The sequence below is a fragment of the Pecten maximus genome, chromosome 11 (assembly GCF_902652985.1).
Source record: "Pecten maximus chromosome 11, xPecMax1.1, whole genome shotgun sequence".
Classification (NCBI taxonomy): Eukaryota; Metazoa; Mollusca; class Bivalvia; order Pectinida; family Pectinidae; genus Pecten; species Pecten maximus.
The window spans coordinates 7,531,120-7,603,208 of NC_047025.1; the positions used below are offsets into that span (position 1 = coordinate 7,531,120).

General features: G+C 33.9%; 2 protein-coding genes and 1 long non-coding RNA gene across 4 annotated transcripts in view; all 3 read right to left on the reverse strand.

Moving 5' to 3' along the window:
• Positions 1-885: 885 nt before the first annotated feature.
• Positions 886-11,344, reverse strand: LOC117337958. The gene is made up of 3 exons (XR_004534925.1): positions 11,120-11,344; positions 2,662-2,727; positions 886-1,389 (listed from the first exon to the last, which is right to left on the reverse strand). It is a non-coding gene; the product is annotated as an uncharacterized LOC117337958 (long non-coding RNA).
• Positions 11,345-27,004: 15,660 nt separating this feature from the next.
• Positions 27,005-46,634, reverse strand: LOC117337959 (forkhead box protein F1-like). The gene is given in 3 exon segments (XM_033899114.1): positions 27,005-27,934; positions 45,234-45,534; positions 45,537-46,634. Coding segments are annotated over 3 exon segments (1,227 nt in total). The 5' UTR covers positions 46,332-46,634; the 3' UTR covers positions 27,005-27,803.
• A 22,510-nt stretch (positions 46,635-69,144) lies between these two features.
• The window catches only part of LOC117337960 (protein unc-93 homolog A-like), a 12,569-nt gene continuing 9,624 nt past the window's right edge, over positions 69,145-72,089 (reverse strand). For both annotated transcript variants that reach the window (XM_033899115.1, XM_033899116.1), the window contains exon 6: positions 69,145-72,089. This exon is cut by the window's right edge and continues 960 nt beyond it. The gene's annotated coding sequence lies outside the window, so the exon portion shown is untranslated.

Genomic DNA, 72,089 nt, shown 5'->3' on the forward strand with positions numbered 1-72,089 from the left:
ATGTTTAAACTAAATATATATTCTATAAGGTAGATTGTCACAGCGCTCTTTGATGTGAAGAATTCTAATTTAATAGGATTTTTCGGGTTGGATTTAATTCTCCATTTTGTTTAGTGAAGTTCTATAGATATAACCGCCAGAGGTTTAATGTCCTTTGAAGCTACACAGGCAAAAGTGCCACACATGTGCCACATGCGTAAAACGCATGAAAATCATATGAAATTTACATGCGTGGTTAAGCAGAAAAGAGCACGCGCGTAAATCGTGCGTTGACTTCATATGAATATCATGCGTAATACGCATGTGTCTCGTGTGTAAATTTCGACATGCGTGGATCATGCGTAGCTACATGCGTAAATTATGCGTATCATATGCGTTAAACGCATGTAAAATCTGTCATGCGAGAATCGTGCGAATCAATACGCATGTGGAGGAGACGAAAAGAGCTACGTGCGTATCTCATATGTAAATTACGTGTGTAATATGCATGAAAAGAGCACATGCGTAAATCACATGTCCTCTGAGAAAGTCTTGAATTGTTCTAGAATTTCTTCAGAAATGTACTAGATCATTCTCAAACAATTCTATTACAACTCAGAATGTGTCATGTCAGGGTCCGCAGTGGCCGAGTGGTTAATGTGTCCCAACATTGTTCCATTATAACCTTCACTTCTGGATTGTGAGTTTGAAAACCACATTGGACAATTGCCAGGTACTGATCATAGATCTTTGGTTTATCTCAGGTACTCAGGCTTTCCTCTATACATTCAACACCTGACATCCCTTTAATGGCTGTAAACAAAATAAAGCAAACCAAACAGAACAATGTCAGATGCCCAATGGGCATTTTATCTTAAAGTCTAATCAATAATAACAAGATGAAAATTTGTCATTTAGAATCAAAAATATAATTCATTTAATACTTGCTCATGTAAAGTAAATCCATACAAAACCAAGTTGCACTATAGTTTAGAATGTCAGTTTATCTTATGGTAAGAAAGATCAATACACATATATATAAATATTAAAAACCACTATCCATGTCCTTGGCCTTTGCATTACTGGTATAACTTGTATAGAGGAAAACATCACTTTTTCAACAAGACGGAGATACTGTTGTCTTATTCATATTGTTTGCCTCTCCAACATCATTACTTCTAGTTCCAGAAATCACTTTTGCTGCTTGGAGATATTTATGCAGAATCATATGATATACAGTTCCTTGAATCTTTTTCCTTGAAGCTTAACACTGTTGACATGGGTTTCAAAACTGCCGAGCCTTGCCTGCTGTGACTGACTGACTGTCCATTTGCCGAAAGCAGAAAACAGTTTCACTATGTTGCAGATCTGTCTTTCAGCTTCTCCAGATGTCCACCTTTGTTGAAGTTTCTGTAAACAAAATTAAAAGAAAAAAGTAATCAAAATTGGTTTTTCATGGTACATTCACACATGATGAACTATATTTAATTATGAGATGATAATCAAAATCTCAATAATATGACTACATTACTTTTCAAAATTAACTAGAACTGTCGCCAAGATGGCTGACTTATACCCCCGCAATCTGCAATGGTCGAAATGGAAGGCTTAATAAGATAACCCAGTAATATAGTGACCAGTTGCCATAGCAACCACATTTAAAAAAAACAGAAAAAAAAAGAAAAAAGTGGCATGCACATCTACACATGTTCCTCTATATTTGTGAAAAGTTTCATTGAAATCGGCACTTTGGTTTAGGAGGAGTTGTCTGGACAAACTTAAAGTTATGGTTCTTATCAGAAAACCTGTTTATAGTGACCAGTTGCCATAGCAACCATAATCTTGAGAAAAATAAAGTGGCATGCACATCTACACATGTTCCTCTATATTTGTGTGAAGTTTCATTGAAATCGGCCCATCAGTTTAGGAGGAGTTGCCCGGACAAAATGCGTCTACAGACGGACGGACAACCTGATTCCAGTATACCCCCCCCCCCCCCCTAACTTCGTTGCGGGGGTATAATTATTTTAGAGAATTAATCACTGAATCATTGCAATGACAGTGTCATATACAGCTTTATGAGCAGAGGTTAAATGCCTTCCCTATATAAAATAAAGTAAATTTTACCCCTTCTCAATGAAGACGCTTGACCCCAGGGTTATGAAATTTACAATTTTGGTAAAGGACCTCAAGACCTTTCCATCTACGTCTTTGATACAAAGAGTATTTGATTTCAGCTTATCTGGGAGTGGAGAAAAAGATTTTCAAAATTTCAGTCAATTTGACCCTTTTTGACCTGCCCCTCAGGCTTCTCTGTTGTGAGTTTGAAACCCAAGTGGGGTAGCTACTTGGCACTGACCATGCAGATCAGTGGATCCCTCGGATTAAACACTGGGTTTTCCAGCGTTCCTTCTCCTCCAAACCCGGTACATCCTTAAATGATATTGGCTTTCAACAGGGCGTAAAAAGAAACCAAACTGACCTGGACGTTGGAAAAGTCAAAGTCAGTGCTTACACATTGATGTTTCATATTTATTATAGAAAATTTATAAAAATTATCACATTTCTTTATGAGCTTGACATGAAGGTAACAGTGATTAAACAAACAGCAGTTGGTTAAGTGTCCAAATAAATAAGTATTTTTCAAAGATTATTATGAAGTTACAAGACATGTGTGATTACCTAGACTTGAAGCTGACAGGAGTTCTTACAGCTGGTGTCCCTCTAGGAGCTGGATGTTGAAGATATCTAAAACAAAGAAAACAAAATAGTTTTCAGAAAATAAAAACATAAATTCAGCTTCATTTAATCATTGATATCAATTTGTTTGCAAACTGTATGAATAAATAAATGTTTTTAACCTCTTATATGGTAGCAGTACGTGTATACCACAGGGGCTTGGCACGATTTTCCAAATGATAGTCCATATATATAATATGTATATAGTATCGATACTATATACATATATATATGGACTATCATTTGGAAAATCGTGCCAAGCCCCTGTGGTGTATACCAGTTTTAATAAAATATCTAACAATTGCAGTTGTATCAAATAAGTGAACAAGAGGCCCATGGGCCTTAACGGTCACCTGAGATTTGAAATATTTCAGTTAATTTAATTGACCATTCTTGGCCCCATCCATCAGCCCCAAGGGGTCAGTCAGTACCAATATGTGCATACCATCAACTGCTATCCCAAGCTGATAATGTTAACGAAATAAGAATGAATTCCAATAGAAATCAAACAAATCATAGTCAAAAATGTGATTTCCCTATATAAACTATAATAAAATTTACCCCCTCCCAAGGGGTAGATGTGTGACCACAGTGTCATGAAATTCATAATTTTAATTAAGCACCATAAGCCCCTTCCAACTATGAAGAGTATTTGATTCTACCTTATTTAGTTATTTGGGTTTTGAGAAGAGGATGTTTGAAATTTTTTGTCAATTTGACCCTTTTTAGCCCCGCTTATCTGCCCCTGGGGGTCAGTCAGGGCCAACATGTGTATACCATCAAACTGCCATCACAAGCTAATAATGTTAACCAAGTTAGAATGAATTCCAATAGAAATCAAACAAATTATAGTCAAAAATGTTATTTCCCTATATAAACTAATGTAAAATTTACCCCCTCCCGAGGGGCAAAATGTGAGACCCCTGGGTCATGAAATTCATAATTTTGGTAAAGCACCATAAGACCCTTCCATCTATGAAGAGTATTTGATTCCAACATATCTGAGAGTATATAACTATATAGAGAAGAATATTTTTGAAGTTGCAGTCATTTTGACCCTTTTTAGCCCCATACCTCAGGCCCCTGGGGGGTGGGGACCATATAATTCACAATTTCGTTGACCTTTAGCCAGATTTCATTGAATTTGGTTCAGGGGTTTTGGAGAAGAAGTCAAAAATGTAAATTGTTTACGGACGCATGACGGACAACGACGGGCAAAAGGCGATAAGAATACCAGGTCACTTGAAATTGAGAGAATAGTTCTGCAATATGAAATGAAAACCATATTTTGTGAAAACTTTTAAAATATTTCAATTTAGTTTTTCTCAAGAGGGAAATAAACTGCGCTCTGAGGCCTGGAATTGAATGCCCTTTCTGATGTAAATATTTGTCCATTGCAGTGATGGCCACATACATTGTGAACTTTTTACATTAGTCCCTGTGCAACTAAGCCAACTATATTTTACCTGTGTGCAGATGACATTTCAAAGAATTGTGATAATTTATTCCTGGTCATTGTTCGAATTTGTCAAATAATTTTCTGTAATACCTTTGTAAATAGATGAAATCAACTTGAATTCAAAAGTGTACAAAAATGTACATGGTTCCTCACCCAAAATAACTGAATATGACTTAATTGAAAATATTTTACTATCAACTTAGCTTTCTCCACATTGATTTCTTTGTACATGGCAAAAGATATAATTTGACTCTGTCCAAAGATATAGTCTCAATCAAGGTCACGTCAGAGACTTCAAAACAAATAATTTCAAATTGTTAGCATTTGCATATGATGTAATCATGTTTCATTAAAAATTTGAATAAAAAGTCTAATTTGAAAAAAAAAAAAAATGTTGATAATGTGAGATTCATGAAGCAAATCATTTGAATAGTTAAATTTGATCTTTCAAAATTATTCCCATCACACAACACAGGCTGAAGTTATTCAATATTTCATTTCGAAATCAATTTCAAATCTTGAAATTTTCTTATTTAAACAATCATTATGACCAGGGACATATCCCTGATATCATGTATTGTAGTGACAGGACCTGATGCATGAGGAACTTTCCAGCTTGCAGTGTACATGTCATTTCAATAGTTCTACAAATACATGTAATTGAATGATATAAGTTCAGAAAAAAATTATGCAAACAAATTAAGAAATGATGCAGTTCTCTTGTTTGATTCAAAAATATAAAGACAATGCTTTAAAATTTATTCCAAAGAAAGATGTTAAAGTAAAAAAAAACTTCAGTGAAATTCCCAAAGGTATAAAGAATGTAAATTCACCACTTCCAAAAACCAACCTATAGCCGTATACCCGTTATTAGTACACATTGTTCACGTCCAGGAAAATTAAATAGGCCTATAAATCTACAGTCTGAGGTACAATTTGCCTCTGGGCAGCAAACTATGTACAATTTACCTGTAAAACGGACCTGTTGGAACTACATCGTTTTCCTTTCCCACTCATTCAATATATATCATAGTATGACGTGTCACTCTTACATTTTATGTAACAGATTATGACGTGTCACTCTCATGAATGTAGGATGGTTGTTCAAGCCAATTTTAAAATCATAAATTCAAATGTTTAAACTTTTAAAAAATGACATAAGGCCAACTGCAGTTAGTGTACATGAAAGCTTGATAAGAATTTGCTTAACTCATACATGAAAATTATATTAATCTATGGATGTAAAAGTTCAAGGAGTAGCAGTGTGCAGCCAGCTGGGATCGAACCAGCGACCCCGGCTTACTGGTCCACTGAGCTAAAGGGAGATTCCCCCTAGCTGGAAGCTATAGTAGAAGGCGACCATACAACTATGTACAGTATTTACAATTAAAACCCGGCCTGCTACAGTGATATACATGTACATATTGACTTGACTTCTAATTATACTCTTTACATATACTTCCATTACAGTATCAGAGATATAAAGTAATAGTAATCATGATATCATTAAGAATAGTTAACTCATAAATGTATATTTGAGTATCAATTAGTGGTTTTAAATGTGAAGTTGACTAAAATTTTTCTACTCCAAATATAAAAATGTGTTTGAAGAATATTATTTTGACCATTTACTGTACATTTTTGAGTGTTGTAACAAGCTTTTATACTACTATATCATAAATATTTATTTCCCTATTTGGAGAAATGCATGAAATTGAAATATAGATTATTTATATTAAGTTAAAAATGCCAGGTTCAAAGTCTGCATGCATAAAGGACGCTTTATATATTAGTTATTAGGTAGAGTTAAATTGATGGAAATGAGCATGACTATGAGTCGCATAAATTTCACATCTTCGGAGTTCTTATTCTATGGCAACCCAGCTGGGATACCTGGGACAATCATATCATTTCAAAAGTGTAAGATAGCTAGTCATAAGCTTAAGTCTGTACCGGTTTACTTTATGAGCTTGGTAAAGGTAAGGTGTGATGACCAGTTTCCATCTAACAATTAAGGGGATCTTTATCTAGTTTATATGACCATGTACACCTGTCCAGATCTTCACACCTTATAAGGTAAACTTTGAAGGAGGGGTCATTATTGGGGTCAGTGTAAGTCACACCCTTGTGACCTGGAAGTGTGGGTGTGTAGGGGGGGGGGGGGGGGGGGGGGGGGGGGGGATTATTTCTTATATAACTGGCATAAGAACTCCATGTATGACCTTGATTTAATGAGGCAGGAATAACATGAAAACAAATCAAAGTACTGAAAGTACTGTAGGAGGCGTTAGTCAGATGTAAAAGGAGATATTTGAAATAAAGCAAGAATACAAATTAAACTGATATCAACATGACTAAACATTTCCACTTAAATGTGTCAAACCAACCGGACATAATGGTTTTCACAGTCCTGATGAATGTAATGGTTTAGACTGTTCCGATGTACATAATGGTTTTAACCATCTGAAAAGTTGCAAACCTACTTCTAAAAGAAGTTAAACATTTCTTATTTCAATCAAACCTTTACTTAAAAAGTCAAACATTTTAAATTTTTTCAAATCAACGTCTACTTAGGTACATGTCATTAACATTCATACTTTAAACCATCTTTTATACTTAAGTAGTTCAAAATTTGCATTTATGTGTTTAAAACAAACTTATATTGTATAGGCCTGGGTATTAGAAATGACGAAACAATAAGATATGCATTTCGATAAGTTATAGCAATACACGATATGTATTGAAAATACAGGGAGTGTCTGCTACTTTTTTGTTGAAAGTGTACAATGTCTTTCAATATCTTGTAAACAAAATTGTTTATTCCTTTCTATTTTGATCTTAGAATAATATCAAAATTAGATTGACAGCTTTTAAAAGTTATTACACTTTTTTTTAACAAAGACCTCATTTTTAAGGACAATTATTTCAAAATTAGATATCAATTCCATCTATTTTAATAGATCCAATGTCAATATTAACAATAAACTGTGATTTGTTGCTTTTTAATTTACCACCAAGATGTAGATAATAGCCTAGTAGCTATAGGTACTGTATATAAATATACAGCGTTTTACATGCAAAATATTGAAGAAAACTTTCATATTTGATATCAATTCAATACGATTGTATAAGTCCCTTGGGGTGGGGAAAGAACCCTGGGCCTATTTTTACATCAGGATTGTGTAAAAATGTCAATTTAGCGAAATTGACCTATTTTGGTCCCATCCTTCAGCCCCCGGGAGGTTAACCCCAACATTCGTACAATTTTGAATACCCACCCCATAACCATGCTACCATACAAATGTAGGTTTTATACCAAATTGTGCAATTAATCCATGAAATGAAATTGACTTTGGGTACAACCCCATAGGGATTGCTACCACACCAATGTGAGTTATATCCATAACTTAGTTTCAGAGAAACCAATTGACCCCTTTTGACCCTGCCCCCCGGGGATCAACCCCACCATTTTTACAATTTTGAATCCCTACCCAAAAGGATGCTACCAGTCAAGTATGAGCTATATCGATTGCTTAGTTTCAAAGAAGAAGTTATTTATGTCAATTGAGCCAAATTGACCCCTTTTGAGCCAACAATTGAATTGCAGTTTAAGGATAATTTTTGATTTTGGCAAGAAAACATTCTTTAAAGGGCATGTCTGCATCATTTTTAATAATTTGCCATTGAAACTTCGCACACACCTTCATAAGAGCCGGTTCTTTAAAATGTGAATGAAGGTCAAGGTCAGAGAGATAAACTCAATATTTGTAGCCAGTTACACATGTTACATGTATCTGTTTGCCAAATATCCAGCCTTCATGTGTATGTGCAGTTTTGGGTCATTTTTTCATTTTGGTAGGAATTTCTTTTTAAAAGTGCCATATCTGCGTCATTTTGATTATTTGACCTTGATACATTGCACACACCTTTAAAAGGGCCGATTCTTTAAAATGTGACCCAAATTAATAATTTTGAAAGAACTTTGAATTTTCTTCATCATTTGACCCCGTGACCTTAAATGAAGGTCAAGGTCAAATATAAGTATAACATTTGTAGCCAGCCATACGTTATCGATGCGCCAAACATCAAGCCTTCATGTGTATATTATAGATAAAAGAGCAGAAACCTTTATTCTGCAATTTTGGATTATTTTTTAATTTTGGCTGGGGGAATGCGACACATAGGGGGCCATGAAATTAACAATTTTGATAAAATAGCTTAAGAACCTTTTGTACACCATTCTGAGATATCTTGGTCTTAAGAAGAAGACCGACGCATGACGACAGATCAAATTATAATGGTGTATATTATGAGCTGAATGTCAAAGGATTGTAAACTCTACAAATTGTATCATATTATCAGGCAGTCAGCCTAACTGTATGTTTCATATCTACCATATTAGAAGTTTGATGTTTTGTACGATATATATATATACTTAATTTTTACACATACATTAAAGGAGTTAGCTACTTTCATAAATTAAGATGTTTTTTCTAGAGTTTACTAGGCCGGATGAAATATGATCATGAGCAATCAGTATGGTCAATATGAGATTTGATAAAATGCCTCTCGTAGTCAACCACTCATGATCACTAAACTTCTTTTTGTAGGAGTCAATATTATATGTAGGAGAATTAAACTCTTGCGATGTCTGTTGCACACAAGTACAAAGAAATACATTATCACTTAAGCCGAAAAAATTCACACTTAAGTAGCAATAACACATAATAGTCAAAAACCCAATATATGTGATCAGTGATAAGAAACAGTACTTATAAGCATTTTTGGCAATTTATCCTGAAACAGCTATATAGCCTTCCATATTTGACATCCCACAGATTGTTGCTTGTATATATATAGTTTTAAAGGTCAACATTGGAAAAAACCTAAATGGTTATACATGAATTCATAATAAATAGAATTATTGACAAAAAAGTTTCATTTATTTTCACACTTTCTGGAGACCAATAAGGAGATTGATGATCATTTTGAGGGATTTGTTCGTGACATGAAAATCAAACATTTTTAATTAAATTTCAAAAGCAAATATAGATTTATTTTGAAAGTTATGAGGAATATTGATATTTGAGAAAGTCTTATATTATATGGATTTGATATATCGATTGCCAATAGATATACATGTATTTATCATTTTTCATGAAAACAACAAAAAGTTATATTACATGAAAACATTTGAAAAGGTTGAATCGTGAGCTGAATAATATATAAATAAGACAAGCTGGTTCAATAATAATTTAGCATTTTCATATATATTACGAGTGCGAGTAGCTACTGCAGTAAACCTTATCACAAAAGCCCAGATTATGTATATTGTCTCTGTCGGGGAAGGTACAGCACAAATGACCACCACGACAGATATGTGCCAGTTTTCTTAGTTTTAAAAAATAAACGATCGAATTCCATCACGCCATCACCGATCACGTTAGGTCTACCGATTCATAGATTTGAAACACAGGGACTTCGATCAGTTATCGCAGTAATCCGAAGGGTTCTGGTGTTGATATCGCTGATTAAAGTCTGCATATAGTATATAGGAAGATCGTCAGAAAATTCGGACTATAATCGCAGTAGATATTGTGATTTTGTGGTCTGGCCAGGCTTGAACAACTTATCGTAAACAGTTTCGTCCTAAATAAACAAACGCTTATTTCAGTGGGTCAACAAACAGATTTAAACTTTGTAAGCAACTTGCCTTTAATTCATGTTTATAGATATTAATTTCTAGCGACAAACATCACACTTTGATGCTTCGTGTGAAGCCCGTGTCCACGTGCCTCCATTTTGACAGAGTGCTCGCTCACGAAAACAGACGGAACACGTGATCGCTAAATATCGGACCAAATCTGATAAAATCTCGTGAACAAACTACCAAGTTGTAAACAAAAGAAATGTTGTTAGCCAAAACCTGGAGGGTATTATGAAAATCGGGAATTTGTTTGCGCTTGGTTGTTATGCCGTCTTTATTTACTAGTAGTTAAACAAGTGTCCTCTGTAAGGTAACGTCAGAATCTCGCAGTTATCTCCCTTCAAACAGTATTTTCGATACAGTATAGATTTGCAAAAATCGATGCAGGTGTAGATATTTACAAGACATTATTCTTATTGTTTATTCAAAATAGTTCCTGAAATGTTCACAACATTATAAGCATAGTTAATACATTTCTGTGCACATCTACTTTGAATGACGGACTACAATGACGTGCCTCATACTTGGAACTAATAGTATAAGCGAATCATTACCCCTAGTTATAGAAATTACCACCAGAGGTCTCAAATTCCGGGCTTCCGCCGAAGAGAAATTTTTACTGAATATACCTTTTTTCATGTAATAGCACTTTATTTGTAGTCTTGATAGTTTTCATAAATGTATATATAGTTCAACTACATCATATATGAACCGAAAGAAACTACAAAATGAACTGTGAAAGGAAATATAACGAAAATGAAAGTGAGAGATTGTGACGTCACAACTCGTAGGTGATTGTAATATGGCAGGCGTAAACGCCTCCATAAAAATTACATTAACAAAATAATAAGATGATAGGCCTATACTGTATACTTTAAGATAAGTTACATGTTTTATGAGTAGTATACATATGTATATCTATGCGAGCGGTTATAAATCAAAATGTATTTCAATATTCTGCTCGTTCACGAGAAAATGTCCGTGAGCACACGTGCGGTTTTCTGTACATTTGTGACCTCAATCTGGCGATTCCCGTTGATATTTTTAGACGTAAACAATCACTGAGAAAGCTAGCCACAAAAAAAACTAAACCGGCTAGGCCTATCGAAATCTAAAATTAATTAAATTTGGAGAAAAAAGTATTACTACAGTAAATATAAAATAAACGGGATCTGTTCTTCGTGCATATTTAGCGCCGCCTGTTTACATCAATGTCAACAAACAAGTTTACTTACAAGTTACAGTCAGCGGTACTGGTACTGCCGATGAGCTCGAGGCTACGGGACTTTGCTTGACATTCTGAACGCTGGGTTGATTATTTTTTGCACGCGTGCTTGTGCAAAGCAACATACAATCATGACAAAACATCCATATCTTGGAATATCGTCTCTGATATTCAGATATTGTAAGAAATACTGGCAGTGACAGTAAAATACAACACAGAACTTCAATGAGACAGGCGCAGCAACAAACTTGGTGACGTCACTGGCGACGTAACATCCGGAGAAGACCCTACTGAAAAAAACAACACACAAACGAATTTCACTTACCTATCTGTTATCTTTGTCCGCCTCGTTGGTTACGTGAAGGGAAAAGGATTCGCCGTGAATCACAGATATGTTCTCCGCCACGGACTGCGCTAGCGATTGTAATTCTGATTCTGTCCAATTTGGTTTTCCGCTTTGTAAGTGACAGTACGACTAACCACCCGAATCCAAACGCAATGGATCGAAAAGACCACATATCATTTATTGTGTTTCTTCTTACTTAGTTTAAATTAATGAAACTGAGCATATTATTTCCCAAAACCTGTTATTCAATTCAAAAAATTACTATCTATTAATTATAAGCGGTAAAATATATGAAAATAAATGTTGACATTGTATTTTTTTCTTTTCGCTCCATCGGGTACTGATTAGGGTAATTAGGCCGCCCCGCCGGTAGCAATATGGCGTCGAGTCAAGTATGAAATTTTCACTAGCGTAAGCGAGGGTCTATGCGGACGAATTAAAACACCTAGATGGGACTAAATATGTGTTCTGAGGTAAATAAATATCTCATTTATCTATATATGTAAGCTAGGTGTTATGTCACACCCGATTTTATTGTATTTGCACCAAATTCTTAGCGACACCAAATTGTTTTCATATCTAGATCTAGTGGTGCGCTCTGGCCCTGCACCAGATACAGTGCGTGGACGTGATGCAGGTATCCGTTTCTAGTGGTTTTCGCGATATTTGTCTCAATATATGTGCAGCCTGGCTATGGATCATGGTTACTGCCGTAATATTTATCAAATGAAACAGCCGATGATATTTAAATGTACTTTGCATAATTTTAGGCCTATATCAAAGTATATGTTAACTGATTTATGTGCATATTTTGTCGATGTCTTTATGATCATTAAGTGTCGATTGTCAATTTATAATAAAAGATGTAAACACCTTCATTTAACAAGATTTCAAGATTTTTATAGATACACTCAGACACATGTGTAACATGAGGACATTTGTGACAAACAATAGAAATAAGCATGAGCAACAAGAGCAATTATATAGCTACTGTTAATTAAAAAAATGGTATCATTATGCATTCATGGCTTCTTTAGTCTAACTTAGTCAAATTTACATTGGTGTATACCAGAAATGTTCTACTATATTGACCTGGTAATCTTGATTATTTGAATTTATTTAGAAAAAGAAATACATATGTACAGTACTGTATATATGTATTCATGTTTCTTAATCTATACCATTTGAGTGAAGTTATGTATAAGTCTTGAAATTTGTTTTCAAGTTTAAAAGAATTTGTTCAAATAGTATACATTGTTCATTTTTTTCTGGTTAATGTGAAATTTAAAACAATTAAAAGATCTCACTTGAAAATCAGTCCTTATTTATATGAAAAGTGATAAAAAACCCACATAAGCATTAGAATAGACTGTAAGTGCTGAAAGAATGAAAATAAATGAAAATAGAAAATAAAAATGAATGAAAAACAACAAAATATTTGTTTACGCATGATTCTGATGCTTAAAATCTTTAATGTGATACACGCATGTAAATTTCACATGTATCTCGCATGTAGCAACAAAACATGCGATTCTCATGCGTGTCAAGTAGACATGTAAATCGCATGATAATCGCATGTGGATGACATGAACTTTTCATGCGAAAATCATGCGTGTGGAAAATCATATGATATACGCATGAAAATCGTGTGAAAATCGCATGAAAAATGCTACGCATGTGGCACATGTGTGGCACTTTTGCCTGTGTACTGTCTATTCACGAAAATTACCACCTAGATAAAATTAAATGATATGTGTCCTAAAAGAAGTTGACATGATATGACCCTGTCCACTTGAACATGAAATAAAACCCAGAAAACCCAAGCTAAGTACAATTATTGCAATATTTGCCAAGCTGGGTATACATGTCTTCCATGTTATATTTTTGAGACGATGATTATAAATTATAAACCAACATCAACAGAATTCCGGAATGAAGATTTCATGGTTTATTAAATTAAATATTGAGAAATGTCAAAACAGAAAAAAAATAGGTAATATTAATTCAGATAGAAAACAACAGCAAGAATGTGTAACCATAACCGATATCATTAAGACACACAACCATAAAAACCTTAGATGTCATCACCATTGACAAAATAAATAAATGAATAAATAAATACACTGTCAATAAATGAATAAATGAATAAATAAATAAATATATATCAGTGATCAAGTTAGCCATGCAGTCTCTAAAGATAAGAGAATGCTTGAATGCTCTTTAAAAATTCTCTCTTTTGAAAATTGTCACGTTCATAACCTTTCTTTAATTCGTTGCAACTCCATCTCCAAATTTGTTCGTTAAATGGCGCACATCAATCCAGCTGAGGACGTACAAGGGGGAACACAACAGCTCACGAACTTCCGGAATATATCTTATTCAGAAACACAGAAATCAATCGAGCCATGGATCTGAAATATAAGTGTTTGGGAGCGGATATACATGTACAAGAATGTAGTTGAAACGCACGTGACATAATTATCTACGCGATGTTCCGGAAGTGTAACTTAGGGACTTGATTCTTTAAAAAAAAAAAAATTCTTTTCCAAAGCAACAATGCAAACTTCAGTAATTTAATTGCCTTTCTGTAGAAGTGATTTACATATATGATTACTGCAGAAAAATAAATATAAATTAGATAGACCATGTCTTTAAATCAAATTCATCAGTTTAAACAACTATCTTTAGTATTTTAATGGTGTTACACTAATTTAGCGATAATTAGCAATATTACTTTTAAAAATCCGTTAACCTTCTACCGAATATATTCCAGCCTCCCAATATACACAGACTCACTACAAACATGTGTCTGGATGGCAATACAGCTGTAAATTAACGTTAAACAATACCAAAGAGAACCGAACTTATCGATGATGGCTTTGGAATACAAATTAGAGATACTCACAAGTGAACAGAATCCCAATTATAACTCAAATCCGACAAACGGGAGTAAACAAAAAACAAAAATCCCAAAATACTCTAGATTGGCATGGAGACCTTTGATAATGACAAGGATGATAAGACCAGCTGCTCCGGAAGAGTAAGCGTTTTCTCCTTTATCGATGACATACGCAATATAAATCTAGGTCAAATCCAGGCTGTGTCATTTGAAACTCATTTCCTCAAAATGACAGCCAAATACTAAGTTCGTATGATTGGCTATATCATTGTAAATATATTTCATTAGTTATTATAGAATGGAGATCGTCTTTATAAATTGAAATGGTGGTCATGATTAACTTGTCGCTAATCACCCAAAATATTGACAAAAGAATATCTAAATAATTCAATTCTAGTTTTAAACCTGGTTGTTACTATCAGGAAGGTGTCTGTCAGTGATCACTATTAGTTGGATCTTGTGCAAGTCTACATAAAATATATTTCATTATTGAATGGTCGTTTTCGTTGATCATATCATAGAAGAATATTTCTCAATAAATTGTACAACAATTTTTTTTTTTTTGACGATATCAGTGATTTTTCTTAAAATTGAAGTGCGGATTTAGACCGTGTGAAATAATACAAAAAAAAAGAAGAAAAAAAAACACACAAGTACAATTGTTTGTTCGTCGAATTCATGTGCAAATGAAGCCGATAGTATTAAGCAGTTAAGATATGAGTCCAATTTAAGTAAAAATTAAAATGTTTATGTATACGCGAACACCAGAAGTTCGAAATAGCTTTCCCCGAATTTACACGTTAAGGTCTCTTCTTCAAATTTTAGATTTTAGGAAAGACACGCAAGATATAAGCAACTTTCAGGAATTGGGAGATCGATACAGTTGAGCCAAAATAAACTATACTGCATCACCATACAACTGTTTCGTCCTTTTAAGACTCCTCAGTGATGCTAATGGCCTGAAGTAATAATAGAAGCAAACCAAACAAGAAATATCTGAAATATCTTTAAAAAAGATAAACGGCATAGTTTTAATGCTGGCGGTTATAATGTAAAACTGCCGGTGAAATAAATCAACGAACTAATGTGTTTCAGCACGGATAACAAAATTATATCAGTTTGAATCATTTCTGGTGATAATAAGACTGCATTTGAGTCAGAGAATATAATTTTACCAATGTGTCATTTGAAATGATACATCCACTTATTCAGCTTGCATTCAATGTTAACTTTCGTTCGTTTTTAAACGCATATCTGTATTTTGCATTTACCGCAACATTGACCAATCACATACTTCATCTTGACCAGTAACGCCACCTGTCGCGTCATATCCGGGACCAAAAGAATATTATACGGCTATGCCGAAAAAGGTCAAAAGAAATGTTAAAATCTGGATGGAGTAGTGCAAACGGCACATTTTTTTCAATATATTTAGTAATTTTAGATATAGGGTTTCAACAGAACAATAGGTATATGTGTATGATTTTATAAACAGGTTACGATTACACCAAGGGACTAAAAAATCTACCAGTTGTGTCTGCACCTGCAGTATATTTATGTTCCGTATATATATCAAAACAAGTCCAATACAATCAGAATAGAACAATACACAAACAGCCATACCAAACATATCGTAAAATATCTGTGTATAGTGAGATATATGACATTATATTCATCCAGAAAGTTCTGTTGTTGGATATGACGAACTGTAGTTAAAACATCGCTTATCTTCTGTTTAATCATGAATATAAAACTTGTTATGTTAATATTTTATTTTATTTTATATTATTTAATATTTTATGATGAAAAATGTTAGATTGCTTTGGAACACAACTTATCTGACTTATTGGAAAGTAGAAGATTTAATGATTGTTACAAACGTTTCAGTGAACCGAACCCGAGAATGGTACTTAACTCAAGAATAAAATGTTTTACACTAACATTCATACCAGTTGGTTCGTGTTTTTCGAATGAAAATTGTTGGATTTTTTTTTTAAATTTAAAGATAAATAATGCTTGATTTATTTATAATATTAAATTTCGTATTGAGACAAGGAAAATTTTGGAAATCTAACATAAGCAAGCAATAGAGTTGGTATAAAACACATTTATACGATGGCATTTGTAAGTTTGATCCAGAAACCCAGTTTATGTTTATACTACTGGTACTTGTGTGAGAAATTAATTACACATATATAAGATGTCATTGTACACTTGACGCGGCCTTCTGGTCCGTGTTCCGAAAGAATTGTTTATATTCGGCAATCATCGTCAGTCATCGTGACACGCCCACTTTCGATGGAACGTTGGCAGACTCCATGGGGATCGCTTGCGTCAATCAAGTGAACGTTCTGACATTTCCCTGCTGTGATCACAAATCTTCAACAAATTGTTGTTTTATTGGTACGTTCCTTGTGGATTTGAGTTTTTGGTCCATGTTCCTTTTCTGATTTTAGATTCCATCAGGAGATCGCTCTCTAGACGATGGAGATAAAATAAGACCTAGCCTCTCAACCCATGTGAGCTGCAGAGCTATTCGCCCCGCCACATTGCCCTGACGCATGTGTTCAATGGCTTTTCAAGTGCTTTCTTTGGCAAATATGCGGGAGCAATCGTACCAATGGCCTCCCCGCACATTGTCTGTTTTCTTTGAAATCGCAATACCAGGACCACACGTAGTATTTCGTGGCGGCCATTAATCTAGTTCCTGTGACACAGGGAATGGTCTCTCGCTTTGTGGTTCCGTGATCGAGGGAGGAGGGCGGGAAGGACCGAGAGGAAAGGGGGGAGGAATGACATTCCCTATCGATGATAGAGACGATTACAAACAAATTTACGCTCTCTCTGACATGAACAAATGTAAGATTCAAAGAAAATTGAGAAAAATGGGAATGTTTTAGATTCTCATACCAGATAATGTACTGAAACCACAACATTTTGTTTACGTCTTATCGCGCGTTTAAGCAAGTAATGTGGAGTTCGTGAAACTAATACTAACCTCTTGGATTAGGTACAGTGCCATTTTTTTCTGTAAATTCTGAAGAATTAGTTTAATTACATCGCGATCTCCTAACCAACAGGACCACAAATCAACCCACACTTCGCTAATCTCTTGCATGTGGTATTGTACTATATGCTTTTCGGTTTGACCCAAGGAAACCTTGTTCCTTATCACAAATTAACATCACGACCGGATTTGGATATATAATACGTTTTATTCTGATTTCAAAAGAGCAGAAAAAAAAGAAATGTTTCCAGGATAAAAGAAATTATAGCACTGACATAGACCGGAGTACAGCTACATCATGCATTTGTTTATTCCATTTTTTAATTAATTTCTTATAGCTCTCTAGTGTGTGAAGGGAGAAACATATCTAAATGACAGACGACGTGTTTTTATCTCCATTTGTGATGATATTGAAATTTGGAACATATCTACTCGAACATAGTCAAATATCTTAAAATGATTTCAAAAGTTGAACAACTTGTCACTAGACTTGCTTCTTTACGGTGATTCACTGCGTACCGAAGCAGAAAATATTATTATCTTTAATTCTGTCCAATCTTTTATTATTAAAAGTAAACGCTTTGAGTCTGTATGATATCCCTTTCACTATAAGATATCTAAACATATATATTATTCTAAGAATATAATGTATGTCAAAAACTGAAACCCATGTCCCTCGTTGTCACTTCTTTATGAGGACTCGAGGAAAAATGTTGCACTAACATTCCTATTCTTCTACCACCATCACCTGCCCCCCTCCCCTTCCGCTCCCCCACTACTCAAATAGATTAGTATTAATGAGGTAATTTCTTAACCTATGTATTAATGTAATTACTGTTTATTACCATTGTATGTTAATTTCGACAGTATTGCAAATTCTTTGCTGAGATTACTTTATTTATATGCGTACGGGCCAGAGTCATGCCGATCTACATACGTACAAGTTGTATGTCTGTAGCTCACCATGACATCTGCTTATTATGTTATCTGCCTGTCTCAAAGAGAAGACGGATTTATATAAGTACGAAAGTACTTCTTTCCGAATTCTTTACTGTTCTATGTTTGTGTAATATTCTATGTAAATATTTGAACAATAAAATACTGTTTAAACCAAAAGTTGAGCAAGAAGAATAACTAGAAAGTTAAACAGAATCGCTGATGTCATATAATTTATAAGGGCAACATTTAAGCATTGATGTCAATTTTTTTTAGTTTCATCGGGGTATGAAACAAATTTTGTTTGCAAACTGTATGAATCCGCGTATGAAACTAAAAAAATAAATGACATCAACGCTTATAATTAATTTTTGAAAATGATTTTCTAATTTAAAACATGTTTTATGTACAATTTTACTGGTTTTAAATGGGATTCTTTTTCTCAAATCAATACGCAAAGTCAATTGTCGTATTGTGACGTCACATTTTTCGCGCCATTCTCGGAATTTCTTTAATAGAAGAATGAAAAGAATTTTTCGACCAATCACATTTGAGTATTTACCATGAAAACAAATAAAAATTAATTATTTAATGATGAAAAGTACGGTACAAATATCAATCTGAAAGGAGAAATAAATATTTATTTATTACTTTATTAATCAAACCTGAAATATTTCCAGTAACACTTATATAATACACTCCTCTTTACTTACCTCATTACTTAATCAACATATACTTATGTTCCCATTTCAATGATTTTTATTTTTTCCCCATAAATGTCTCTCATTCTGTATCGCAAAACATTTTCATTACATTTTAAACCCAATATCCTTAAATGTTTCCTTTTGTATATAACCAATCTTTTCATTTTTTTCTAACAATACCCTAAATGTTTTTCTTTATTTATCGGAAACCCCATTTGTAAGGTCAACATCTGAGTGGAATAAACGGAGGCAGTATAACAAATATCATACTGTAAAATCGACAGCCAAATATAACATCAATGAAAATTAATGTGGCCTGAGTTGTTTGTTGATAAATAACATATGTTTAAAAAGTCAAACGTTACTATTGTCTTTACACTCTCTATACAAGATAGAGATTGTATGTAGACACTTTATTCTTAAGTGAAACTGAAGTGAATACATATTAAAATAAAACAGATTTCAGATCCTATCAGATTATATATGTGTTATGTCAGGTTTAGCGAGAAGAGTAATTTTAGCATTGCATGTGTTTCTGTATTAAATAATATCAGAGACCGTTGTGAGGAAAGTGTTGCTATTTGCTATACAGAGTTGGGTGGTATAAACTTGTCGGTTGTCTACATAATCTTGCTGACATAATGGATCATTTTGTGTTTTGTATGAATGCAGAATGCAATTAATATATGTAAAGGTTGTAATGTTGTAAGGTTGTAAGGTTGTAATACAATTATTTCGGTTAATACATGTGCAAATATATTTATATATATATATCTTAACCAAATAATCCTATCGGTAAATCCATGTAACAGTTTCCTCTTCTCAACCCCACACGCTTTCCTCCCCTCCCCCGCACCCCCTCACTACCTGTATTAATTAATGTAGTCCACTTTGTCAGTACCGTCATTTTGCCAATATGTTACAACTGATAGAGACCATTTTCATTTATGTTGCTGTACTACATGTTGTATTGAATCACAAATAAAGTACAATTTAAACTAATATATGTAAAGAAACATAACATCGCTAACAGAAATATCTTATATGGTTAACTGTTTGATAGTTAATTTCTTTTATGTATTTCATCAAATTATTTCTCCATTATGAAAGGATATATTGTTTATAATTTATATGATATATTGTATATAATATGTTTGGTATACTGTATATAATTCATATGATATATTGTATATAATTTATGTATGTCATCTACATTATATTGTAGGTACTCTTTTATGTATTGTTAATAATTTATATGATATTGTATATAATTTATATGATATATTGTATATGATTTATATGATATTGTATATAATTTATATGATACTGTATATAATTTATATGATATATTGTATATAATTTATATGAAATATTATATATAATTTATATGATACTGTATTTAATTTATATGATATATTGTATATAATGTATATGATATATTGTATATAATCTATTTGATATATTGTACATAATGTACAGTATATGATATGTTTTATATGACATATTTTACTTATTCATGGTTGAAATATATGAGAATCGTCAATGTATCAATATTGTGATACAAGTGAAAAGCACGACCCTCGTCACCTCTGCAGGTATTTCTTTTCTTACTGGAGTTCGCCTCTTACAGTAGGTATCAACGATTAAGTCTATTAGTAGCAGCATTGGCGAGTCTTTGTATTTATCTATTTATTTATTTATCTAACGGATTTTACGTCCGCTATTTCGGCCTTACGGCCCTTTCAGCTGACGAGATAGTGCCTTTTGTATATATAGGGTTTTATTGGAAGTGACCACATCAATTTCTCCATATCAGCAATGCATTCTGGGAGATATGTTTATTGAGTGTTTATTTTGTAAATATTCAAATGAAAACCCTATTGAATGATATATCACGTACATTTTATGGTAAGTAAATTAATTTTAAAGGTAAATACTAGACATAAAACAATAAAAAGTTTTAAAGTTCCGAAAAAAATCAGTTGTTAGCACAAATATCGATTATGTGAGATTTTCAAATTTAAATTCTTTAATGAATTTATGTTACGGAGATACTGGAAATGGCAACATCTTGTACAAATAATTTATAATGGATACAAGTATTGTAACAAGATTGACAAGATGCATTTTAATTTCGTTCTAAATGCAACTTCAGCTTATTAATTTCTTATAATGGGCTGCAAATTGGCGCGATATGTGAACTGAGGGATGGTGACCTGTAACACGTGGTAATGTAAGTTCAATTAGATGAACATGTTTTTTAAAACGACATTAGCAATACATTATTACATTCATTATTTGTAATACATTATTTGAAATACATTATTTGTAATAGTACTTGTAAATCCTGCAATTGAGCTTGAATTTTCGCCGTCTTCTTAAATTCGCAGTATCATCAAAGGACGAAAATGGCGAAAATTAAACGGGGGCGAAAATTACCAGGTATACATACAGTACATTATTTGTAATACATTATTTTAATACAATTTTTGTTATACATCGTATAATACATTTATTATGATACATTATATCATTGTTTGCATTACATCATCTGTAATACATTGTCTGTAATACATTATCTGTAATACATTATTTGTTATACATTATTTGTAATACATTACAAGCGTATATCATTTGCTATAAATTATTTGATCCGTAGTTATTTGTTTTCGTCCAAAAAAATCAAAAAGTTAAACTGCCATAAATTACATAATATATTGATGTCTTTTATCAGGTGTTGTACGTATTATTAAAATGGTTAAATACATTTTAGTTCAATTGTGGTTTTGCTATGAATAATAATTCATTTTTATTTGATAAACTAAAACGTATGAAATAAATTTTACACCAATATACTCTGGGTAGAAGAAAGGGTGTGATATTAATTAGTATTGGAAAGGAGTTATGCACAACAAGTGAAGAGTAGTTTTTGAAAAGTGTAAATATTTACAGATTATTTCCAATAAATATAAACAAACAGATGATACGGACGAATATATACTTGTTTATACATATGTACTTATCGACGAATATTTTGTCTATCATTGTAACAGCTGCCAAGAACTGGTGATTACAATTTTGTCGCTGAGATGAGTAATATTTTTTCACACTCCAAGACATCAATAAATAAAGATACATAGCAAAAATTACTGTAAACAATTGACCGATTATAAATTCTATTTCAATATGCAAAGACTGTATTAGAATTGTTTACTGTTTAAAAGAAAGCAAGCTATCCGTCTGTCTTCATATCTCTTTTTTCATTTCTTTTTTATTTATTCTGCACAAACATTGTCTTTTGATAATCTACCCACTCTCGAAAAATAAAATGATGTTACATAAAAATAAAATAGGATGAAGTAAATCAAAATGAAGTACATATAATGTTATTGCTGAAGAAACACCCCTTTATATTTGCACTGCTCTCTTTAATTAATCTTTCCTTTGATAACTTCATCTTTCAATATCATTTGAGTTTAGTATCACCATATCTAAAAAAAAAATAAAAACCCAAATAACATTCAATTCATTTGTTTTTAACCATATACTACGCAAGTTATGAACACGGCAGAGGGACAAAGTGACATTATTCTTTATAAATCTTAAAAACTCATTAGGATATACAAAAAATGTCGGCTTACTACTGACCAGCTCGCTCTCCGGTTGAAGATGGGGGTGTTGGTTGATAAGCGATGTCTGGGGATTTTCATCAGTTCTTATTTTGGGTATGCCACATATCTGGATTATTTCTCTGTTTCTATGGCGTGTGTCATCGATGAGATGGACGACGCTTATCATTCTGTAACTCATGGCCTTATTCCTCTGATTCTTTTTCTCAAGGGTCTTCATGCTCCAATCATTATTGCTAATATATTGATGGTTTCGTCGGTGTTCTCTTATTTAGCTTACTATTTAATATGGAGGCCGTGTTAGAATCTTATTTAGACAATGGTTGATGAATATTCTCTCTGAGCAATTATGCTTCAATTCACTTTGATTGAATTTCTTATCATTAATGGTACTATCAACTTACTATCAACTTACTATCAACTTACAGGGGATGTATCTAGACTTGCCCACTGTCTCTAGAATACTAAATTACAAATAAGATTGGGCTTTTTACGATTTTGGTCCCTTGGATATGTCTGATTCCTAAGTTTCAAATAACGGGGGCGGGGGATGGTAGGGGGTTGTTATCTAGTATTAGAATCATAATTTAGCTTAGCAATTCTCAACAAAAAACTTAGGGTCTGGTGGCCAGTCCAAAACCTGGCACGTCCTTAAATGACCCTGGCTGTTAACAGGACGTTAAACAAAAACAAACCAAACCAGTCTAAGGGTGGATCCAATGTACAAAGAAATAAGTCAAGAACAACGGAAATATTAGCCAATCCTAAGTAAAGCACTGATATAAATACGTTACATATCACCTGACAAACTGTTTATTAGTTTAGATGTTCAAGGTCTGTATACTGTGAATTCATCTATTTGTTTTGTATTTCGTACCTACACCATGTCAAGGAATTTACAAAGGACATACAAGGTATTAACACCTTTTGTACAAATTGAGTTAGATAAGAGTCAAACATTGGCTGTGACGTACAGCTGTTTCCTCAGTGAGCGTTCGTCAGTTCTGTTAAGGCCTAATACGTTAATATAGAGGAATCGATTAAGGAAACTCGAAATAGGTCTAAGGAAATGTCAATATATAGATGGAATAACCCGATAATGTCAATATATAGATGGAATAACCCGATAATGTCAATATATAGATGGAATAACCCGAAAATTCAATAAATTTCATAATTTTCAATATTGGTTTCGAAACTTAAAGTGCATGTGTTCATCAGCTAGAACAAAACAGTGTTCGTACATTGTCCTTTTCGTACAAGGTTGGTAGGCGTTTCTTTTGTAAACAGATTCCGGATATCCAATTACGACACATTGTAACATTATTATACCGGATATTTAATCCCACGTCGTTAAAATGAATTGTGTTTAGTGAGTTGTTGTTGTTCTCCGGTTCCTGGTTCTTCTTTACATACAATGTAGTTTAAAGTCATGTTGGATAAATCGGGCAAGTACCGAGTCAACCCTGTACTCACGGGTCCATGTCGGTGCTTTACCGCCGCCCCCATTGTTATTGTGTTGGTGATCCAATGAAATCAAAGCTATATATCTGATATGGTTTGTTTCAACGATGCAGTTTATAATGTGTTGCTTTAGAAAGCCAGGTTTAATTAAACATACACTAGTCATATATAAAACAATGAAGATAACTTTTGCCTTTTTTTATTATGCATGCTAGACGTTGTTTCTGACCTTATTAACATTAAACAATTTATTTACAATTCAATTGTAATCTTTTAGATATGTCAATGTTTTAAAAATCATTTTGGCGCGAATTTTGATGTAAGGTAACTAGTTCATAACCTTTATGACACAATATCTATTAAGTTTAAAAAAACGTTTAATGCTATTATATAAATACTAATAATGAAATGTTTAAAATACTAAATTAAGGATAATTCATTCCACCAATTATCATTGATGAAAGCTCATATATCATATAGCATATATTTAAGATCATATGGACTCTATATTTATAATTCTCAAGTAAAGTGTCTATATGTACTTGCAGATTTCAAATGGTGGAAATGAAGTCCGTTTTATAGAAATGAAATGAGAGTTCAAGCGATACGTGTGTAGTTGATAGCAGAGGGGCCGCGGTGGTCGAGTGGTTAAGGTGTACTGACACTTTATCACTAGCCCTCCACCTCTGGGTTGCAAGTTCGAAACCTACGTGGGGCAGTTGCCAGGTACTGACCGTAGGCCGGTGGTTTTTCTCCGGGTACTCCGGCTTTCCTCCACCTCCAAAACCTTGCACGTCCTTAAATGACCCTGGCTGTTAATAGGACGTTAAACAAAAACAAACCAAACCAAAGTTTTAGATACTAACAACCGTGCTTCTCTTACCTGTGGTATTCAATGCTCACCAACAACACAAGGTTTAGAGAGATGAAGGTTGATGAAGATCATTGGACCGTTTTACATTCGACATCATCTCATATCAAATATTCTATTTCCTATTGTGATATGAAGTCATGTATGGTCAGTGCTTGTTAATATACCTGTAGGTTGTTTCCTTGTCGCCATCCCAACTCTCATTTTGAGGGTGTGATTTAACCTGATTCGACCTAGATGTGTATGGCGGGTGTCATCCATGGAACAAATAACGCTTACTCTAGCGGAACACATGGTCTTATTCTTCTTGTACTTGTTCAAGGGTATCCATACAATCCTATAGTTGTGTTCCTATTTTGTCATCGTTTTGTCGACGTCGAGTTAGAAATACAATTTCGTTTGATACTCAGTATACTCTGTTGGTTTGGAAGTTATATGATATCTGTAACTACTTGCTTGGCGTTAGACAAAACACTTAGACAGCACTTACAGTAAATGTACATGCTTTAGCGGTAACTGTATTTTAGAGCTAGAAGCATCACGCTAAATCATGATTGCGCTTATTACAATTTCTATAAACTATTTCTATTTAAAAACAATCATCAAATTCATCAATGTGCTAATCTATTAGAATGGGGAAATGCGCTCAAATTTTAGTCCGCCAAATAAAGTAGGCTTGCAGTATCCATATCTCCTCTGTATTTGTGTTGTTATTCCTCTGTATTTGTGTTGTTATTGTCCTGTTTCTTCGCTTTTCATTGTTATGGTATTTTCACAGCTCCCGTTCAGTAGTGTCACTGTTCATAATTATAACAAATATACCATAAACCGGCATTATGTTGTTTTAAAGTTCCCAAGTATTGAATCATGCAAGTACATTGTAGGTACAGCTCCCCTGTTTCGGTCATATTAACCAATTTAGAGTTTCTAACCTTCCACTTCGATAACTTTCTTTTCACTTTGTACCTTTTTTATGGTCGTAGGGTGAATATTTGATTTACCCATATCACATGTATTACGTTTGTGTAACAGATTTTCTATTTATAGAACACTCGATCATAAGCACATGAAATGTAGTGCTATCCCTAAATTTATTAAGCATTGCTGTCATTTTTTTTAGTTTCATCGGGGTATGAAACAAATTTTGTTTGCAAACTGTATCAAACCGCGTAGCGGATTCTTACAGAAGTTTGCAAGCAAAATTTGTTTCATACCCCGATGAAACTAAAAAAATAATTGACATCAACGGTTATGATTAATTTTTGAAAATTATTTTCTAATTTAAAACATGTTTCATGTACAATTTTACTGGTTTTAAATGGGATTCTTTTTCTCAAATCAATACGCAACGTCTTTTTGTCGTAATGTAACGTCACATTTTTCGCGCCATTCTCGGAATTTCTTTCATAGAAGAATGAAAAGAATTTTTCGACCAATCAGATTTGAGTATTTACCATGAAAACAAAGAAAAATTTATTATAAATAAATAACAAGCAAAACTTCTACTTTCCGCGTGTTGTTTCTGTCCCCCCCCCCCCCCCTTTCCTGATTGGATTCTAAGACTATCGAATATAAATACTGTCTAAGGAGTTGATATGAATATCAAAAAGACATCTCATACGAGTTTCCATGGATGCCTGATTGATAGGATCAGTAACAATGTACTTTAGAGCTACCAGATGGCTCGCTGAAATAAATCAATTTTATAAATATACGAAGATACACGACGAATTAAGTATTGGATGTAATTTTGAAATCATTCAAAACAAATTAGAACATTTCGTTGATGGATCTTCTCTAAACATGACATATTTTGATATTTCATCTTCCGCACTCTGGGTAGATTTTATAATTTGTATGATTACAATGGCTGTTTTCAATAAGTTTATACTGCTAAAATGCACATGTAATACTCTGATATTAATTTGACTTAAAATACGTTTTAGTCCGTTATATAGTAAAGTATTTGTTAAAAGTGACATAAAAGACAACATTTCGAAATACTGATGTAAACAATATAAAACAAATGAAGCTGCACACATTTTAGGTTTTTTTTTAATTCTAACAATATAATATAGATATTTATATGTACAACATAATTGTATATTAAAAAAAATACGTTCACAGCTTCACAACATTTACACATGTAGGTAAAAATGTATTTCCGCGTGTCACATGAATACGAGATCACAGAACGAGAGTTCACAGAACGAGACTTCACGGAACGAGACTTCACGTAGATAGGTCATTCTTTGATGTTTGTGAACTGCTCCATGACAACCAAGTCCCAAAGTCGGCGTACCAACACATTAATTCATAAGAACAGTTTTCCTTTCGTCGTTGTCCACATTAGAAAATATAGGTCCACTGATTTCATGGTGAAAGGAGAGTATCTGAACTTTGACAATGTTTGGGTATGGTTTGTCTTGCACAAAATATACGACACTCGACAATCATTTCATATTTAAAGATGCTGCATCGCCGACAAGGTCCACACTGTTTCTCATAAAAAATATAAAACGACCCCTATATTATAGAAATATATCTAATTGACATTTCACTTTCGGAGGATGGTTATAGCGTATTTTTTATAGCTTTTGGCATTGTATAAAAATATACAACAATCTTATCTTGCTTCAATAGAGAGTAATTCCTCTTGGTCAGAGATATAGCATCTTTAGTAAGTAGAAAAATAAATTACATAGTCAACATACTCCACAATGATTGGTCATTTCCAATTTATCCTTGCGGGGCATGTCCAGTTGAGCACCTGATGGGTAGACAGATGATTGACATGGGTAATGACATTTGATGATGAAGCGCCCAAGAATCACGTGATCACATCGCACATTTCTCGAAATACGGAGAATGGTGAAGGGTTGCATTCATACCGTTGGTACCGTAGGGAAAATATGACTTCCTGTCACATGATGTGTTTTGATTATAACTTTGAGGAGGAAGTCGCATGCCTGAAAAATATAACAAAGACATGAATTTTAAATAACTGCTAAATAATCAACATCACAAAAACATTAATTCACACAGTAAACAAAATAAAACAAATTGAATAAAATTCCATAATCCCTGTTTTAGAATTCTCTTAATTGGGATACATTGTTATGATTTTTATTGAAACCTGTTTTTATCCAGTAGCCAAGCAAAAGGGTAAACCACATAACGATGTATAGATTGAGTCACAGGAACGCTTAAACTGGGCGGATTCCCAATGGTATAGCAGCCGCACTAAACAACATTGGCTGGTGGAGATACTCGATGGTAAATGTCACCATTGAAATTACGGATCGGTAAAAAAGAGTGGATTATTAAGATAAGACAAAGCACCTACGGACATACAGATCTGGAAATAGCTTTAACTACTTGGCCCGGATTTGTTGAGTAATGCTGCGACATATCGTTATGAGAAACTAAGCGATAGTAACACTAAGAATCCCGTCTGTTTAATGTTTCGCTTCGCAAAAATGTGTTTTTCCCGTGACTTCTTGCTCCGATTTTTCGTCAAACCTATCCTTCAGCACTTTTTACATTACATAAATGGTATCGTCTACTCACAGCTGTCGGGTCACGAGATGTGATATTTAGCGATCAGACCAGCCTAACTGACGTAGTTAGTTTGGTGTAGGCTAACTAATTAGCCGTTAATCATATTTTTATTATATCTCGGGATTAAGATCATAAAAACTGTGAATGTTCTTACATTTACGCCTCAGTTTAAACGGATCTAGTAAACTAATGAAACAGCGGCGCACTCACAAAACCACCGCCGTGAAATACAATTAGTGCAAGGATAATTTAAGAAAGATGACTACCGTAAAAATGATAACACTAACTAATACAATTTAAATTTGTCCAAAACATCACTTGGTAATTAACCAGTTTCAGCTATTTTTTGCCTTTTAGAATAAGATTAAATAGATTTGTCTTATAACCACGACGGATGAACAATACTACAATGTTATTATCAACAGGGATTTATTCTTTCGATTTGAATTGACGTCACGATGTTTTCTCATCGTTAGGAAACATGGGTTTATAGCACATATATATAAGTATGTAATAGATATTTTGAGATGCTAAAAGTAATGCTATTTGATAATATATTGAATTTGAGCGTATTTTATTCTTTAGACACGATTGGATTTGATAACTTATAAAAGCCCTCTCCTCAAATATATTACAAAGATTGTGATAGCGACACAGTATACTTATAATAATGATTATAAAGACAGAAAAGCAAGGAAGAAGACAAATCTAGAGATCTAAGAGTAAGATGAATGTTGCTACATTAGGATATACTACAAATTAGGGTTCATAAACGATGTACACAATATATATATCTTTAAATACACGTAATTCAAACTGATTCGAAACTAATGCATGACATATTCTAGATACACATCCAATACACGTCACTTATTCATTGTCTACAAAAACACATTATAAATCGTTGATTTCTGCGAACATTTACGGTTAACTGTAGCTGTCGTTATTATATATATATGTCAAGATGATGAAGGACACACTATGTTGACATTAGAAACACCCTTTTCTTAAATAAATAAATAAAATTTACGAAAAGCTAATTATCTTATTGATTTACAGAATAATGTTAAGAGATAAAATAAAATAAAACAAAAACTCAAAATTGGATGAATCCTTATAATATATGCATTTATGGAATTGTCTTGTTTGTATTTTATCCTACTGACAATGTGCAAATGAAGTAATGACTTTAGTTAGGATGAATAAGACATAAGTGTGGTGTTTCAAATGTTATTTTCGTTGTTAAGATCAACATAAATTTCTTGTCTGATGATAATTCATTGAAGAAGTGTTCTTTATATTTCAACGTTCAAGTTTCTGGGAATAGTCCATTTAAATACGTCATTTGAAAATCTAATAATATCTAAATATACATGAAGTTAAATTCAGTACCGATAACATATGTATAGGAAGCATGTATATTAGCATATAGAGCATGTAAAACGATTATTGTATTTATAAAAAGTATGTAAAACAAGTAGTTTTTCAGTAAGATTATAATAAAATATATTTTCCTATCTTACAGTATAAACAATTTTACACTTCTTTGTGGATTTTTTTCCCTCATTTTTTCGCGTTGGTTCGAATTTCAGAGATAAGTTGATTAATAACGTTCCATTTTACAATGAAAGACAATCATCAAGAACGCGTGTGTTGATGGTTGTACTTTTTATTGTTAAATATCAGCCTACAATAATTCACCGTGCTTTAAATAAATTGATGTTTGTTATTGTTTTTCCCATCAATTCTAAAACGATACTATTGATATCGATTAAAAATCACCTACCGTCGATATTTTAATGTTATTTGTTTCTTCAATTGTATTAATTTTCGCGATTGAAAATTTTAAAGAATATATTAGTTTTGAAGCTTGATAAATAAGAGAAACATATTGTGTCTAAAATATGGTGCCTCGAACGCATCATTCATAATTAAACTGTACCATAACTACGAACCTTAAATGTTTCCAAACTTCAACACAGGTAGCATTTAGTAAGTTTTATCTATGTCTTACTTGATATTGATACAATACAATTCTTTATTAACGAATTCCGGCCCACATAGGGCAATATAGGAAATACAATTACAAAGAGGATAAAGTGGCCAAAAGACAGATGAATGGACATGCATTTATACTAATGCAAATTACAAACACATAAACAAAATTGCTTGTAGCATGCTCATGTTGTAACCTATGACTTGGAAGTCAGCTAGATCAGCTATTACAAAATCATTACACAATGGGATACAGAAATGGTTTGTATTATTTTTAATTTGATATAATGAAATTAGACAATAACTTTAAAATATCCCCATCTTCATTATTCAGCAACCAGATGTATTTTGTTCTTGATCTAAACTTGAAAAATTGAGAGCTTTCATACAACATAAATTAAATAGCTCCTTCCTATCAGCATTGTAATTAGTACATGATACTAGAAAGTGAGCTTTATATTAATATACTATACAATGCATTAATCTATTTTAATTATTGTTAAACATAAAATGAACTTTTAATGTCAGTATTTACCGAGATTCTACCGGAAAGTGTTTACTGAAATCTTCATTGTTATTAATCTGAATACAATAGCTGAACAATTGATATATATAATTGATACTTGTGATGTTATTATACAATGCTGTTTGTCTATATGCCCCGTTCCCCTGTCGCACTAATGTACAAGACTATAAACACTAGACGCAGGGTGGTCCGCTGGGAGAGGGGAGCATCTAATCAGCATCTGTTTTACCACTTGGCCCCCCTTCCATGGCAGATGACATTTACAACATCTTTTATTTGTATTGAAATACTCAAGCATAATCTAAAATAATACAAAATCAGTAATTCGTCTTTGTAAATAAAATCGGATCCTATTGGTAAACCGGGCGATATTTAGCAGTATTTTAGACCACCAGTTAGAGGCCATGCGCTCACAAATTATTTTGACCCCTCGGGTGTTAAAACAACAAGGAGGTAGTTAGATAGAGGATGACGCGGCGGCAGAAAAACAAGTACTAACATATGTTAGTTTACAGCCCTAGTTATCAACATTTATCTCACACCGGCGGTTCTCATATTCTTATCATTGTTTTCATCTCCAAACTCCTCTATATATACCCATGTGAAAAAAAGAAGAAGTCTTTAAAAAATTGAATTGTGTTTCGAAAGCTAAACATTGGGCGCCTGTATATCAGTTATCATTCCCGATGTGCTTAGAGCTTATGGTATATATCCGAGTCCCTCCTGAACATTCACAGAATATATAGTGTCAATGTCAACATCGCAGCCATGCTAAGCTGTCTGCTTTTTTCTGTATACACATAAAGTACGTGCATGACCCGATGACTGTTTAGTCTCAGTATTTTGAACTGATCTACTGATTCAATATATGTAGCTTCCCAAACAATAATGATATGATATGGCATACAGTCATTAATATATTATTACATATTCTATAAAAGATAAATACCTTTGGAGGCAGAACATCATGGCATCTTGAAATACATTATGTATAACCAAATCTATTGGTAAGGATTGCCCAAAAGACACAATATTAGCACCTTTGAATGCAAATTTTGAGTTGGATAAAGTAGAGCTAAAAATGCAGTATACTGCATCATGCACCTTCTAGGACTCGTCATTGATGCTAAGGGCCTAACATGTCGATATCAAGGGGGCGAATAGATTAGGTAGACAAAAATGAAAAAATCTAAATAGGAATGTTGACCAGACTAATAATTCAATATATTTTATTGGATGTAGAACATCATAGTATCTTAAAATGTATACAGTATAACCAAATTTATCTGTTTAAGTTGACTGAGTGATCCCTATGTTCTGATGCTAGCTTTTGCTTGGAAACCTGGGTACTAGATATCCTAGAGGCCAAAATTATAAAGCTCAATTTTATTCATATTTAAATACTCTTAGAGACCGGACCTTGTCCCGTTTTCGAGGATCCGTAATAAAACTAATGAAAAAGCTAAGCAAACATTTCATAGTATATTTTATAACAAAATGTATCAATTTTGTAAAAACTATGGAACATACGGTATATAAATTGTACAATAAATTAGAAGGCATTATATCAGGACTTTTGTTGAGGTTCACTCTCCGAAGGACAGTCTTTGTGAATGTGAATGACCTATCGATTTCAATACCGCTGCTGATAAGTAATATATTCAGGCAAACTGGGAACGATGGATAGTTAATTTTACAGATAGGTTTTACAAGTTTTCGATAAGGTAGGAATAGATAAGATGGTCCCAACATCCTTTTTAAAGGTACCTCTTATCTCGTTTACAGGAAATTTGTTTAAGAAGATTTCGTATTTTAAAATGCTATCATTGTTGTGAAGGTTTAACCGTAATAAAATGCAAATATTATAAAACTGATCGTTAGAATAAGGGAAAAATAACCAGGGACACATAAAATAAAAGTTGTTGAATCATATGAGAATTTGTAGAGAAAAAATGAGAAAGTTTTCAAAAGAAATGGATGCACACCCCATGGTGTACAAGAGTAAGTGATTGTTTTGCATTTATCTTATTTATTGTGAAAAATAAACGTGAACTTCACAGGAGTGTTTCTGTAGAACTCTTGTATCGATTTGTGAAAAAAAGTAATATATATATACACAACAAACAACAGAAAGAATGTTGACAATTTATGCCTATTTTGTCTGCAGTTGTAATTTTCCATTATTGATGACGAGATGTGTCATAGTGATTAGCATATTCCTCATTTGACATGCATGCGTCTTTAAGTAAGGGTATTCAATCTTAAATTTACTATTGATTTGTGTCTTTGTATACAATCGTATTGCATTACAAATAGACAAAATTATTTTATCTTAATATGAATATCCGAAATATCATGATCCGCCTTAATGATAATTGCTCAGTTGTCAACATTGTATTGTCGTTGTATATATGTTAATTACTTACATCTGAACAGAATGAAATAAACATTGATTGTATAATACTATATGTACGCCTTTCTACATTTTATGCTTTGATATGAATTTTCCTGTCTTATTTCTGCTTTGTATTCGAATAAATTAAGATTAAAATTGTACTTGGAAAAGGACAGTTTTAGTTTCAATTAGCCAAACATTACAATTTATATTTGCATCATATCGAACGGCTCGTTGTTTCATTTGTAAACAAATAAGCCTCAGTTTCATAAACTTTCCTGAACTAAAATTTTCCATAGAATTGTGTTGTTGGGGGTATAATGGAAAGCCTTTAAGGAAACTTCCCTTAAAATAGGTAATGTTTCCCTAAGGATAATTAAGTTAAAGAATTCCCTTAAGTTAATGACATTAATGAAACGGGGCCTGAAAAGTCCGTCAGGTTAAACCAATGCGTATTTAAGAATTCAAAATGGCCGACTAACAGATATTTGGTATTCGTGTTGACCTGGGGTTAGACGACATAACATACCAGTAAGTATGTAGTTCGATAATATGGCTGATTAGCTCACAGAGATAAGTGTATTGTCTACATACGTACGAACACGCGACATGGCGCGTGTTTCATTGGCATGAGTCCTAATTACAAAACAAATGGCCACGGTAATAAATGGTCGATGCGGGAGTGTGGTTCCGGACCAGTGTGGGGTAGGGTGGTTTGTGCAGACTCTCATTACTCCATCGGTGTTCAGTAGTTCATCGTCGGATACCCATGGATGATTTCACTTCTCTACGCTCCAATGCAGCATACGAAAGTGCAATCAACCGTGGGTATCCGTTTCCATCCTCCATGATATGTCTGTATTCCCCTGAATCATTTTGTATTGTATTATGTATTGTGTACATGTTTATGCTGATTAGCCGAAAGGCTAAAAGCCAATAACCTATATCCGATGGTGCCGGTAGTTGAGGACAATATATTACACACTCCAATGCGCTCGTTCACCTCTATTTGTTTCGTTCTGATTGCTTTGCTGTCTTAAATATTGTTTTCATTTTAGAATGTTTGTGTAAATATTTCTTTTCAGTTAAAATGTTCCAGATGTTGATTATTTAATCATTTTGGTTTCAAATGACCATTGTTTTTCCTTCTGATACATTTAATTTCTTTTGATTTCTTTACATCATTGTTTATTGTTTTTTCATAATTTCCAACAAAATAGCCCAACAAAACAAAAGATTTTTTTTATTGTGCTTATTCATCGATAAAATAGCTGATTTATTTTCAAATTGGGGATTATCTAAAATTCTGTTCAAGTCTTATGTTTATTTTCACAATACTAAAATAATAAAAACGTGAAAACGGCGAAAAAATTGTACAAAATACATCCAATATATATATAATAGGTAGCTTATGCACGCTCCATATTTTTGTGAACATTTCATATTATTGAAAACGTCATCATTTTGTTGATCTCTGAATGCAAGATCAGGTTATCAGTAGTCGTTCCAGTCCGCTAACAACGGACGTCTCACTTGGGTCAAATTAATGAATTATTTCATTACTGATTTCTTATTAATTCAGGCATTTAAACCATCAGCAGTGTTTTCTTATCTTCTCCCGTTACCAGCGGCTAATAATGTAGTATGGTTCACAAACTGTTAATGACAACACGTTGACCCGTTCACATGATTTACCGAAGCCTGCTAATGATAATTGAGAATCGTCATGGGAGATGTGTTTCCTTTAGTCCTGTAAAATTATAATTACGCGCATGGTAGCTGACTAACAGGTGTTTCCGAGATCTAGAGAAGGTCTCGAATGTCACAGAAAATCGACACGCTCTGAGATCTAGGGCAGTGCTCGAATGTCACAGAATATCAACAAACTCTTTCTGAGATCTAGGGCAGTTCTCGAATGTCATAGAATATCGACCTACACATTCTGAGATCTAGGGCGGGTCTCGAATATAACAGAATATCGACAAACACTTTATAAGATCTAGGCAGGTCTCGAATGTCACAGAATATCGATACACAAATCTATGAGACTGAGCAGTTATGTGCTCTATTTTGCAATTGATTTTTATTTTTAGATAAAATATTCATAAATCTATAGTGGGAAAGTTTCCACTATACATATATGAATATTTTATATGTATTAACATGAAAGATCAATTTAAAGTATGACCACACTTTATGCAAGTTGAGTTGAAGTTAAAGAAGAAGTTGAATATTACAATTGGTTGTTTATAATAAGGTTTGGTGACGCCTTCAAAATATGTAATAGTGCGTTGTTCATTGAAGGAAAAAGGCAAACTCTATTTGAGAAAAAAGAGAGTTTATTTTCCCAAATGTGAAAAGGGCATGGTTAAAATATCAAAATGATTTTTTTTTATTATAATTGATTATCAATTTCTTTTGTTTAAGGCGTCTCTAACAGTAGAACTCAATAAATGCTGATTTCTCCTGATAAACAATGAAATATGTTTATGATACTTAGTAAAGCGATGCTCGAGGCTATACCGTAACAAAATATTCATTGAGTATGTTTATAAGTTTAAAACATTCGTTAACCTCGTAAATTATAGGAAAATGAATTTGTAAACTGATTCGATTATATGCGCCTCATTGTGAAATGTACATTATGTAATATATTCATGAAACCCAAAGAAATTCCCCTCAAACTATCATTTATCTTCCAATCTTCCAACCGAGGACTTACTTATTCTTTTTCATATTTACCCTTACAAACTATAATGAAGAAAGTAATATTCCGTTCTGGAGTGATCCAAATAAAGAACAGCAAGCTAAGGTTAAAGTTTTATAAGCAAAATAAGAATTCTAGTTTGATTTTAATTATTTTCTCGATTCCGCTATCTCTGTTCCTATTTCCATTGCTATTTCAATCTATTTTCTTTACTGAATAACCGAAAAACACATCCGTCAATGTGTTTGTTTGTCTTTGAGTTTACTTTACTTTTAAATAACAACGATCAAACCATATACACGAAACTGGAACTGTCTAACATTAAGTGGAAATCTAGACGTATGATGGGTGACTAAAATTTCTAGGCTTGAATTATCTCTTAAATGTCAAGGCGCAATAATTCAAACTATTATAAAAAAAGTTGTTTTACCATATGAAGAAACAGACGAAAGTAGCATTGATGGATATAATTTGGAACAACTGTGAATTAAATTATTTAAAACATTGAACCGCTGCCGTAAGTGCCATCCTTTTCTTTGTCAGCAATTGTGTAAAAATTCTTCCGTTCAGTTTTGAAATGTCCTTTTAGTATATTGGTAGACTGTGTTACAAGCATATTGAAGAGGATGAATTTTATTTGTAATGAATCTAGAGTGAAATCATTGATAATGGCTCTGTCCAAATTTACCAAAATCTCGATTATTTGTAATGCAGTTCTTCCGTGATTTTGTTGGGGTCAGTTTTAGAATTTGAGACATGCGAACCAAATAGGACTGGACACATGCCCACACCAACACGTGCCGGAGCAGCAGACGAGATGTGACGATACCGGCCAAAGTACGCGCCATTATCAACCATCACACACACACAGTATACTTATACTATAGGCAGGAGAATCACTTATGAGCTTGCATTCTATGTCAAGTTCGATAACGAGCTAGATCCTATACACAATACGTATAGACTGGTCCCTTGTTTCTTGAATATCAAAATTATAACTACAATTGAGTTTTAATATGACAACAAATACAATATGACACATTAAAATGAAAATCAAACAAATGAAAAAAAAATCGAGTTTGTGTAAAAATATTATTTATTGCATTCTTGCTTCGCACTCGTGAAAATATCGATATTCTGTCATATTCGTGAAATACATGTATATGTTATATTAAACGAGAAACCATTCAATATCCTCTATATACTGGATATTTCCTAGCTTATCAATATAATTAAACATCAATTGAAACTTATAAAAGTATATTTTTGTAGGATAAGGTTTAAAAGTCGGGAGTCAGTAAAGCTATATGACGCTATTGAGCAGATTTGATTTCTGTGGAAGTTGCTTTCTGAAAAGTTTACGTTGAAAGTTTCTCGCGAAATCGAGACCTTTGAGATAGTCTGCACTCAGTCACAAAGACCACGTGTATAGTGGACTCCATCAAAGCCGATAATTCTCGGAATTGTTTTTCTAACGGTTTACACGCCCGGAGTCAGATACGGCAACAGGTATCCACGGATCAATGCCGAGGGGGAGAAACCAAGCACACCGGGGAACGCCACGCTGTTACGTCACGCGCTGGGGTTCCCCCGCATGACGGCGCGGCCAAAATAAACAAACACACGCCAGTCATTATCACCGGATCGAGTCCAGAGCTCGCCAGTGGTATCGATGCGCCATCAATCTCCTTCAAACTGACCCACCGCTGTGTCAGTGTATTCCCAAGAGAAAAATGGGATAAAAGCATGTCTTTCTTTTCCATTTCTTTGATTTTGAACGCGACGAAAAATGAGAGAAGAAATCATAACACGTTTTCTTCAGATCCAGGCTCGTTTGTCTTGGCGTGGAAAATCGTGTTTTCATTCCTGAAGATCAACATTGATATTGTAGATTAATATCCCGATAGCTTCATTCGACTAACGCTGTAATCGGGGTGTACTGATGGGCCGCGTCACATAGAAGGGCACTGATACTAAATATGCCGGGATTTGATCTCGTGTAACTTTCTTTTTCAAAAGAAAATGAAAAATATCCGTTATTAATCTACTGAGACTTCATAAATTCAAAACTTGTTACATTTTATTTTTTTCTGAGCATATAAAATATTAAAGCGTATTGCATCAAAATTATTTCCCGATCTTAAATTGGATATTTTCTTTTATCTGTGTTAACTTGCTCAAAGGTCACACAAAGGTCATACACAGGTTTTGTGACTATGCTATTTTTATGTCATTTGAGATATTGCCTGAATTGTTTTCTTTTCTTTCTGTCTCGTTATATTTTAGTTAATTCTAGCTACTGTTAATTACATTCATATGTATACATGAGAAGAAGGCATAAAGATGATGTTGTATTTACGTCATCCCGATCCTTACGTCACTGCTTTCGAAAAAATGATTATGAAAGAAAATAACTATATTTATATATATATATCCTTCTGATTTCAAGAGTGAATGAAAAAGGACGAAAATTAGAACTCGGCAACATCTCGACAAAATCCGTCAAGGTATAATTCCGATCCTTGACGGAATTGGCCGAGGTGTTTATGCAGATTGATTTTTGTCTTTACTCGAAAGGAAGACTTTTATAAAATCTACATGAGATCTAGTGGTCTATACAGGAAACTACACCTACAGAAATAGTATACATAAATATATAAACTAATTAAGATGTGTGGGCTACTCTAATTTGAGTGAGTTGATAATTAATCTATATTTTTTATGATTACATTGTACCTGTAGCCTGAATATGGAGATCATTCTTAAAATTATATCAGCATCAATTCTATCTACATAAAAAATATACGTTATAGAGAGATATAATAGTAGCTGATATTTTTGGGTCGAGTACATAACGGTTTGTATACATTCTCTGAGAGTGGAAATTGCTTTGATACGTATCTTATCAACATATAATATTGACAGTGTCATAAATTACTTATAAAGTGCAAAATTACGCTAGTGGGGTGTACATGGGGTGTCTGTGTGAGATTGGAGATACGTCACAGATAAAAAAAAACCTGTATGATGCTTTGGGGACGGGTAATTCACGCGCTTATGCAAACAGGACGGTCAGAAGTGCCACACGCCAAGCGTTTATATCTAAATTGCGATCGGTGTATTGATCATATCGTGACATGCGTGTTACGTCACCAGTAATGTTCTACACGTCATATCCGTCATCTGACCCACACAAAACGCTTGTCAGATCATCCTGATGCTTGTAACAGTAGTTTGTCCACCGGTCGGTAGCCGTGTCAGTATTGATAATACCTAAGGCCCTTAGAGACCCCTCGCACCCAACTACACCATGTATCATGGGGCCCAGATCATGAAAATGATCAGATTAGAAAATTAGTAACAGAATACGTGTAAAATGATCCAAACACATATCACTTCTACGAGTCTCCTTCAGTAATAGCTGTCTTTTCAGTTAGCCATCTCCGGAGTCGATTTCATGATTAGTTTCTACTTCCGGAAACGTTGTAATCCCTACATGCTAATGGGAAGTTGAAAACCCCGTTCAAATAGTATATTTTTCATAAGTTCACTTATTTTAAAATGAATTCCGTCGAATATAGGATCTATCTTTCACAGCTTGAAAACTGTTTTTCTGTTTTGATAGATACCGTACAAATTTATGAGCACGCGCACAGGGATCTGACACGACTTCCAATCCCACGGCCCATATATATATATATATATATTTAAGATACCAGAAGTAATATATAAAATTGAATATATGGATATGGATAATAAGAGTATACAGCGAAATAAAACACACACAAAATCTGACATCCAGCCTGATTTTTATCACGATTATGCATCAGGAGGCTTATGGATGATACGGACTGTTTGATTGCAACAGTAGAATGTTTTAAAGCCCTGGATCTGATGTCGACAGTACAGCAAGCGCAATTCAATTAAATATCTAATTAGTGAATGCTGATATGAATAAAATTATAAACTCCGACGAAGTAAGAAAATGTACAAAACGGTTGAATAAATAAACTAGTGAAACAGATGAAGCCCGACATTATTATTTTGCATCATTTCCTTTTGATTACGAGGGTTCACTTTTCTTCACATTAACTGCCAGAACACCGCCAATCTAATAAGTCATAATAATTTTGCATTTGGAATATTTAGCATTTCTTTAGGGTAATGCATAAAATATTAGATGTTCGTTTCAATATCTGTTAAGTTTTTGCACGTACAGATTTAAACATTTCAACAAAAATAAATCGGACGCTAACCGTATTTTCTCATGGCAATTCGCCTTTTAAAATGGATTATGAGAATACAATTGTCAAAAGAGTTTTCATGATATCCCTGACAGGGAGAGAACTGATTTTATATACATCCACTTTTATAGTCCAGCACCCATACTCAACATAGATAAGTTTTTATGTAAATGTCTAATGCGTGTCGGTATTTTTATTACAGTAGATAAACTCGTCAACAGTTTAACATGCTATGTGCCTCTTCTATTTAGTTCTAACTTCAATCAAATAAGAAATTTTACATGTTTATTACGAAATTTTATTTTTTTTTTATCTCGTACGACGTTTAAAATGCACAAACATATAATTGTTTTTGAAATTCATATTAGAATTGTGAAATTATAATTTTTAATATTTTAAAGTCATTTTTGCAGGATAGAAATATATATAACACTTTATTCAGGAAATTGACAATATACTTATGTTCCAGGTAAAGTTATGTAAAATATTGCAGGTGCAGTGTATATAGAATAAACACATATCTTTTTTATGAATTTATACAGGTAAATATGCAAAGTACGTTAAAACTTTTAATATAGTTTGTTGAAAATGACATTTACATACAAATATATATCTACCTGATTATCGAACACCGAGTTAGCATAACTTTATATAGTCTATACCAACCAAATAAACAAATATGTTTATCTATAAATATCTCAAATTTACTCACATATTCTTGCATCTAGACCGGCCACCAGACCCTAAGTTTTTTTTTACAGAATTGCCAAGCTAAATTCTAATACTAGATTATCTGCCCTTAGCTTGAAACGATCCTAGGGATCAAAATCATAAAGCTTAAGTGTATTTATAATTTTGATATTCTATAGACAGTTGCCAGTCTATCTCGCCTCCTTCAGGCGTAAATTCACATATTAAAACGAGGACTGGACTACTTGTAGTTGATAGTTCTTTTGAATTCAAACATATTTTCATATTTGTAATAATTAAGATAACTAACTTTGTAGGAATATTTGCTAACAATGAGATTGTTTCAATGGTGATACTGATAGTATAATTCCAATTGTTTACCAAAAATTAATATAAGATATCAAGGCTAAAACAATTAAAATGTGTGCTTTCCCCTTTTTTTTTCTACTTTTCTGCGCTCTATATACATTCTAATTGTGTTTTAAAGCATCATTTGACGTCTAGCATCATTTTAATCTAAGAAAGATGAAATAGCTGCCATGCTGACAAATTGTACACCACTACAGATTTTGCAGTTACTGCTATATGAAAATCTTGTGATCTCGCCTTTTTGTGATTTCAAAATTCGCTTGATGGTATAAAAATGTACAGATATTTCTATTGTCGCGATGATATTGTTGTACAATTGTTGAGGGGAGGGATTTTATCGATTGTCATAACTTTTGTCCAATACTCTTGCTCGAAGCATTGAAATAGGTTAAAACTATAAAACTTTATGATGGCGATTTATAGTTAAATTCAAGTGTTTATTGCGCAATTCTAATTACGAAAGTATTTTGATGGCAATACAAACAATTACATTTAAACATAACGAATTGAATTGAAAAGTTCTTTGTATAATACAGAGTTATCAGCTGACAAAATGGAAATCATATTTTCAACTTCGCATGATACATGTCTCATAAAGGATGCCTTAATACTAGGTACAGCTGTATGAATTAGTTCATAAATATTTAAATATGACAGTTAGTCACTTGCTTATCACTGGTTTGAGAGGGACTGTATAAAGGTAAAAAATATCAACTTTATTTATTTTACAATAATTAATTGTCCATTGTTTGTACGCAGAATGCGGCTTTCTGATTGGTTGAGATATTTTTTTTTTCATACCACTATGAAAAAAAAATTGCGAGACATCAATGCTTAAATAATCTTGAGACAAGTTTTATCAGCTTATATTAATCATAATTGTTGGACAGGATGGAAGCGACCGGGGGTCGTACTATGAGAGGAATTTGGAGTAGCCGGTGAAAACCCACGTGGTCCGGTAGGTGACCTACCTTTCCACGTCCGATAGGGGAATCGAACCCCGGCCGCCTAGGTGAAAGGCAAAACGGATTGTATAGATTTGGTAAAAATAAAGAAAAAGATATGTGGTCTCCTTAATTTTTTTGGGTAATCTTATTTCATATTGCACAATTTTACATATGACTTTGTCATTACATATTTAACGTCCAATTAAGACTTAAGATTTCAAAATGTTAACTGTTTTAACATACGGAAACATTCAGAAAGTCAAAGATAAAAAAGAAAAAGAAAAAAAGAAGTCGCGTGCTTTTGTGCGACAATTAACGTATCTCGGAGCTCGCAAAGAGACAATTATACTTCAGAACACATTCAATGATCCGAAACATATTTCTCAAGTTTGTTTTTATTTACATGTACATCATCATTATTATAAATACTGATCATTATCGCCGTTGAAACCCTTACCAGTGTATGTTTATGTGGGAGCGAAAACCACGTCATGGCAATTAGCGCTGAACAGGTTCAAATATATACTTTACCGCCTACATACTGACATAAAAATCCGTAAATTATTAAGACAACTTCATTTATTCCTTGGAAGGAATTCTGTATATACAAAAACGCTGTTAGTTTTTAAACAGAAAACCTGTGTGTTCTAAATTCCGGAATTACGTTTGGTTTTATCAACTCGACAAGGGGAGGTTTTTACACGGCCATTAATGTCCAATCCCGTCTCAGATGAGGGGGTTATAGCAGCCACGTCTCAGGGGAGGGGGACTTGTGAAGGGGAGGGAGGGGAAAGGGGCACTAATACATATATATATATATATACGTCACATTACAGACGAATTAATTCGGAATCTATAAATTGTAAGATATGACACAATCAGATCAGAATCCCGTGAACGTTTGAGTCGAATGTGATTCCCATGCCCCTATGCCCTATGGCTAGGATATGACGAGGGAGATTTTTACCATCTGTCGGTTTTGACGAGGTGATTTAACAACTCATGACACATTGAAGAGTTATTTCTTTAAAAAAGTAACATCAAAGTAAACGAAATTCTTCACCAATTGTGTTTTCAGTGTCTTGTAAGAGTAACCAATGTGCTACTATGTAAAAGTATTTTTTTAAAAGATATACATGTTTGTAAAAATTAAAAAATATTTCAAATGGAGTTATAATTACCAAAGTTCTCATGTATAACATATATTTTTCATACATATGAATAATTATCAATTCTTTAATGCCGTTTTCAAAATTTATAGTAAATAGTAATAAAAATATTCAAACAGAGGGCTAATTTGCTATATTGTTTTGATTAGCATACTTGACCGGCGATCTGTAATCGTATCCCGGTCATTAACATTGTCAAGTAATTATAACTATTTCGAATCAAATCATCGTTTGCTATTTTTCCGGAGAATGAATTACGTCTCCGATCGTTTATTATTTATGAAAACAAGTCACGTTCTGGAAATAATTCCGGCTCGGGGCCCAAATCAACCTCCTCGGACCGGTGTTGGGGCCATATCAGTCCCTAATGCTTGCCTTGCAGAATCAAAAACCGTTTGTTCCCCAAGTTAAAATGTCAAAGTTAATTTTCTTCATCGGTCTAAAATCCTGCCAGCGAGTGTTTCGGAGGGTAACTCAACATTATAATTGGGGCAGGAAAAAGGGGGAAATGTGGGCCGCCATTGATAAGTATGAAATCGTGATTAATGTTATATGTGTTTTAATCACTTGCCTCTCGTTTGAGGCCTTCCGTTGAAGGATACCAAAAAGCAGGCGGAGAAAAACTTCTACTCGTCCGCGGGAATGAAAACGGCCATTGTATTATTTTTTGTGAGGTACTCCGAATTGATTAGCGTCACGTTGACAGATCGTAGTCCACCCAACGTTTGTATTCGGAACATCCGACGTCCGGCGTTATTGTTGGTGGCTCACAGGGGGAATTTTCCTTGCCATACGGTGACTTCATTAAAATATCACTTTACAAATTCTTTTATCAATACATATCTTTGTAGAGTTTTTAACACATAAACACACATGTTCGCTTTAAATTGATGACATTTCATGCCAAAGGTTCTGTTATCAAGGAGTGCGCACTAAATCGGATCTAGTTTTTCTGTAAGCATCACATCAGAATCTTTTAAACGCTTTACTTTAAAAATTTTATGGTTTGGAAGTAAAGAAATTCGTTGTGAAATAAATGTTCTCGGCTAAGAAAGAAGTCTCGGCTATTTTTCGATAACATCAATAGGATTGCACGAAATAAAAGAATCTGGTTATCTGAAATAAATTATTAGCTAGATTTATTGTTTTAAAGACAGCCGACGTGCTATAAAGTTACAGCATATCTAAGACATCCAAATCTTCATAGGGTTTTATTTTATGATTAAAGTGTCAAACCGTATACAATATCTAAAATCCTTTTCATTTATTTATTAGATTATTATTTATCATCAATGTTTAATGCTTTTAGTATATTATTGACAGAAAAGTGACAAACAAAATAATGAGAAAAACAACAGTAAACAAATGGTTATATACTATACATAAGTAAAAGTTATTAGGCGACAAACCATTTGTTTGTGAAATAACGTATATACTAAGACCCGGATGCAAAACCTGATATTACGGAGATCAAACATACATTGAATTTGAGGATTTGTATTTCGTTTATAATGCACAAAGAAACAAAGGAAAGTAAATAAATAGTATAAATGAAATTAGAAATAAATATTCTAAATTAAAAATGAATACATATAAGGGAAAATGGCAATCTTTAAGTCAGTACACTAGTTAAGATAATACTGTTTGTATGGAGATAAAACTTACCTGCTAATGCGAGGTCCATGGGTTCCGTCGACGCGGTCGGAACGTGACCGTAGGGCGAGTGGTCACCGGAAGAGGAAGGCGACATACTAGGAACAGATCCGGTACTTCCAGCCGGACTCAGGGGCTGTTTGATGTAACGCTGTGAGGACCAAGATGTAGGTGGGAGAACTCCTTGCATGGAGTGGTCACGGTCGTACATGGCGTTGGTCAAATTGGCCGTAGCTGTATAGTCTGTACCGTCCATTCCGGCCATCGCACAACTCGGCCCGTATCGACCGCTCACGTTGACGGCCATGTTACATTGAATCCACCACAGTTGACATTTGACGACATGTTATGTTGCGGTATCGGGGGATAGCTTGCATGGTGTTGTAAACTTGCTCCATTTTGAGGACTCACCATCCCACTTGTGTCATAGTTCTGTGTCGAAGCAGCGACGGAACACGTCTGCATCGCTGCCATCGACGCCATATTGGCATTTTGATGAAAAATGTCATAATGTGTCCCCATTATACTAGGATTGCCTCCCATACTATTAACTCCCAACATTCCGAAAGGCTTCAACGCTTGACACTTCCTTCGGAATCCCCTTGGTCGTCTTCTAAACGACCCTTCCTCGAACATAAACTCTGCCGCCGGATCAATAGTCCAGTAGTGTCCTTTTCCCGGTCGACCGAGACCTTTCGGAAGCTTGATAAAACATTCATTAAGAGACAAATTGTGTCGGACGGAGTTTTTCCATCCTTGATAAGCACCTCTGAAAAACGGAAACCTTTGTTGTAAGAACTGGTAAATTTCACTTAATGTACAACGTTTGTTTGGTGAGGCTTGTACAGCCATAACGATGAGAGCAATGTAAGAATATGGCGGCTTTTCCTGCCGTCGAACTCCGACGCCCGCCTTCTTCGCGCCTTTCTGAGTAGACGAAGGCGAGTCGGGGCTCATCGACGATGTCGTCGTCGGTACATCGTCGGATTCGTCGTCTGAATCGTTTTCCTCGCTGACAGAACATGGCTCTTTCTTTGGGACGAAACCTTCCTCCTGACAGTGAAGAACTCCCCTGAGTTCCGTAATATCCTTCACGTCTGTCGGATCCATGTTTATTATTTTGTATACTTGTAGTGTAAACTTTCCAGTAAACCCGGGAGAGAAGGATCCCCCAGCTCTCAGTCCGTATACAACTGTTGAAATTTCTTCAGAACCAAAATGTCATCTTTATACCAAACACAAGATATAACATAAAATATTACTGGTTTACGTAGATATGTAGGTACTTGCCTCGCAGCCTCGGTGGTGAGATAATTCTATCTACATCAGATGAGTGTTAGATAGGGGGACGGCGGTCCTGATAACTCTATCGTATGTATGCACGCCGATCGTTTGATTAACCGAGACACGCATTTCGCATTTTATGCATAATATACCGAGAAATTAGCGCAGCAAATTGCTTAGTGGTGGTGGTTTGAGAACCGGCCTTCTGATTGGACGAGAGCTGACAGCATGGGAGGAGCTAATCAAAAGGCATTATCACAGATATCGGTAAGACATTTCTCTCCCCCAGCAGTTGTGAATTAGACCCCCTACATCAGCTGGCCGACGGTCATTGTGGCTTCTGAAAGTGATTTTTCATATAGACCGTAACCTAAAAAATCTGAAAGTTGTACTCTTTCGTTTAAATTATCAAATGCTACTGGCTGAATGTAGATATATCTTACCTATTTGAATTAAAAATCTTTTTTTTTATTACATGTGATAATTTTACTAATATGTATATCAGGGACGTGGAAGTTACTGTGTATATTGACATGTGGCACTTCAATAAGATACATTTTGAACTTGAACTTGAACTTGAACTTATATAATATCAAATGCAAAACAACAAACAATACCAATCCGAGAAGGAAGCATTAATTCAAACTCGAGGGCAAAATATTAGCAAAAACAGTTAATTACAATGAGAATAGGCCCAGGTGTCGCGAAAGAGTAAGCGTCCTCTGTTTTGTCGACGACACCCGTCATACAAATCTAGGTCACGACAACACCCGTCATACAAATCTAGGTCACGACGACACCCGTCATACAGATCTAGGTCACGACGACACCCGTCATACAAATATAGGTCACGACGACACCTGCCATACAAATCTAAGTCACGACGACACCCGCCATACAAATCTAGGTCACGACGACACCCGTCTTACAAATCTAGGTCACGACGACACCCGTCATACAAATCTAGGTCACGACGACACCGTCGAATCCAGGTTAGGCCACATTTTCAAAACTGAGTACTACGGTGGTGACAAAGGAACCGCTGGGCATATCAATAAGCATCAAACATGTCTGACTTCATATTATTTAAGGAAATATAATATTTTGAAACATAAAAATGTCGAACACAAAACTTCCCCATGATCTACATCAATCTGAATCTTTCGAAACCATGTTTTCTGTTCATTTATCTGCCAATAGTAAACATCTGCCTATAAGTGGTGTTGTTTTGAGAAATTCTTCATAGGAGACACACAAACATCTTGTATAATCGAAATTGTTTCACACATAAGGATGAGGCGTCGGTATTTATAAGTAGTGTTATCACCTTTTCCCCCATCTCATCTATCCAAAGTGTTAATCGTTCATTTACACAATTTTGTGTTCACTCGAGTCAGGTTGAAAATAACAAAAACAAAACAAACAAAAAAACGAACGCAATAACCGCAAAAATGACGTCAGTAATCCGTTATATTTTCTACAGATAATTGATGAAAATCGCAATATTCCGTTCGATGTTTCGATATATGTTTTCTCCCAGCTTTGTTATATATATGTATAAATCATAACATAACAACAAAAGAAAAGCGAAAATAACTAAATAAACAAACTGAGATTAGTCTCACAGATGTAATAAATTACTGAATATATTATTTGTTAAAAATACCTCTGTCTTTATATAAATTTTTCCACAATTCGAAAAAAAAAAATTGCTGAATTGAGTAGAAATTTCGGGAATACCTTATAATAGTATGTCTAGAGATTAATGTTATTCAGGTCATTCTAAAGATAAATAATGGGCATTTTCACAAGGAAATCCACAGACACAGGCGGGCTATCTACATTATTGACTCTCAAGAAATCATGATTTAGGGAATTGCAGTTATTCCTTAATTTTCTATGGATGATATTTAGACTTCGTTTATAATTACGCCTGATTTATGAGAGATGTCGTTTTTAAATCTTCCGAAAGTTTTATTCGTAGAATTTTGAAGGGAGCTTATACAATGCATGAAATTATTTTACTTTCTAGTATTGGGGTATGTCGGGACAAATTCTGGAATATCTAAATTTCCAGGTCGACATATTGTTTCATATTCATAAAAATCCCTCCGGTACACAGATATTAAATCCTCTGTGGCGAGGAATACCCATTGTCTATTTCCATGGACATTTGTAAATGACAGATATTCAAAATTTAATTAGTGAACATGTCTAACCTTCCATTTGACATGTTGTTTAACGTCAGTCTATAGATATAGGTGTCAGATTTATATAAGTGTTTTGACACTTGTTTCTGATTCCTTTTTATATCATTGGATGTTGTTATATATTGTTCAATGGAAATGGACAAATAAAACACAGTTTAAACTTCTCTATGACCATGATGACGTATTTTTCCATTCAGCTATTTATGCATGTATTAAAACTGTTCTGTAATTTCAATTAAGAAACTTGAATTTATGATTATCATTGTGCATTTGATTACATTTCCGTGTGTTATACAAGTTCAATTTAATACAGTTTCCACATAACCAATTAATTTGAAATCAAAATCTGTCATTTTCGTTTAAAGTCTGACATGTACACTTTTCTAAACAAGTTTATGCGATATGACCCAAATATGATAATTCTGTTTTCAATAACAAGAAGATATCTTCCCATTGCCGTATATCTGTCATTATCTGTATCTGGTTAGTTAAATATATGACTGGATTACTTGCCTCTCCGTTAGGTAGGCTCTCATGAAAACTGTATTTCGAAGTGAAACCAAGCGGAGAGTAGCAACTAGTATTATTCGGAAAACCTCGGATCTCGGTAGAAAGAATCGATGTGTACCGAATGAACGTGAATGGATGTCATGTTGAATATTTATTATTTTTTTCATCAGCGCCAACTCTAGCTTCTATGTCTTCCATCAACCTCCATCCCTAGACACCTTTTCATTTTGTATTGTTTACTTTTGAAATACATCTAAAAAAACAACAACTTTATTTGTTATTGTGGATGAAAAAACGCTAACGAGAGATGTTATATAATTTTTAATTACTTGATTCTGAATCCGCTTTCCGCTGTCTCACTTTGCTGTTAACACCGAAGGGTATAACTTTTAAACTATGTGTAAACAGATAAAATATAGGTATGTTTTGAGAAATATTAATAAATATAATATAGATATGTTTTGAGAAATATTAATTAATAATATTCAGATAAAGATAAGTATTGTTTTGATTATGTTTTCAGTATAAGTCAAAGCTTATTGAAAATAAATATATATTCTAAAGCAAAACTTTTACTTTAAAAATTAGATAAAGGATAGTGCTTGTGTGTTTTCACGTTACGATATGTAGCTAAACATTTAAATACATGTAAAACAACTTATTTCTTATTTTGTTTTCCTGTATAATGTGATGTAAATAAAGAAACGTTTCGAAAGTTATTCTACTAACGAAGGTCGGGGTATTAAGTTTACCGGAGTTTTCGACCCAGTTTTTAACCCCGAGCTACGATGTTCACACATGTTACATCTGCTGGTAGCACAGTTAACAACTGAGCAATTTTCTAAAACCTAGGAGAGGCTAAATCGTGCATTACAAGATTTTCTATTAAAAAAAAGTTTGATTTATTTTGTGCTGTGCGGAAACGCTGTCCGGCTCCGGTCCGCAAAGTCGTATATCCCACACTCTCGTTCCCCTTCCTGTGGGGTTTGGTATCGCCTCAGGGATCCTTCGTCTTATAGATTGTTACAGCCATTTACCATCAATCAATACCTCTTTCAAGTTCAAAGACATTTTACTGCCTTCATTTCTATCTTTTTTCTCTCTATGAATTTGATCATAATCTTTGAATCCGTAGCTTTTAAATACTCATATATCTGTGCCTGCCCTGAACGAAAGGATAAACCCCCCATCAAAGCCTAGCTCCGTGTGTGGCGGCTGGGGGGACCGACTTTTTGGGGGTCTGGGCTTTGTATGTGTCAAGTTAACTTCGGCTCCACAATCTCTTGACGATTTCACGCAGGGGTCTTTATGATAACCCATGACCTTTAAATTGGCGTTTGATTGGCTGATTATGAGAATCCCAGAGATAGGTGTGACCAATTTGTCCAACTGATGCTAGATCTACTGCAAAAACTCAACTAAATAGGTATGATCGCATATGCTTAGATTTTCTTTTGTGAAACCGTTCCGTCTGTTCTTGAGGCTACGGTAAATCGGTCTGGGATAAAAACCTGGGCAGAGTTAGATAAGATAGCTTGGCAAGTGACTCCAAGAACATTATCGCCATTTATCTTAATGTGCGTGAATGTGAGAGTCCTGTGGTTATTTCTATAGCCTTACACACGTACAACCTCGAACTGTCTTGCTAAAGCTTTCACAGCACGCGCTCTCGTTCTCGGAGTAATTACGAGACATGACGTACTCAATTGGTTATCAATCTTGTCTTGTTAAGGCGATAACATCCATGTCGAATTAACGAATTGTTTCAAATTACACGATAAATTTGCACTCAAGAAACACGTCAAGGTACGATACAACCGATGTTGAGTCAAAGTGAGTTCGATGCATTGTTGTTTTTATATGTTTGTGTGTTGTGTTGTTGTTGTTTTATTTTATTGTTGTTTTGTTTTGATGTTTTCTAGTTGTTCTGCTGCGTTGTTTTCTTGTATCTTGTTGTTTTTGTTGCTGCTTTCCTGATGTAGTTGTTGTTATTATTGTGTTGTCGTTGTCGTTGTCGTCGTCGTCGTCGTCGTCGTCGTCGTCGTCGTTGTTGTTGTTGTTGTTGTTGTTGTTGTTTATTTGAATTTTGTTTGCCTGAAGCGAAGTCGCGAAGCGAGACTTTCCGATGGCGACGCTAACGGCAACGACATTCACCTTTAGGTTTTGCGTTTAGATCTGTTTTTCACAAAAGACAAGTCCAACTTTAACCATTGTTGGTAAATAGTTAGATCACGTAGTGGAAATCTCAACAGAAATTTCATTTGCGGAACATCATCTAGAATTCATAGGTGCTACTTGTTGGACTTTAAACTTTTGTGTTAAGCTAAGTTTCTCAATAAATGATAATTCTGTTCGAAACAAATCTGGATTAAAGTCGCGTGGCATTACGTGAATTTTGAAGTTCTACTGTATGTTTTGGTCAAAAACCTAAGATTTTGAGAAATAGATATACATATCTTCACAAACTGAATTTTAAATGAGTTTATTGTCAAATACTGGTATACACAAACAAATAAACAAACACAAACAAACACAAACAAACTAACAAACAAACACAAACAAACACAAACAAACTAACAAACAAACAAAAACAAACTAACAAACAAACTAACAAACAAACACAAACTAACAAACAAACACAAACAAACTAACAAACAAACACAAACAAACTAACAAACAAACACAAACAAACTAACAAACAAACACAAACAAACAAACAAACACAAACAAACAAACAAACAAACACAAACAAACAAACAAACACAAACAAACAAACAAACACAAACAAACAAACAAACAAACACAAACAAACAAACAAACACAAACAAACACAAACAAACTAACAAACAAACACAAACAAACAAACAAACAAACACAAACAAACTAACAAACAAACACAAACAAACTAACAAACAAACACAAACAAACTAACAAACAAGCACAAACAAACTAACAAACACTAACAAACACAAACAAACACAAACTAACAAACACAAACAAATAAACAAACACAAACTAACAAACAAACACAAACAAATAAACAAACAAAGTAACACCTTATAATGTTAACTCGGAAGACGGTAATAGCATGTGATGTCGATTGTGTTTCAATAAACCTATCTATATTGGTCCTCTTAACTCCAAATGCCGCGAGGCCTCCCCGTCATTGGATCTGCTGCATTTTCGCACGTAACGCAAGGATGTTCATAAACCAGAATCATTCACGAAAGAAAACTTGATATTGTTATGATATTTAATTTATCTTAAAGATGTTACCGATATGGCAAATAAAACATAAATCGTTCTTTAGCAGGTGGTCTTGATAAAACGCAGCAAAGACCTTGAAAACAACCATACTCCTATGCGCATGCTCGGCCCTGGAGACCGACGGCCATATTTCTCTCGGATCTGTGGAAAGATGGAAATTATCAGAAATTACCGCGATCACGGTCAGATAGCGATGACAAACGGCTCTACAGTATCGGATTCCTTATCGACATTCCGACAAACCCCACAACTCACCAATTTGTTCCTCACCGTCGTAAAGGCGCGGAACATACACGTGTCAAGAGAAAAAGAAGAGAGTGGTTGAAATGGCAGATCATTTAACTCGAATTCTCCTTATCTTCAATGTCCGATATATCATACAGAAAGAGTCTCGATATTTTTTCTAAATTGTTGTCAAGTCAAATTATATACGTGTAAACATATACTATTTGTTACTATAATTTGTTCACTCGTCATAGTCGATGTTATATTTATATCATAAAAATAATAACAAAAAACTAGAAAATGAATTAATAAAATAAATATATATATTTATAGAACTTCCATAAATTTCAATAAGTGTTACATAGATTTTCTTGTGCTTTCATTTTGTAGTAAGTTTGAATTGATTTTTAGAGAAGTTAACAACGGATATCAATACTCAGTTAATTTGTTATAACTTTATTCGCCAAATTTAGTTCATTTCAATATGATTAATTTTTCTTTGTTTTCATGGTAAATACTCAAATGTGATTGGTCGAAAAATTCTTTTCATTTAAGCATTGAACGGCTTTCAGTTGGCATTCATAGTCAATATGAATGCCAACTGGGCAGAGGCAAATTCAACATGAATCGCGCAATGCTTCTATTTACCATCTGCGATTTTTTATTTTTATTTTTCAAATTCAAATTTCAGTTGGCAGTTCATAAGCTGGTGAACTCGCAACTGAATTGGTAGGGTTATATAGTGGCAGTGCCATACAATGGTAAATATTCTTCTATGAAAGAAATTCCGAGAATGGCGCGAAAAATGTGACGTCACAATATGACAATTGACGTTGCGTATTGATTTGAGAAAAATAATCCCATATAAAACCAGTAAAATTGTACATAAAACATATTTTAAATTAGAAAATCATTTTCAAAAATTAATTATAAGCGTTGATGTCAATTATTTTTTAGGTTTTTCTGCCGTTGCTGATATGTTTTTTGTGGGCCTCTGCGTCCCGCAATAGATACATGAACCTTGAGACCAATCAATATAGGGCAGTTTTATATAGTGCTATCTTACTGAAAGGTCGTAAGCTAGGTACAGTAACATGGAACTCTATCCGGCCAAGTCACAATGGTTTCTCACAGTCTAGCAAGCATCTGAAATTTTAGGTGAGAAATAGGAAGAGGAAAATGTTGGCCAGAGTGGAATAGGTGTGTTTTATTAAAACAACACAGGTGCTTACTATCAAAACACTGACAGCTCAGGTAGACACAGGGGAGCTCAGAAGAGAATGAAATCATCGCCATTTTGAATTTTGTTTTATTTCATTAACCAGTTACAAATAATTCATTAATAGTTTAGTTATTACAGTTATGAAGACTTGCATACATATCATTTAAAACATATCATACTATCAATCAAAACTACCATATTTATATTGTATCTATAATATTTATTCATCAATGTTATCATTTATAAACTAAATGCATGTAAAAATATGTAGTTCATATCACAAGTTATTTTCTGTCGAACATGATTTAAACAACCAGTCATAAGACTCCACCATATTATTTACATTTACCATTGTAGCATGACCTCCTATATCACAATTTGATCAAAATAATTTTATGTTTAATATTTTAATAAGAAAAAACATTATCATAAAATCGCATATAATATCGCATCATGACCAATAACATACTGTAAAAATGTTATTTTCAATGAGGCTGATTTGACTTGTCCATATGGGATAAAATATGGTCGCGAAATAATATGATCATTTCAATTTTCTTCGAAAGAAAGCATACTTTTTCCTTCGATCTTTGACAACCTCGTCTGAACTATCAAAATTAGTGATGAACAGATAACCCAGTAATACAGAATCAAGTATTCAACCTTCCGGAACGCATGGACTTATTTTTCCTGGACTCGTTCAAGTCTCCCTTGGTAAATTTATATTTATATTTTGGATCCAATCCTCTTTTTGCCGATTTTGAGGTCAAATTACTGTTTCTTATCATCGATGTCGATATTCTCTGCTGTTATTTTTTCACTTTGGTTTAAATTTTTTTATTTGTCAAATTCCATTTAACGATATATATATACAATATAGAAATTATACAAAAAGGAATCAGAAACAAGTGTCAAGACACTTATACAAATCTGACACCTATATCTATATATATAGATATAGGTTGACGTTACATAACAGCGTAGATATAATAAAACACGACATCGTATCATAGTGACAATAGAGTTTATTGTGAAATCACCAGATGAAATTTGTACACTATAGATGTGATTTAGAAGGATGCTTCCTCTTACTGTGGGAAATCATTACTGCCCAGTTTAACCGTTAATACCTCTAAACGACTTTAAAAGTCCCGGCTAACTATCCTATTAATCAACCATACCATCACTAGACTTTATTTCAACTTCAAAGGTGAATGTGATCTTAACGACATTTTAGGTTTGGGCGGCCCTAACGATAGAAATCCCTCATACTAATGGCTGCCAGATACACCCGCTCATATTTTGATGAGTTTCAGGACAAATAAACAAACTGTACGCCATGGCGACTGAAACATACGACCTGTTGTTAATTTCATGCCAGCTGTCCAAGTGATACATTGCACGAGCATGGAACACACAAATTAAACGTCCAGGAACTCTTCGTGGTTTAAAGTCCAACGTCACCCCGGCACGAGTGTTGATGGACATATTAATTAACCTTTGAGCACGGGCCTCTCTTTTAATCACGGTAGAACACTGGAAAAAAAAAAGAAAAATAAAAGCGTTTACGATGTACAATTAATATAAAAAAAAACTGTAGTTTAAGCTATAAAGATACTTATTGTGTTTGATCGCTTTCACAATTCATTTTTTTTAATCATTCTTCGCTGTATTATTTTCAAAAGACACGCACATATTTGAAAAGGAGATTTGAAAATGATTTTATGATTGCAGAAAAATGAAAAATTCTGTTCCATACAGCTATTGCGACCAGCATTGACAAATTTAACTCAATTTGGGGGTTCCTATCACGGCGGGCTAGTCGGCAAATAGGATATAGACGAGATGTGTATTAACTCGTTTTTTGGGGATATTAAAAATATTCTAAAATAACATTAAATATTTGTTTATATTCCGGACTGGCGCCGCTGTTTATAAGGATCTTTAAAACGTGACATGCGGGGTTACGGAAACCTCATGAATTCACATGTACCCTTTCAGCAATCTCAGAGGATTGTATAGGAAACAACTAATAAAATAGCACGTTTAAAATTAATTTAATATCATAAGATACACGTTCATGCTGAGTCATGGTTATATATAACATACATGCAGTTGTTTTGTCCTTCTAGAACTCTTCAGCTGGAATCATATGTATATTACTTTAACGGCTTCAATCTAAGATGAATATATGTTAAGTTTTGGCGCTGTGAGCATGACTTTGAAAAAACATACATTTGTAATGAAATTCTTATTTTTATGTCATTTATTTAAGCATTGATATCATTTTTTTTTTGCAAACTGTATGAATCCGCGTAGCGGATTCTTACAGAAGTTTGCAAACAAAATTTGTTTCATACCCCGATAAAACTAAAAAATCAATTGACATCAACGCTTATAATTAATTTTTGAAAATGATTTTCTAATTTAAAACATGTTTTATGTACAGTTTTACTGGTTTTAAATGGGATTCTTTTTCTCAAATCAATACGCAACGTCAATTGTCGTATTGTGACGTCACATTTTTCGCGCCATTCTCGGAATTTCTTTCATAGAAGAATGAAAAGAATTTTTCTACCAATCACGTTTGAGTATTTACCACGAAAACAAAGAAAAATTTATTATATAACAATGTTCAAGAAACACATTTTTTTTTTTTACATAAAATGAAATTATAGACGTCAGACGATGAAAATCTAATTACCATTTTGTCAGCTAATAACTCTGAGGAATCTACGAAGAACTTTTCATGTTTCGTGAACATGTCACTTTGGTGCAAAACAGTTGAGAAGAGGATGTATTTATGCCCATTCTTTCTGATTATTAATTAAAGCAAAGGTGACATGTTTAAACTGTATTGGACATGGTTTCATGTAGTCTTCTAATCTTATTTGCTGTAATTTCTAGTGGATGAAGTATTTTGCTACTTCTTAAATAACATGGTAATTTGAAGATTAATGAAATATATAGCTGATGTAACATGGACGAAAACTTGAATATAAGTTACGTATAGGATGACAGGCCAACCCGCCCAAGTGACAAGGGTTGTACAACAGACACACGCTCACACGGTATTTTAATACAAATCGAGGTACAGTAAAGCCTAAAATGAATTAAACTTCGTCCCTCAGTTTGTAGAACAAGCGATTGGCGTCAATGAGTTTAGGACTTTTTGACTACACCATGCATAATCGAAAATGAAAGTAACTAATTTGGTTATTTTTAGATTTCATATAGAGAAGATGCATAAAAAATGAAAACTTCGCTATCTTGGATTTTGATATACGAGGGATGATTGATAAGTTGTGAGCCTCGTATTAAAGGAGGTAGTCAAGGATGTTCTTTTTAAGTCCTACTATTCTCGGACTCTATAGGGCCGTGTACCCAAGGACTGGTCTCATTTGGTTAGGTCATATCGACGAGGTAGCTCTCTAAAGTATACAATACAAGCGGGTATTGCAAAATGGACTAAATCGGTTAGGGTTAGGGTTAGGGTGAAAGAGTCTGTCATTGTCATGGCTGCCATTCACGATTGTGGCTTTAAATTGGTCCGTCTTATTCACCTTTAGGCTCAATCAGACTTTCATCTATTTCCAAAACTGAAAACAGCTATTTCAGGCACCCTAACCCTAACCCTAACATGCAGTGCATGGATGACTTTCTGAACTTTCCTTAAAAGTGGCATTGAGGCCCTTAAACATCGTTGGCCAAAGTGTATAGATAATGAAGGGGATAATGTTGAAAAATAATAGAATATGTCCGACAAAATTCAAATCCTTCAATATGAGGCTCACAACTTATTAATCAGCCCTCTTATATAGAAAAAAAACTGCATCGCAGGAGAATTAGATTTACAGATTTATGCAATCAATGTTTCCATGACCTAGTTTATAATCTGATATCACTTTTTTAAATACAGTAGGTCATTTTAATTAATTGTACCATACATTATACTTATTTCATCGTCAATGTTAACATATCAATTGTTAAAATAAAAAAAACACTCTTTAATTTCCTACTTTACTAAGTAAGATAAACTGTTTCTTTAAAAAAACTCAACTCGTGCTTCTTCTGTATTTATTGACGTGTAAAGATTTTAAAAAACTACATATGAATAGTACATTAAAATCTATTTTTAAAAATCGGTACAGTTAATGCTAAATAAAGAACGCAAATCAATATCATACAGCTGTCACTTCCTTCTAGGACTCGTCAGTGATGTCAGGGACATCATACAGCTGTGTCATTCTTCTAAGACTCGTCAGTGATGTTAAGAACAGCATACAGCTGTTTCGTCCCCCTAGGACTCGTCAGTGATGTTAGGGACATCATACAGTTGTTTCGTTCTTCTAGGACTCGTCAGTGATGTCAGGGACATCATACAGCTGTTTCGTTCTTCTCAGACTCGTCAGTGATGTTAGGGACATCATACAGCCACCCCCTCCTTCTAGAACTCGTCAATGATGTTAGGGACATCATACAGTTGTTTCGTTCTTCTCAAACTCGTCAGTGATGTTAGGGACATCATACAGCTGTTCCGTCCTTCTAGGACTCGTCAGTGATGTTAGGGACATCATACAGCTGTTTCGTTCTTCTCAGACTCGTCAGTGATGTTAAGAACAGCATACAGCTGTTTCGTCCCCCTAGGACTCGTCAGTGATGTTAGGGGCATCATACAGCTGTGTCATTCTTCTAGGACTCGTCAGTGATGCCGGGGACATCATATAGATGTTCCGTCCTTCTAGGGCTCGTCAGTGATGATTGTAGCCAAAAGTGTGGAAATACAGAAACGGAAGTCGGGAATATCAGACATAATTTCATTCTGGTGCTTTCGCTATGTACATAATGTATAAAACCTTGATGATTATTTATTTATTTATTTATTCTAATTTTATCAAACCACTCATCTGCTGATGATCGATTTACGATCCTGAATTTAGATATAATACCTAGCGCTGCGCGTGACATAAGGGAGCTGCTAGCACTTCTAAAACAAGTGTTTTAAAGTTCTTTTTTAAATTCTGTTATTGTCTTTCTCTTCGTATCGACACTCTTTCTTTGTTCGGGAATTAACGTCTTCAATTCGTAACAGCCTGCTACATGAGAATATGGTTTTGTTTTTTTTGTTTGTTTCATATTTTATGATATTCACCTAAAATTATTGTCGTTTTTTTTTAAATTTCTTTTGTACTTCTGTTTAAGAGTTTTAACATATAATTGTCGTTGATGACGTTGTAGACTAGAACTCTAGGAACAATAGACTAAAATTGTAAGTATAACGAAACCAGCTACCAACATCTTATACAGTGACACAGGTTCCGGACTACACGCGTATTTGATGTCATTTAAAAAGAAAATATACAATTTCGCGAATTTCTAGAATTATTTAATTATGAGATGAATACATCCCTATTATATAAATATTTCAACGTTTGTTTTGAGCCAACTTTCATTTTCCTATACACAGGGAAAATTTCTTGAGGTCAATTTGACCTGAAAAAAATGTATCTCAAATTGACCTGAATTTGATCTGATTAACATGAAGACGTTTCGCTGGTGTATCTCCTACAATCCACATGCATTATTAGGTAAATATTACTTTGATTGATTGATTGATTGATTGATTGAGCTTAACGTCATTGTGTCGGTCATAACCTAACATAAGACAAAATAAAATATTATTGCTTCTCAAAATGTAAAGAAATGAGTAATTTAATTAATTCTTCATTAATTAATGAACATTTAGTAATATATTCTTGCTTTATTATGAAATGGAAAATCGTTATACATGATAATGTATTATCTATGTTTGATAATGAAATTGATCATTTCATAATTTCATAACATTGTAATATTAATTCATATTATCGTTTTTGTTATACATTTAAAAATATATATATATATCGGAATATGTCGCTATGTTTAAATGAATTTTCCGAATTGAACATATCACCACAATGTTTACATGTGATATATATATACACCAAACATGTATGACAACTTCGGAAACTGTCATTTTACAGAATAATCAGATTAGGCCTAATTGTATTTTTAAGGTTCATTATAGCTTCCTTAAAGGGACATTCCTTTGTTTGAATAAAGTTTAGGTCGTCAAAATGTAATTTAATAGAATATATATATTTTTCCCCAGGTAGTAAAAGTTATAATCTTTACATTAATACGACAGCTTTACTCGCAAGGTAAACCGAAGTTCTTCAAGTATTAAGTCCTAAAAATTCTTAATTCGCCCCGAATTATCACTAATTACCGCAAGGCAGATGGTATTTATGTACGATACGTTATTTCATTTGTACATTTTGGCGTTAATTGTATTACTAGTAGACACAAACAGTCATTTAATACTTGTTCAGACATAGATTCCTTCAAGCGAAATTTTGCCTGATTCTGAGCGAAATTTGGCATGTTTCTGCTGTCCGAACGAAGGAATGTCCCTTAAAAACATGATTTTAGGTTTTAGTATTTATTGTTTCTCATACAATGCATTATTATTTTGTAAGTAACAAATTCTGATATCAAAAGTAACTGCATTTCAAATCACGGCTTGCCTTAATATTAAATTCTCAACAAATGATGTGATCATTGTTTAGGATAATAAACACATATATTTATATATTTTATCAAATAAATTGATGTCTGTATTGCAAAATAATTTAAGCGTGTTGGAAAACTTTGACGTCAAAATATTTATCATTCGGTGATAATTGGATATGATATTGACATGTGCAGGGACGCATTTCGTTAGTAAGGAGCGCTCGTGCGCACGCTCGAACAAATCTGTGTCTGATCCCCGTTGACCGCTTGTGTATCCAGTAATTCTTTAATATTATGGTTTGAACACGAGCTAAGAACAAATATTTAACTCGTGTCCAAACAAGCCTCCGAGTCTGACGATGATTTTTGTCTCTCCGTGAAAGACGAGTGTGCGACTTGTTCTAAACACTGGCTTCACTCAACACAGTGTAGCAAATCGTCGGATCTAATCGGACAAATAGTTAAACAAATAAACGTCACTTCTTGTTATAGGTATGTTAATAAGATCACTTGGAATGTTTTATAAACATATATGTTTTATCATTAGAAACAATCGTTTATATATTTAAATCGGTATAGATTTCGGATCGATATGTTGATTATCAGATAAAAACAGGCTCTTGGCTTATATTTTATCTTAATTATTCAAATGACTAAATTTCATAGGGGTTATTAATTTTTATTGAGAGAAAATATTGATATACTATCACATGTCTTGATACACAAAATTGGTACATTCACAATTTCTTTATTCATATTTTAATTGACGGAGATTAATTCAAATAAAACTAAAGGAAAAAAAGAATAAATAAATAGATAGATTAAATAAGTAAATAATATATAAATAGATAAATTGAAAATAAATAAGTAAATAAATAAAATGAAAATAAATAAATGAATAAATTGATTTACTAAATGAAAAACGCTTATCATATCTTACACAAGAGAATAAAAAAACCAAGACAGTTTAAAAACAAGAATGGAAAGTTTGTAATTCATGACAATCATGTACTGGACATAAATGTATCTTAATTACATGCATCAAGTCCAAATGAAAACATTGTTTTAACTGTCATAGCTACATTATATATTATGTGTAATAAATAAATGTATAAAACTGTCTTCTACATTAAATGTTGAAAGTCAGTACGTAATTGAATTTAAATCAATTTTATTGCATAAACAATACACAAAAAAGATTGGACGAGAGTTATTACAATTTATCAATGCCTTCTCCATTATAAAAGTATACCTATGCACAGCTTAGCAATGGCCTTATGACAATACGCATATAATAATTCTAATATGGTATATTAAACAGAGCAGAAAAAGAAAAGGGAAAGTTTTTTTAATTGAACATATTTTATTGTTTTGACACAATTAGATTTTTAGTTTTTAACAACTTATAAAAGCCCTCTCCACAAATATATATTACAAAGATTGTGATAGCGAGACAGTATACTTATAATGATTATAAAGAAAGAAAACAAAGAAGAATGACAAGAAGAAAGACAAAATCTAGAGATCTAAGAGTAAGATGAATGTTGCTACATTAGGATATACTACAAATTAGGGTTCATAAACGATGTCCACAATAGATATATTTAAATACACTAAATTAAAACTTATTTCATGCTCACGGACAGACATACACATCATATATTAATAGCAACACTGTGATATAATTAATACTATTAAAGTTATTTACGGTGATATTAACGATGATTGACAGTATGTACGTATATAATCGTATGTAGGTGACAATATCAATAAGGGGGGGGGGGGGGGGGATTTCAACAATTAGAACAAAACTTTATTCCGTAACACGCTTGATAGCTTACAGTCTCCCAAATACAGACGTAAAACAAATCTTAATCTTAATACACTGCGCGAAGGCAAAACCTTAAATCGAGTATGACCCTCCGAAACGACCTATACATGTATTTTGCATAGACAAGCTACCGTCTCTGTTCTGTAAAGAATGACCAAGAAAAATCATCTCCGTCTTAGTTTGAAATAAAAAGATTTTTAAGAAACAGGAAAATTTTACTATATTATAGTAAATTTTCAACAATGCTTAATGAATTGTATAAAGACTTCCAGGCATATATTATTGACCTTATCGTTGAGAGACGTTCAGATTTTCGTCAGACTGTTTTGGCAGTTCCCAGTGTATCGTGATATACATCTCTTACGAAAATAAAATATTTTTTTTTACTATAGTCAAACCAAATACACAATCAGCCTACAGATCATATCAACTGAGTAATATACAACTATCACACACATAAAAATGGGCAACACATGATATCTGGCGGGGTTTGAGTTAAGTGTTGGAATGGTGGGAACGGAGAGAGCAGACCAGGGTATTTATCTTGTATATATAGAGCGATAAGATACGAAAGATATATTGTTTTAAGGGACAGATAGGAAGTATTTAAGGACAAGTGACTGGTTGACTCGCCGAAACAAGAGACAATTTTCGTATAGTTAATTTGAGAAAAGTGCAAATTTTAGATAGATTTTGATTCGCAATGTTTTTGGTTTTTGTTTTTGTTTGATAAGAACATAAGCAAACGATTTATGCTCCGAATTAATTATTTTGAAAAGGCACGAAATTATATAATTAAATCAAATATGTAATAATCTATATTTTAAGGAGTTTGGACAGTTATCCGCTAACACTAAAGAACTTAAATTGAGAAAGATCCAGCAAAAATATCTCCCTGAAGTTTGAAATTTAGGAAGCTAGAAACAAAATTATAAATTTAATATCTTTATACTCCAGAGGCATGGGCCAGTCTATTTTTGTGGGTTTTTTTTTTGTTGTTTTTGTTTTTTTCAGCAAATCATTTTTCCTGCTAAAGTATGAAATTTGTGTTTCGTCGATATGCTACCAATTTATTTGTACATGCAATGATATCTTGTATAATTGGGTCCAGAAAAAAAAAATCCTTCATATGATACGGGCACAAATGTAACTTGTGTTGATTTAGAATGGAAATTATAGGGAATTGAAAATGGTTATGTTTTTGAAGTAATATGATTGATAAATCTAATTTAAATCATTATATGAATATGATTATATTTTCATATATTTTAAAGAAATTTTAATTTTATTTGCAAAGTTGTGAAATACATAATCACAACTATTGATGAGTGAAATTATCCGACAAAATCGCAGAAAAGCAAATTTGAATGGAAATCGTCAAATATGAATCAGGTGATACTCTATATGCAAATAATTAATTTGTATATATATAGTAATGAAATAAATATGAAGGACAGACATTTGGGGATGGGGTAAGTGTGGTAGGTAGTAGACAGAGTTCTTATACGCATGCTTTATAAACATCGCGAACCTGGGTGCCACGTACCACCGACCGGAAGTAACCGGCAGACGGAGGCGGATGCGTGGTCATTTATGTAAATATTTATACAATTCTCGTGCGTTCAATTAATGTGAATTTGATTTCAATTTGCCCATGGAATATGGTAAGCTGTGCGAGGAGATAAGAGAAATTAGTTCTATGACCTGGACTCTATCATGTCCAGTTGATTTGCAGAACGTATAGGTAAAGTATGCTGCCGAGGGCATAGGTATGGTCGGGATAGATAAATATTTATCAAAAGATGTTCTACCAATATCGAGTAAATCATAAATAGAAAAAGTAAAAAGATGAGTTTACGGCCACTCAATATTTTGCAGAAAAAAATCAACATATAAATGAAAATAAAGTACTGTAAATGTTCATATTTTCGCGGTTATTTTATTTCAGAGGTTTTTTTTCTTTGAAAGGTAATACAGTGTAATGTTTGACCTTGCCCGACCACGTGGTTTTGTCCCCCGGGTACTCTGGTTTCCTCCCACAGTAAGACCCCTCGCGCGCTTCAATCCGGGCCAACAAGCGTGATTAATATAAGTTAATATAACTTGCTTGCGCCAATAAATGCTATTATCAATCTAAAATCAGTTATGCGGTAAACTTTGAATGCGCCAAAATAAATGCGTTATGTTCAGCTCTCTTCATATAAAACTGGAATTGAAGTATAAAACACAGACGCACCACATGTGGTACCCGTCTTAATGTTGACACAGGTTACCTATCCTGGGGTCAGTATGTAGGGATAACCTATGATGTGTTGGAGATCATGGTCGCCATTATTTTCTTGCATTGACTGTATAATATCCATTGCCAATGATGGATATATCTGGGTTCTTTGGGTAAATTAAGCCGTGATTCAAACAAAATAAGGACAACAGCATATATATTTACACCTTGGAAAAGAGATACACGAATCCATATAATGTAACGTTTTAAAAAGGAAACGATGTCTTTTATCTAAATACCGTAGTTTGGGGAAGCAGTAGTGTAACTATCCAGAAATGGAAAGTTTACAACAGAGACATCGAAATCATAAGGCTTTTAATAACAAGAGCGAGAAGACTGTTCCTGTTGATCATATCGTAAGTAAAGATCAAAACAAGTCACTGTCTGATGTTCAAATGTAATTGGTTGAAGAGTCGTTGATTTCAAGCTCTTGAAGGTGTACTTGATCGATATGACCAATAAATTTCTTGTTATTCAAAAGCGACATATCATCGATAGTTGATTTGAAGGGCATTAAAAGCTTACCTTGGAAACCTCGTATATGAAAACAAAGTTTCTTGGAAAAAAAGTCTCCCAAAATAAGAACAAACGAAACTTGGAAAGGGTTATGGTAGTTAAGGAGTGGAAAATCAAAACTTTATAACGGAAGAGGCGCCTTCAATGGGAAGGTGATGAAGATTGATAAAAGGTACTTTGTCTTTGTCCTGTGTTGTAGTAGTTTTGGAGACGTTGAATTGACCAAAATAAATCTGGTGCTAATGCAATTTTTAACACTCTTCATCTTTCCCTTATTCTTTCCTGTGTCTTCTGTTTCTTTCTTTGTTTCCCTTTTTCTGTTGTTACTTTCGTGATACACCGGCTGTTCTGAGGTCTTTAACGCCATAAAACAAATCATTTTTTTACCCTCGTTTGATCAATTTTTAGTTTATAATAACGGTCTCATTTAAACCTTGGTACCCCTTATTGCATATTTTGCCTTTCCCTTTAATCTCTTAGGGCCGCGGTGGCCGAGTGGTTAAGGTGTCCCGACACTTTAACACTAGCCCTCCACCTCCGGGCTGCGAGTCTAAATCCTACGGGGGACAGTTGCCAGGTACTGACCGTAGGCCGGTGGTTTTTCTCCGGGTACTCCGGCTTTCCTCCACCCCCAAAACCTAGCATGTCCTTAAATGACCCTGGCTGTTAATAGGACGTTAAACAAAATAAACGAAACCAAACCCTTTAATCTCTACTCACACACTGCAGTATATAATCTTCATAGCTTTCTCTCACAACATTGATTACGAAATAAGAATTTTATCTGTTGGCCCCGTTGCACGAGGCGACTAAATTTGAGATTTTCTTCTTCTAAATAACACTTCCTGGTGTGCTCACCGACATTGCCTCACTTTGGGAATTAGTTAGCCTCTGTGACGAAAGTAATATGTCCTGTCCCTTGGCCGTGACAAACCTAAATCTACAAAATCGGTGCTTACTGGTCTCCGGGTAACATTTGTCTTTAAAGCTGGTGGTAAGGATCGGTTCGCCTGTTGTCACGTGATCATGTCCAGGTGAAGTATTCCAGCGTGATGACACTATAAAAGCACCAGTAGTCCTACATTGTCCTAAGATGATCGTATTGTGTTACAATTCTAATCCTTTGATCGACCCTCCATATTACGTTGCTCTGTATCACAATGTCACTTTATATCGATGGAGTTACGCTTTAAGGACAATGCCAGTAGATCGAAGTTCATATTGTAAGGAACCGTAAGTATGTTATAAAAATTAGCTGACCAGTTTGTGACAGGGGTGTTTGAAATAGAAACATCCAAGAAAAGTAGGTCTTCATAATTATGTACAATTATGGCGTAATGTGTGTATGTCGCTCTACTGTCGAAATACAAAAGTTCGTTTTTATATGCAATATATTATCTACACTCAAGCATTATTTCAAAGTGAATTATTTCCACGCATATCGCAATGACCAATCGTCAAACAGCTACACGAGTTCTGTTATCTATGACTATTTCTATAAAGTAGTCGTCACATACGATAATTTCTCTTACAGGGAAATTCTTTCGTTTGAATAAAGTGTATGTCACCAAAATGAAAATTAATGGGAAATGTGTATTTTTCTCAAGTAGTAAAAGTTATAATCTTTACATTAATACCGCAGTTTTACTCCCAAGGGAACCCAACGTGCTTCAAGTATTAAATAATACAATTCTCAATTCGACCCAAAGTACACTTATTACCGCACGCATGTACAAAGCGTCATTTTTCTGTACATTTCGGCGTTACTTTCATTACTGGTAGACACAAAAACTCATATAATCCTCATTCATGTATTTATTTTATCAATAGAAAATTTGCACGTTTCTGATGTCCGAACGAAGGAATGCCCTTTTAATTGATACTCTCATAATTGTTCAGTATGTAAAATCATGGTTTTGATAAATTTCAAATTGATATAATGATAAAATAATTTACATTTCATTTCCTTTGATTGTTATTTCTGGATTATTTTGCACTTAATAACCCTGTTCTGTTCCGGTAGCAAAAATACCACTATCCGGGATCTCCTTAACGTCATCGCGAATGTAAGGGGAGTTTCGCTTGGATGATGTTCGCGATTTTTATAACACCTTGATGTGCGTATGTTAGCAATGTTCGCAATGTTTCATTGACCAGACATTTATCTTGCATGACATAAACTGCACCGAGATTGACTGACATGAACATGATTTTATACTGTACAGAAACAACAATTATCGTATCAGCTATTGACGCGTACCATGTAACGGTCTGTAAATACATTCAGTATGATGTGACCGGGTGGGGTGTGCTGCTGGGTGTCTTCGGCAGTATGCTTCAGTGAGTTAGCACTCTAATCGGCAAAAGTTCCGGCCTATTACAAGGAGACTTAACACGAACATACCGCAGCCTCCCATAACACACATACGCACTCATCACACGCATGCATGTCGCAAACACGGGAGGCCGTCCTTAAATGACCTTAGTTGTTAATAGGATGTTAAACAAATAAACCAAACCAAACCAAACCAAACCAAACGTCATATACAGAAATATATTGATATATGTACTTATTTAAAACAATATGTTAGGTTAAAGAATTACTTTTCCTTTCTCCTTGTGACCTTTTGACCTGATATAAAGTTAACTATAATCTAATGATAAATGTTAAGATTGAATAAATTGATAATTTTGTTAACTTACATTTTACAAATTAATCACTAATAGGGATTTATTTTTCAGTCGTATTTCTCTTCACTAGCATACAGCAGTATAATGGAAGGGAGATAAATCGAAAACGAGTTTATATCTGTAAGGGGAGGTAACAAGTTTAGTCTTGTGTCTTTTAAACCCAACTCTTCCGCAAACCATCTGAATACTGTCAATAAATCTCTACCATAAGACCTTATACCACGGCTGTACAGGGGGAAACGAGAAAGGAATCTTTTATCAAATGATTTTCCTGTCACACTTTTTTCAAGAAGATGACAAGTACCTCTAGAGAAAAAAGTATATTTACTAACCAACATGCCACGTTTCACATTCATGATAGTAGGGGAATGGTTAAGGAAAAAATCATACATTGAAAAGTATGAAATGTATTACATTAATGGACTTTTGTCCCTGTCCAAATGTTGACATCTTTGTCGAACTATCTTTTCATTTCCTCAGTTTCCTATTGGGTATCATCTTAAGCATTACTGACGAGTCATGGGAGACAGAGCAGCTGTATGATGTCCCTAACATTACTGATGAGTCCTGGAAGGACGAAACAGCTGTATGATGTCCCTAGCATTACAGACGAGTCCTAGAAGGACGAAACAGCTGTATGATGTCCCTAACATTACTGATGAGTCCTAGAAGGACGAAACAGCTGTATGATGTCCCTAGCATTACAGACGAGTCCTGGAAGGACGAAACGGCTGTATGATGTCCCTAGCATTACAGACGAGTCCTGGAAGGACGAAACGGCTGTATGATGTCCCTAGGCATTACAGACGAGTCCTAGAAGGACGAAACAGCTGTATGATGTCCCTAACATTACTGATGCGTCCTAGAATGACGAAACAGCTGTATGATATCCCTAGCATCACTGACGAGTCCTAGAAGGACGAAACAGCTGTATGATGTCCCTAGCATTACAGACGAGTCCTAGAAGGACGAAACAGCTGTATGATGTCCCTAGGCATTACAGACGAGTCCTAGAAGGACGAAACAGCTGTATGATGTCCCTAACATTACTGATGCGTCCTAGAATGACGAAACAGCTGTATGATGTCCCTAGCATTACAGACGAGTCCTAGAAGGACGAAACAGCTGTATGATGTCCCTAGCATGACTGACGAAGAGTTATATCCTTTATACAATCCTTCTTAATTCAATCTGGATTCCTTTCTTAAAGACTTTACAGTAGAATTATTGGTAGACGGACATGATGCAATACTGAATTGGGGCGTCTAGAGAATATAAAGTTTAGTATTCATTTCAATAAATTGTCATCTACATGTAAATAAAAAAAAAAGACATTTTTTTTTGTTCAAATTTATTGCTCGTAGAACAAAAACATTGTTGATGTACGCATTCATAAAATGCAGTAAGTGGCGTTGATCGCCTTCGTGTCTCATTCAATGAGTATTCTACATGATGCTAGTAATATATTACGAGCACATTGATACATATTTACATTTCGGAAAAGAACAATGCATCTATTTACATGTATTGGTCACAGAAGACAATGTTTATCAAAATAGTTTCAAACAAATAACGGATAGATAACGGCATGTCTGTCATAAAAAAAGAAAAATTGAGGAACAAAATAAGAATGATATAAGCTGTTTCAGAAAAGTTAATCTACCAGCGGTAAAGCACCAACTCTGTTTTTTATAACTTTGTGTAAAACTACAATAGTTGTAACAAAAATATTCAGAATTTGATATAAATTGTTATGATAAAATTGTGACATTATGTTGTGGGTGACGTAAGAGTTGTTGCACGATCAAAGTTACACTCCTTGTTGTCATGGAAAAGTTTGTCACGTGACAGTAGGTGAGATAAAGTTTTTCACGCTACAGGAGCAATTGACGAAATAAAATATCCGCCATAACAATATAAAAGAAATATTTACTGAACGAGATCGATATAGGAAATCAGCCTCGGTAACCTTTCGTTTCAAAGAACTGCTGAATACTGTTCAATGAAAATACATGATTATTTTACAAAAAAAACTAAGTAAGAGATATATAATTTTCACAGATATTATGCAGATATCTTTTTATCAATTAAAGCACCAATATGTCCAAATTAATATACTGAACTCAATATGTGTCCCAGAACAAGCTCTCTTTTACAACTATCAAACCGCACATTGTGATCTATTTACTACAATAGAGGCATGCTCATGGACTCTAAAAACTATATACAAATACTTGAATAACTGTTAACATAATACAGTTGCTAAAATCTACACAAACTTTAACAAATACATCGCACAATCACGCACTTTACAAGCATGCGTCCCCATCCAGGACCACTCTTCACATTCTTCAAGACACAGGTTACTCTCAGTTATTACCACTTTAAGTTTAGTATATCACTTTAATTTACCCATGACTACCCATTATGTTCGCTTCTTCGCAATCCATCAGACATCCAATTTCGTACAACTCTTCACATTCCCCAAGAGTCCACTAAATACGCCCTTTCACATATTCCATCAATTTAATACGCCCCTTCACATATTCCATCAATTTAATACGCCCCTTCACATGTTCCACTAATTTAATACGCCCCTTCACATATTCCACCAATTTAATACGCCCCTTCACATATTCCACCAATTAATACGCCCCTTTACATGCTCCACTATTTCAATACGCCCTTTCACATGTTCCATCAATTTAATACGCCCCTTCACATATTCCACCAATTTAATACGCCCCTTCACATATTCCACCAATTAATACGCCCCTTTACATGCTCCACTATTTCAATACGCCCTTTCACATGTTCCATCAATTTAATACGCCCCTTCACATATTCCATCAATTTAATACGCCCCTTCACATGTTCCACTAATTTAATACGCCCCTTCACATATTCCACCAATTTAATACGCCCCTTCACATATTCCACCAATTAATACGCCCCTTTACATGCTCCACTATTTCAATACGCCCTTTCACATGTTCCATCAATTTAATACGCCCCTTCACATGTTCCACTAATTTAATACGCCCCTTCACATATTCCACCAATTTAATACGCCCCTTCACATATTCCACCAATTAATACGCCCCTTTACATGCTCCACTATTTCAATACGCCCCTTCACATGTTCCATCAATTTAGTACGCCCCTTCATATTTTCCATCAATGTAAAAGCCCCTTAACATGTTTGACCAATTTAATACGCCCCTTCACATGTTTGACCAATTTAATACGCCCCTTTATGTGTTCCGCAATTTAGTATGCCCCTTAATATGTTCCGCCAATTTACTATGCTCCCTTACATTATCTGAGACTGCCGAGTTAGTACGCCTCTACACATTCCACTAGACAACCAATTCAGTATGCCCTTATATATTTTCCGAGACTACTATTTTATTACGCCACATACGCATATAACGCAAATGCGACTCTCAACAATTGTCCCTACCAAAGTACGTTCTCTATGATATACGTTTTGGTTTTTCACTCTCCGTAGATACTCCATCCAATCTAATCTGAACATACACGTTGACATCATTCTCATCCAATCCTTTTAAGTTGAATTTTGAATAAAAATTCTTTTGAGAAAGATAAATTTTGAGAAAATAATTTTTTGTACATATTAAACCTCTAAGGAATTGACAAGTAAACAGTTTAACGACTTAACAAGACTTACTGTACACAACATGTATACATATCACCAAACAGACTTTAACCCTGAGTCGAACTTGAAGCCTCCGTGAGCGAACTCATCCATAATATAAACTACCGGCTAGGTCCCTATCTAAAGATTCATTAATACATTCATGTTAGATTTGAAAACGAATTACCAAGAAGGAAATAGAAATAGTCCATCTAGCAACTACAACTAGCTACGTATGCCCAAATATATACTGGCATTTGTAAAAGATACAATATGGAAAATTCACGACGGAACATATATTACATTTACAGGGCAAAGGTTAAAACGATGTCTGTGACATCATATTTCCTGACGATGAATCATCGTTGGTGGTCAGCTATCAAGAGAGCTTGTAAGTGTATACTTGAACTTCGAAAGACACTCGTATTTACAGAGAATAATTAGAACGCTGTGGTACTCATTGACACCGATTGAACTTTGAACAGTTCATAACATACACTGGACTATATTTCGTCCCCTGAACTTACGATTCATTTTATGAATATATTTAGTGAATGCATTAATCTAAAGATTTTTGCTGTTTATAATGATTATATGAAGATTGTTAATGTTCCCTACTAT